Source organism: Elaeis guineensis, chromosome 12 (assembly GCF_000442705.2).
Source record: "Elaeis guineensis isolate ETL-2024a chromosome 12, EG11, whole genome shotgun sequence".
Lineage (NCBI taxonomy): Eukaryota > Viridiplantae > Streptophyta > Magnoliopsida > Arecales > Arecaceae > Elaeis > Elaeis guineensis.
Window position 1 is genome coordinate 12,706,238 of NC_026004.2, and position 72,089 is coordinate 12,778,326.

A 72,089-nucleotide genomic window follows, 5' to 3' on the forward strand; every position below is an offset into this window, starting at 1 on the left:
GGGCTCCCGACCTTTTCTTCGCTTCTCCTTTGGACCCCTGGGCTCGACCAAGCGTCGGTCGGACGCTCCTTCGTCCGCGCGCATATACTTGTATGCGCGCTCCAGTAGCTCGGCGTATGTTCGGGGGAGGGTCTTGTCCAGAGAATAAGTAAATCGGGACGACCTCAGGCCCCGCTTCATGGCTGAAACTGCCATGTCCTCGTTGAGGTCCCGGACCTCGAGCGTGGCCGCGTTGAATCGCGCCACGAAGTGTCGGAGCGTCTCGTTTTCCCCCTGTTTGAGGGAGAAAAGGCTATCCGACGTTCGCGGCGGCTTTCGGCTGGTGCTGAAATGGGCCACGAACGAGTGCTCGAGCTGCGCGAAGGAATGGATACTACCCGATCGGAGACCGGAGTACCAAGCCCTGGCAGCCTTGCGAAGTGTGGCGGGGAAGCCGATGCAAAAAAGAGCATCGGTTGCCCCTTGAATTGTCATGAGAGCTTTATAGCTCTCGAGGTGGTCGACTGGGTCGGTGGAGCCGTCGTATGGCTCCACGTTCGGCATTTTGAACCGACTGGGAATCGGCTCATCGAGGACCAGTCGAGAGAGAGGCTGGGCGGTCTGGAAGTCGACGTCGTTCGAAGACTTCTGGCCGTCCATCTGCAGTTGGGCGAGTCGGCGGTCGATCTCCTCGAACCGTCGCTCGTAGTCGTCCGCTCGTCGATGCTGGGAGACCCCAGGAGTGGAGCCTCCGGAAGACTCTGAAGGAGAGGCCGACGGTGTGCGCGGCCGCTTTTCCTTCCTCGCCCGTTCCAACGGGGAAGGAGAGGGCCGCTGGGACCGTCGGTCGTCGCGCCGAGGTCGACCCTCCTCCTCTCCGTGGGAGCGCTGTTGGGAGCGCTCGTCTGGAGGCGGCAGGGGTCGGCGCGACCGTCGGCGGCTGCTCCTGGAAGGCATAGGCCGGGCCGCCGGTTGTTGCTGGAGGCTTTTGACTGCGTCGGTCAGTACGGTCATCTGCCGTACGATGGCCGCAATCTGAGCCTCCGTAGTCACTGCAGGGCGCGGAGAGCTAGGCTCCGCCGCCGGTGGGGGCAGGGAGGCTTCTTCCCGGCGGGAAGAATGCCTTGCCGACCCAGTGATTCTCGATCGTTGAGCTCTTGTCTTTGTCATGCTGATCCCCTACCTGGCGCGCCAATCTGTTGCAGCCAATCGCCTCGTCGCCCGATCGCCGGGAAGCGTGCACCTGCAAAAGGAAGTCCGCACTGACCGGAGGCGGCTCCGGCGGGGACCCTCCGACGGTCAAGTCAGAGAGGTGACTGGGCAACAGTGAAATGCAGACAGAGAGCTCTGAGAAGGAGAGAGGGAGAGGAAGAGAGGAGCGAGCCTGCGTATGTGGGAGAGACGGAGCGGATCGATCCCTTGCGCTGTTGCCTTCCCCGGTATATATAGTGGAGCACGGTATGGCGCCATCATTAATGGCGCGGACAAGTGAGGAACTGTCAACTCACTGTAGGCTGTCAGAGCCGCCGTGAAAATGTCATGTTGCCGTGTAGCCGTCTAATCACCAGGGTTGACCCGGCTCTCGGCGGGACAATGTCCCTAGGTAACTGTGCCGCATGTCCGTGTCAGAGCTGACAACGTCTGGCGGCCGTACGGCGGTTGGTGGAGTCGGCCGACCCAGGGTCGGTGGCCAGCAGAGTGGCGTCGGACTCCTCCGTCGGTCGGCGAGCTTCATGTGGGTCGGCTACCGGACCTCTGGGTTTAGTCGGTCGGGAATGGACCGTGGAGCGGCCGCAGTTAGCCGCTGATGGCGTCCGTCGGCCTGTCGCCCGACTTACGATCGGCCAGTCAGAGTCGTCCGTCGGGCCGTTGGTTAGTCGGTCGGGCTGCCAGCCGGTCGGGCCCTCCGATAGTCGGTCGGTCGGTCGGGCCGCCAGCCGGTCGGGCCCTCCGATAGTCGGTCGGTCGGTGGGTGGGTATCCCCCAACAGGGATAAACACCAATAATTTTGATGGGAGGTACGTGAGAAAAATATTATAATATCCTGGGCAATGGTTAATATAAAAATTGATGAGAAAAGACTGTTGATTTTGATGGAGAGGCGGGTGAAGAAAGAGGCACCGAGGTCTCGGTAATTCCAGAGAAGATTAACGAGATAAGAAGAAAATTGTACCAGAAGAAGGGATTATTCTAGTTCCGTCAATCGCAATGAATAAACATTGACCCAGAACCTTAAAACTTGCAGCAGACTTAAATTCAAGCGACTTGATATGAGTCACGAAAGCTGGCCAGGAATGGCACTAGGCCTAGCAAGAACTTTGTAGCATATCAAATTTAAACCACACCCTTTGTCTAGAAATAGCAATGGATCAAGTCTAGTGACGTTAGGAATAACCACATTCACTATCTGGATCCATACTTCCATCAAACCTAGCCCATCATTTGATCAGGCAGGTCCACGGCATACCATGACCTTGATCCAGCTCAATCCATTCTATCAAGTCTAACCTTTTAACTTGATTCCAAGGTAAAGAAAGGTAATTAGGTGTATAATAACTAGTAAATCAAAGAATTTTGTAGATTTGAATTATACTGTCGTATGACATATATTTTTACTATTTTTTTTATACATTTTAGTTTTAAATTTTCACATAGATATTTACATTACATAGATTAATAAATTTATTTTATTTATTTAGTATAAGCAGATGATCATATTATTCTGATATAAATATAATCTATAAATCAGAAAATAAAAGATACTATAAGATCGATGGCTACATCTCATATTATGGTCAGATTCAATCTCTCTAGTGTTTCGTAATATAATATATGGGTTAATTTATCGCATTGTTTGTCTCTCAAAAAAAAATATATAAATATTATAATTAAATTAAAAAATTTAATTATTATGAAGGAGTAGGAGGATCTCCAACTGCTTCGTATCATCCAGATCCTGCCGATAATGCTATAAAAAGTCTGTCCTGTGGCTCCTGATTGGCATAGTAATTTATTTATTTTTTTGAAAAAAAATACAAACAGAGCCATCCAATCTACCGGACCGGGTTAAAACTCACAACCTGCGCTGGCCTTCTTACCTGCACGCTTCAACCGGGACTGAAAAAATCAAGCTCCTTGCTTATTTCCATTTCCTTCTCTCCCCTAACTCTATCTCATCTCGGTAGCCAAACGAAACTTCTGCTCTTCCGCCATGGAGTCCATCGCAGCCTCCGCAGCCATCCCTGCCTCCCCCTCCCCGCTCTCTCTCTTCTCCCCCAATCGCACCTTCTCCAAACGCCCTTCCCTCCTTCCCGTCGCCTCCAAGCGTACTTCCCTCTCCCAATTTCTTCTTCTCATCCTCCTTTCAATCGATTCAAACCCTAATCTTCTCTTCTCTTCTCTGTCCAGATAAAGAAGACGAAGCCGATCTCCACGCCGACTCCGAAAGCACCAATCTCGTTCCCTTCCTCAAAAACAGCACCTCTGTTTCACCTCTCTCCAAGGTAATCATCCAATCCCTCCTCGCCTCTCTTTTGATTTGAGACTTTTTTTGATTCTTGGGTTGATTGGTTCGTCGGTTCCTGGTAGGATGCGGCGATGGGTCTCGTTCTGAACGCCGCGGCTGGGAGAGGCTGGACCACGGGATCGGGAATGGAGGGCCCCCCGATTCCCGCCGATTCCGACTCCACCAATCGGACGGTCTCCACCTTTCCCTGGTCACTCTTCACCAAGTCTCCTCGCCGCCGGATGCTCGTCGCTTTCACTTGCAACGTCTGCGGCCAGCGCACTACCCGCGCCATCAACCCCCATGCGTACACCGACGGCACGGTCTTCGTTCAGGTATGATTGTCCGATTGGAGTACAATTATATGCCTCTCGTTTGCATTTTCTTTGCTCGTTTGCTGAAAAAGATGGAATCTTTGTGTAAAATTCTTGGTTTTGGGATTGGTCAGTGCTGTGGATGCAATGTGTTCCATAAGCTGGTGGACAACCTGAATCTGTTTCACGAGATAAAGTGTTACGTGAACCCGAACTTCCTTCATAAAGGTGACACACCATTCAATTACCTCGGCGAAGATGACGGTGATGATGAGAATATCTTCCCCCTATTCTGAGATGAAATAAGGAATGAATGGTATAGAATGATCTGTACATTGGTCGTCTCTTTTTTATCTCGTTATATGATACTAATAAATAGATAGGAAGCATGTATTGATATTGCAGTGGTTCATGGACATTGTAGAACTCTAAATTGTTCTCTGATGTAGATATTTGTTACTGTTATAGTGCAGAGCCTTATAGTCAACTATTAAATTATTCTTCACTTGTCCTCTATATACTTGGCTTATTGGATCCTAAGACTCTAAATTGTTCTCAGATGTAAATATTTGTTAGTGTTTTAGTGCACAGCTTAATGGTCAGCTATTAGATTATTCGTCACTTGTCCTTTATGTATCTGGTTTATTGGATACTATATATGTCCAACTCATTGAACCTCTCAGAGAAAATGAATTTTGTTGATTGCGTATTCCCATATGTATCATTTAAGCTCATCGAAAGTTTCAATCTACATAGACTTTAGCATGTAGCATTTGTCTTCGTGATGAAAAATGGGTGGTACATCATTTTGTTTATTGCCTTTCAGCTGCCCTAGTAAAAATTCAATGTTCCTTGCTCCAATGATATCAGCATGATTGTGGTGTTAGCATATTGCTACTTGCATGTATTTTTTTTCTTTGATTACTTGCTTTTAGTGATAATTCCCACAAGCTTTATTCTTCTCAAGGATGTACTTATGCATTGCCCCCTCTTGGTCTAGAGACAACTATATGCAGCATGCCATGTGCAAACTTATTATTTTTATTCATGATTTGTCACATTTAGAGGATTCAAACATGTGATAGAGGTAGTCAACAAAAGCATGAGTGAATCTTGGATTCTCGTAATAATTAACTTCATCTTGCCCTAGGTAGTCTCTTTGAGCTGCCTATGTGCAACCTTAGTTTGTGCATTCTGTGTTTATTTCTCATGCAAGAGAGAAACTCTAGGACTCTAGGGACATTGTACAGAATAGAGGCTGTTGTTCTTTTTGTTTCCTTGTGCATTAGTTGTGCTGACCTGTTTCTCATAGGAAGTCCCCATCGTAAATTATTTGTGTGCCAATAATTTGAAGTATCTCTCAGATATATTTCTATCTGAATATATCTCAGACTTGGTGACATCTAGTTTGGTTTCACAATCTCAGCTACTTGCAATGTGAAAAGATAGACAGATCTAATTGATTTGCAGGCAGGATGGATGAGCAATAAGATCTTTTGGGCACATCTAGTTATATGTTGCTGCCATGTGCATATGTGGCTATGTAGGAATAGCATATGTCAGGGGTGAGCCAGCAATGTTGTATGGGCATGTTTGGAACAGAGGAGTTGAAGAACTAAGAATATTATAATGGAAGCTATGATCCAGTCATATGAACAGCTTCAATTGGAAAAATTCATAACCCTTCATAAGAATCAAGATGACATTGCCAAGAATGACTGCAAAAGACAACTTTTGAGATGAGGTTGCTCGTATATTGAAGAGAAACACATTTAAGATAATAATCTTTCTCCATTGAACTAAAGATTTTCTTCATTATGAAGGTTGTATGGGTGAGAGGAATTTTTGTATATAACTAAATGGAAGAAGAGAAGTTCTGGTCATTGCATCATAATACCTATAGTTGAAGAATAAGAGGAAATGAAGGTACTTACTAAAATTCATCATGGATAACTCATCATTGGGATTGGGAAGGCATCCTATGGTCAATGATAGGAGAATTTAGTGGTCATGTGATGGTTAGGATGGTAAAGTGAAAAGTATTTTTTTGTCTTCAAGATCTACATTCTTCATGCTCTTGAAAAGTTTTATGCATTTTCTTTAATTACTGTAAGCAACATATGGGCAGTTCAGGGGCTGCTTGTCATCTTGGCAGGTGTGCAGAGGTCATGGCAGACCAAAATTAATGCATTAAAAATAATTATATAAGGAGAAATCTAAAAGACAGTTGAAATATAACATATAAATAACATGCAGTAACTTCATGGTAAACTAATGTATAAATTGATTAGTTATTCATTCTCAGCTATGATGAAAAATGGTCTGTGTGGGGCCAGCTGGGTGGCCAAGGAAGCCATCTTTCATAATAGTCACTTCACGTGATTAAGATGCATGGAAAAAGCTGTTAATATAAAGTAGGTCCATTTAAAAGTCAAAATAGGGTTATACTATTATTGTCAAGGATGCTCTTTATTTTTTCTCCACACACACACACACACACACACACACACATACAGAGACAGAGAGAGAGAGAGATTGTTGAGGGCTAGTTCTTGCCTAATAGTGCACATGTTAATTGGTTTTCGTATGGAGATTCGGAATTCTAAAGTAAAAGAAATAATTTTAGGGTACTATGAGCCAATTGTTCCTTCAAAGGGATGTCTGCTTGTTTGTTAAAGGTGTGTTTATTTTGGAGCTAACAATTAGATTGCCAAATTCTGTTGTATAAGACTTGTCTAGCCTATTTTTTGTTATGCTAAAAGGACAAGGCGCTGAGATTTGATTATCAGTGGAGTCGCAAAAGTTTGGTCTTATTAGCATTGTGTCATGGTTTTAGTGTCTTTTGGCTGGAATCATGGATCCTAGATCTGCTTGCTGAGATAAAATATGGAATCTAAGGTTGTTTTCGTGTGGCTACACTCAACTTCTGGAAAATTGTTTCTTCATGAAATGTGAGGGGACTTTCATGTTCTTTTTTTTTTTTCCAAAAAAAACAGAAAATCCATGTTGTACTAAGGTGGATTCAGTTTCACATCATTTGTTGTCATTGTTTCAAATAAAAGCTGTATGAGTGAGTGCTCAGACCTTATCAATAGGCTTAAAAAATAAATAATAGAAAATTGTTTCTACAGAATATCTTGATTAGAGTGCACAGTGAGGAGTGAAAGGATGAGGGTGCCGGTGGATGGAAGCTGTGTATATCTCTATCTGTCCGTCCAAGCTGATGAAGAATTGTTATGATTCAGAGGTTTCGGTTATAGTTATCTGAAAACTTAGGAGCTTCTTATGAATTGACCATGCAGCAATGCTTAAAAAATAAATAATAGAAAATTGTTTCTACAGAATATCTTGATTAGAGTGCACAGTGAGGAGTGAAAGGATGAGGGTGCCGGTGGATGGAAGCTGTGTATATCTCTATCTGTCTGTCCAAGCTGATGAAGAATTGTTATGATTCAGAGGTTTCGGTTATAGTTATCTGAAAACTTAGGAGCTTCTTATGAATTGACCATGCAGCAATGCTTTTACAACATGTCCGTTTAATATCTTTCAATAAAACGATTATATTTGAGTTCTATCTACTTTTAAACAGTCAGGCTCGTAAACTCAGTTTTGAAATCAATTTTAACCCAATCAAATGATTTTCGGTTTTGGTAGCCTTGGATCTACCTTTGGTAATTTCTATATGAAAATCATTAAAAATTTCCAAAAGTTTTAGCCATTATTCGGAGCAAAATAAAATAATTAAACAAAACAGATTAGACACCGTTACATCATCTTTCTTGGGGACCTCTGAATGTTTTGTTTTGGTGGTTTCATACTGAAAAATAAGTGAGAAAAAGTGACAGTTTTCACAACAGAATGTTACAGTCATGATTAGATTGTAATATATCATTTTGTAGTTACATTCTTTCTGTTTTTCTGAGATTATCATTGTCAATTTTGTATTTGTGGGAGGATACAAAGGAGCCTAATGCATATTTGTTGGTCTCAATCATACCTAGAGACAATGAAGTTGGTAGGCATCATTGTCATGTTGGTTATGAAACATGGCTCTCACAATGAATTGATTTACAATGAATGCGGGTCTCTTTATGGTAGTGTAAGATTGTATGTGATGTTTAAAAGCAACTAACTGAGCTGTCAATCATATCCCTATTTTGAACGACTTATAGGTTGTATTTGGATGCCATATAATTAACAACCTTTTGGCTAATTTTAGTCTGGGTACTCTTCACCCCTTGATTGCTAACCAGCAAATAAAGTTATTCGCCATTTGGTTGGTATACACCAACCAGCCATTGATATCATATTACAAAAAGGTGAAGTGATGGCAATAAAGAAACGGTAAAAAATGTCACTTTGGGATAAAAATGGTAGAGATAGAGGTTGAACGGGCTGGTGCAATGGTTAAAGTTGTGTTGTGCCTTCCCTCTGAAATAACTTAACCAGGTTATCTACTTTTTCGGTCCATTAACTAGATAAGGCTGTTCACCTTTCCCCCCCACTTTTTTTTTTGGTGGGGTGTTTGGCTGGTTAGCTGGATAATGCTACGTTATCCAACGTCTAACCAGCATTCGAAAACAGTCAGAGAGTGTAAAGAAAGTTTCTGGAACTATTCCAGAATCAGGTAGTGTTTCTAATATCTTTCATCTATTCAGTACGCTCTCTTCTGTCTCTCTCCTTTTTTTTTTTTTTTTTAAATTGAGATACCTTTTTATTTTCTGATGGATCAATTCATTCTACATCGTGTTTGCCAATCGCCCGGTAGGCGGGATTAATTATACTTTTTCAAGTCAGTTGATGCTGTACGTAATCGGGCTCTTTGTAAAATTGTTGCTCTGAAAACAAACCATAAAGCCTTGAAGAGTGATCAGGTTCCACTGCGGTTGGAAAGTTTGCTTCTGATCATACCCTGTTGTTTTCTTTGATAAGCTGCATTCGTTGATTATTGACGCGCATCCTGTAATTAAATGACAGACATGTTAAACTCAGATCTTTTTGCCATTTGGCTATGAGAGAGGCCTTAGTTATTATTATTTTTTTGCCAACTCCATGATATTGCTTATAAGTTTCCTTTTTTGTGGAACGAAATGTTGTTTATAAGTTTAATTCCATGGTTGGTGAAGTTATAATGTCATATGCTGTAGCCAGAAATAGGGGCGGCAAATCCTGACGCAAAATCGTCAGCCTGTACTAGTTGATTATTTTCAAATTAGGGGCGGAAATGCGTAAAAAAAAAAAAAAAAAAAAAAAGAGGGTAGGAGATGAGTTAAATTGAAATCAACCTATTTATAAATGAAACCTGGTGGGTAACGTGAGTCAAAATATGTCAGAATCTTGAGGTGTAACAAAGATAGCAATATCATTTGCATGAAGATATACCAGTCGTGACTCATGATAGCAACTATGGAGCTTAGACCAGAGAACAAGCAAATTTTCATAGCTACTATTTTCTTTTGTTTTTTTTTTCTTTTTTTTTTTTTTTTGGTGGTGGTGGTGTGAGGGTAACTTGTAACGATACCTTCCAAGTTAGATATAGTATTTTCGTTTTATATATATATATATATATATATATATATATATAATTGACGAGTGAAAATTTAAACGAGTTAAGTTGGTGGGTAGGTGCAAGTTTATGTCAAATAAGTAGATCAAATAGATTTACATTTTTCGACGGGTTATTTGGACTGGGAGTTTTGCAACCAGAATCGGCTTTCAACCTTGCCTGGTCTGTTGCTACCCCCTGGCGAGAGACGATACAAGAAGTGAGGGCTGGAAACAATTGATAAAGATTTATGCAATTTAAGAAACAAAAAGTGTTGATATAAAATCATAAAAAATATTATATATTTAGCATAAGAAATAAAAAATACATCTTACAAATTTTAATAAAATATTGAAATTTTTATACTAATCAACTTCCTCTCGATCCAAGTTTTTTTTTTTTAACAAAATTTCATGAAAGGACAGATAAAAAATCTAAATTTATCCGCTCACCGTCCTTTTTTTTCTTTGAAAAAAAAAACATGGAGTAATTCCCCCCAGCCTCCGGTGGGGAACCGGCATCTGTGCTGCAATTTCACATCCATTTGGGTAGGTGGTAGATTATTTTAATTAGAAATTTTTAAGAAGGAAATTTGAGGAAGAGCAGCTGATGGTAGAGGAAGACTGTGCGATGTTCTTTTATTCTTTAGTGCATGACATTTAAAATTTATTTTACAGATATTTTTTTTTATGATCAGATATATTTATCGGAAGACAAACAATACTGCAGACTAGATTGTCTCATTTGTTACTCATCATTCTTACGATATTTGGATGGATGCTTTTTGTTTATTTTTATCTTTTCGAGATATTTTTTTTTTAATTTTTTGAGTTATATTCATATTAAAATTGTATGGGACGATCGTTTTTTTTTTTTTTTAATTATACGGAAAGATAACCCATATCCTTCCAGCGAGATTATTTTCCCTTCCAGGCGGTCGGACTTGAGGTGCGTGAGAACTCAGAAGGTGCACGCAGGGAAAGAGAGAAATACAAAGCGCGGTGGGATCAAGCGTGTGAGCATGTTTCTTTTTCTTATATTTTCCAGTGCGTTCTTTTTAAAGAACGAGTGCCATGTGGGCAATAATATAATATGCGCATGACATTTGGACCTTGGATTATAGGTTGCTCTGTGGTCGTAGTTGTGGCACGTAGATAGTTCAGTTGCCATTTGCCGATCACTCGGTTGTACCACTCCAAATTGGGAATTCTGCTGTCAGATATGGAGGACTCCATAAAATACTAATAAGCTATGTGAGATATTCTTTTCCCGTTTTGATCTCCATTCTCCAGGATTGTCCCAAAGCCCTCCATGGTCCATCTAATCCGAGTCCTCGTTTCCTACCACATACCAGTGCCACGTCAGAAAATATCATCTCACCTTATCCAGCCAGTAGATGAAGGTCCACAAGATAACTTCCCCTCTCTCTGCCACTCATTTGTACAATCCTCCACTCATCCTTCACAAACTTCAGCCACCAACCATCTCTCTCCTCCTCATACACACCTTTCTTGCATATATATATATATAAATATATATATTACCGAATTCCTTTAACCTCCCCTTGCAGTAGCCTCAGAACCATTTGAGCAGAACCATCTCCCACCACAGTCAGGAATCAAAGAGAGAGAAGCTAAGCAATGGCCAGCTTGACCGCAGCAGCAGTCACCATCCCCTCCTTCACCGGCCTCAAGGCCGGCCCAGCCGCTGCTGCACGGGCCAGCGGCAGCGCTGCCACGGGGTCGAAGGCGCCGGTTGCAATGGCCGCGTCAACCCGTGCATCTCTCAAGGAGGTCGGTGTGGCTGTCGCAGCCACCGCAGCAAGCGCAATGCTGGCAAGCAATGCTCTGGCCGTTGATGTGCTCCTTGGAGGCGACGATGGCTCGCTTGCTTTCGTCCCCAGCGACTTCTCGGTTGCTGCAGGGGAGACGATTGTGTTCAAGAACAACGCAGCGTTCCCCCACAACGTCGTGTTCGATGAGGATGAGATCCCATCGGGTGTCGATGCGTCGGCCATCTCCATGAGCGAGGAGGACCTCCTCAATGGCCCGGGGGAGACCTACTCGGTGACCTTGAAGGAGAAGGGGACCTACACCTTCTATTGTTCTCCTCACCAGGGTGCTGGGATGGTGGGAAAAGTGACCGTTAATTAGGTTGTGGTGCCTCGTACCTCATGGTTCTCCTTTTTTTTTTTTTTTTAATGATGTTCGAACTGATGGTCATTTCTAGTCATGAGGGGAGTGGATGGATGAGAAGATATTGAAGTACTATATTTCCATTAGAATTACTAAAGGAGGCCAGTGTGTTCTTCGTTTTTGTGATATCTAATCCATCATCTTTAAGCATGGCCTCTCTCTCTCTCTCTCTCTCTCTCTCTGTGCGTGTATGTGGGTGCAGAAACGTTTGATGGTAAGCACTGCATGTGGCAAAATTAAATTTTGGAGTTGGATAGGATTCAACGAACATGGCCAGTTTTGGCCTCATCATTGCAAAATATCTTCCAGTACTCCAATTCTCTGTATTTGACGTACACAGTTTACAAACAAGATCATGGTTTCTGTTGCTTATCCACAAGAAATTGGCTTATTAATCCTCACAAGAAATTCATATCAAGTGAGCGATGTAAGCTTTGAAAGGCTGAAGTAAAGTTAGCACTCAAGATTACAAACTGAATGCAATATTCATTCTATTAATTGCATCCTTTCATAGTTTACAAGCATATATTACATTGGAAGGATGCAAAGAAGCAATAAGTCTAACAAAACTCCATTCCCACACAACAGCGTATAACAAGGGGGGCTAGAAAACTACCGAATTTCCAATATCAAAGAAACCTTATTGTACCTAGCTTCTGAACAATAGGTTAGATTGGGAATATACCACATTATCCTTTTTTTTACCTTTTCTTCTTCAGACAGGGATAACCGTTTTCCCCCCTTTGTTCTTTGATGTTCTGATCAGTCAGGGGGATGCTACATTGTCAACGTATCAGGGAGAGAAGTAGGTGCTCCTAAAATTTTACCACCAACATCAGGAAAGCACTCTTGGTTGGGCAGGGGACCAACCTTACCATCGACTTCCACCTTGATTGGGTACTTGAGAAGGTGTCCTGTTAATGGTCTCACTTCCTCTGCAGCGTATCTCGCCCAGTTCTCATCGGCTATCTTATTCACAAATTTCACACACTCCAGGCTGCTGGGCTCTTTGTAGAGGTCATCTACAATGCCTAGATGCTCAGCCCATAGTGACATCCTATATCCATATACCTGCATCACAAATCTCCATCTTTTGTATAAAAATACATTTAGAATATGTGAAAATAGCCCAATCTCAATGTAATCAGTCTGTACATGCTTTCTAAAGGATTTGGCGATCATCCAGCATAAAAATACTTCAAAGGGTGTTGGAATTATTATCTTGCCACAGAAATTTAACTCAACAGTGATCTCCAATGGGTTGCTGGATTTGCCATGGTTTTCATCAAAAGCTTCTATAGTGGTTCTAAGCCAGGATGGCTGGCTCTAGCATAATGAACCTTGGTGGTGTTTCACTAGAATATAGAGCATGCACTCACAAAGAATAAGGTGCCATAGTAGGGCTGCACCCATGTATGAAGATCTATGAAAACTAAAGCAAATGTATGAATTCCAGTGATTCTGGATGTTGAAGCTAGGAACCTCAACTTTCCTATTGGCAGTCTCAGAGATCAGGCTTGATATCCTTCAATTGAAATGAAATCTTCATGGAAGACCACCTCAACTTTTGATTGCATGCTTGACATAGTGCTTTTTACCACACACATCATAGTGGATTTTCTTCTACAAAGAGATCTTTTTGTTGATACTAAATGTCTTGTCTATCTTATAAACATGACCTATTCTACTTCAGTAACAAACTTAGAGTATTTTATGTCATAGATAACGATGCATATTTTAATTGATTGAAGGAATATCAAAGAAAATTACATACAGTTAGATGCATAATATGGTTGTTCCAGCTAATGATGGCAGAAAGCATGTACTTGTTTACTGATCTGCGATAGCAATTCAATGATACAGAAAAGCAAAATATGAGAAGAATGACACCAACCTGGCCATGTGGATGTCTTTTTTTCTCAACCCATGTATGATGGGGCTGGTATGCACCCATAGCTATTTCAGTATCTCTTGAACCAGCAAGAGATCTCTGATTGATATTGGCAGAACCCAGAATCACATACTCATCATCTACTATCATTCCTTTTGCATGAACATAAATCATGAACCGTCGATATCTTTGGCAAAGGGCCTGATTACATTTGAAAACAGAGTGAGAAAATAATTTGAATGGGAAACTTAACAAAAAATAATCTGGTCACAACTGCTACTTGAAAAGGAGAAAAATGCTAAACTCGCAGCGCAGATGAAAAATCAGGCAAGCACTTGTTTAGGAGGTAAAGGGTCACTAGCCTGGGTGGCAGACCCCCCATATAGAGCATTAGTCCCACTGGCCCGGATATTTCATGGTTGTTCATCAGGGCTCATGATAGTTTAGAACTTTCCTGGAAAGAATTGAAAAGAGCAAATATACATGCATACGCATGTGCATAACTCTTGGTATTCCAAGAAGTTCCCACATTATATGTGCTAACAAGGTAGATGATCTAGAGCAACATAGGTGCACCTTGATGCAAAATAATAAAAAGTAGTCTATGCAAGCCAATAAATATTGCATATGAATGACATGGATGAGGATATTGCAACACGCGTAGCAAATGCTGAAGAGAAAAGAGATCAGAAATCCAAAGAGCAGGGCCACCAGGAGAAAAATGAGGAGCAATTATGAATGTTTAATTACATTCAACAATATGAAGATCAGCCCTTTTTTTGACACAAAATTAAGTTACTTATATCCAATACCGCTGCGTTTTTTTCAGAAGGTTGATCATCTGATGGCAAGTCGTCCTTCAGCAATTCTTCCCTCTTGCCAAGACAGTAGAAATTCAGGTAATCCTGCGGATGTGCATTTTCAACATTCATGGATTTGAGCTCCTGTCCAATGATTTCATACATCATCTGTATAGTCTGGCCCTGCAAGGTGCACAGCTAAAAGTTATGACCATTTTAACAATAAAAATATAGATGGGAAAAAGATACCCAAGCAGAGAATTGGTAGGTTATATCAACATGAGTCATTAATCAATTTCTCATCATATGGTGAATGTCCTCAATTTTGTTCAATTGCCGCTGTGTCAGAACTAAAAAGATAATCAGTTGTCAAGTCACACATGGTACTGATGATTCTTCACTCTGAAGTATCAATACAAGAATGCAACAGATATACTGAGCTCACAGGACAAAAACTAGGTTCTTTGGAGGAAAGTATAGCACTTGCATGTGGGTGCATGTAAAAATACAAACTGGTGCAAAAATACTGGCCACAGCTTGAAGAAATTCAATTGCAATAATGATCTATCACCTAAAAGAATGATTTAAAAATTTCCGAGCTAACAAGGTTTCCTGGTACCGAGCACTATTCCAATAGTTGATCAATTCTACAGGTTGGTATGGTATATACCTGTAACAACACATGGTGTGCTGCTGGAATGTGAGACAGAAGCTGTACCATTGGTCCATACAGCACTTGTATGGAGCACCTATACCACATTAGTACTTCACCATTAATGGTATAATAGACCAGGTATCTGGTAGTATGGGTCGGTACAGCAAACCTTGCTGCTTATACAACAAGAAGTTAGAGGATGCAAAACTTTGATGTCATGAAGTAGATTCTAATTGTAACCTTGGCATAATAGTTAGGGGTGGCAATCAGGTCGGGTCGGGTATAAACGGATCGGGTCAGAAATAGGTTGACTCAAAAAACTATGAACTCGAACCCGATCTGTTTAAATAAACAGGTTAGATTTTAAAATCCAAACCCGACCGACTTAATAAACGGATTACCCGACCTGTCCTGTTTACTATCCGTTTATAATAATCTATTAAAAAAAAATCAATCGGACCAACCCGGCAACCCATTTAAAAGAAAAATTAAAAAATAAAAATCTGCGAGCTCTGCCCTGCCGGATCTCCGCCCGACCGCCCTCCTCCCGCTCCGCACCTCCGCCCAACTGCCGCACTATCCCCCGCCTCCATCTCCACCCGACCATAGCACTGTCAACCGCCCTTGGAGCTCAAGCTGAGCCCCTCTATCTTCACGCCCAAAGACAGGCTCCTGATGGCCAACAACGATGAGGCCGTGAACGATCTCCTCGAGCTTCGGATCTGGCTTTGGTAATTGGAGGACGAACAGGAGGATGAGAAGAAAGGGAGGAGCGGCACCATCACGGCAGAGGAGCAAGGCGGTGATGAGGTGCAGAGAACGACCGATGGAGTGGAAGAATGGGAGGCCATCACCATTGCGGGCTTTCTCCAAGGAGGAGAGAGGGAAGGGGACATCATAGCCGTCGTCACCGGTGCAAGTGACGGAGCGAGTAGCTGCAGGGGCTGCGCAGGCGTTATGGGGGCGACGGCGTGGAGGAACTCGCGTGCTGGCATGGAAGAGGGAGGCAATGGAGGGTGAGGTGGTGAGAAATATTTAGGGCTTTTTGGAGAAAAAGAAGAGGAAAAAGGGAAAGTGGGGCGAATTTTGTGACTTCCATCGCTGGGCCGCTCAAATTTTTCGAAAGGGATCAAAATTGAAATGGGCCGCCCAAATTTTACCAAAATTCAAATATTTTAAATAAAAAATATAAATGGGTTAAACAGGTTGGTGGGTTGAAAACTTTAAACCCAAATCTGATCCATTTAATAAATGGATTAAACAGATTGATCCGTTTACGATCCAAACCCATTTAATCTAAACCCAAACTTGCTTATAGAGGGTCCAACGCGGGTCGGGTTGACGGATCGGGTCATATTTTACCACCCCTAATAATTGATAGGATTGCTCCTACATGACCCAGAGATCACATGTTTGAAATTTGAAAAAGGTCTCTCAGCGTATAGGGGATAAGTTGATGGACAGTTGAGCTTTCCCTGACACTGAAATGTTGGGAGTCTCGTGACTGGGCCTCCCCTTTTTTGTGAACTAGATTCTAATTAAGGCAAAATATCCAAACACATTGATCAATTTATACGAACAGCCATAATTTTTGTGTTCTAATTATTAACACCATGCCTTATGTGTCCAATTGGTACACAGGTAACAACATGATATTGTGATTGTTAGGCTACTTAAACTTTCAAATTATAATAAATAGCCAAATTTCTTAATTCCAACAGTTCTTTATAATTAGACACTAATAAAATTCAGGCTCAAACTCCCCTTATAAGCTTCTAGTAAAATATACAGATAGTCTATTTATCTTTCCTTACGTGTGTATAGGTAGTATAATGGTATAATTATAACTGTGTAGTTTAGGAATTCCATTTAAGAATAATTGATGAATATGAGGAAAAGATTTTTTTTTTATTTTTCTTTCATATATAAGAGGGTATACAAGAGGCCTATAAATATAAGTACGTAGACCCAAATATGGACAGAGAATAACAAGAATATGCTAAAGAATAATATCCAAGAATCCTTAATTAGACACCTTTCTAATTAGATCCAACCCTTCCAACACTCCCCCTCAAGATGAGGCGAAGATATCTCGAAGCCCCATCTTGTCAATCAATTCAGAAAAAGAGGATAAGCTAAGCCCTTTGATCAGAATATCCGCCACCTGACCAGATGACCGAATGAAGGTAATGCAGATCTGGCCCTGATCAATCTTCTCCTTGATAAAGTGACGGTCAATCTCGATGTGTTTGGTACGATCATGCTGTACCGGATTGCTTACAATCTCAATTGCCGCCTTGCTGTCACAATACAACCGAAGAAGAAACTTGTTCAGAAGTTGTAACTCCTGAAGCAGCTTCTGAAGCCAGAGAAGTTCATATATGCCTAGAGCCATTGCTCTATACTCAGTTTCTGCCGATGATCTAGCCACCACAGACTGTTTCTTGCTCCTCCAGGTAACTAAATTACCCCCTACATAGATGCAATACCCAAAGGTAGATCGCTTATCATGCAGTGACCCAACTCAATCTGCATCAGTAAATCCCTCTCCTGAAAGGTGGTGTCGTGAGAACAATAAACCATGACTAGGACCTCCTTTCAAGTAGCGCAATACTCTGAAAGCTCCCTCCATGTGAGATTCTCGTGGATCATGCATGTACTGACTGATGACACTGACAGCATAGGCTATGTCGAGTCTCGTATGTAAGAGATATATCAACCTTCCAACCAGTCGCTGGTACCTTCCTCGATCAACAGGAGCTCCACTATCTGTCACTATCTGATGATTCTGGTTTATCGGGGTAGCAGCAGGTTTACACCCCAACATCCTAGTCTCAAAAAGCAAATCTAGTACATACTTTCATTGTGACAGAAAAATCCCTCTGGATGATCACGCAACTTCTATGCCCAAAAAATACCTTAGTAGACCTAGGTCTTTCACCTCGAATGCTTGCTTCAGTTTTCCTTTGAGTTGCTTAATCTCATAATGGTCATCTCCTGTTATTACAATATCATCAACATAAACCAAGAGTATAGTTTTCTTTCCCTTGAAATACCTATAGAACAGAGTATCATCTGCATTACTCTGTCTATATCCCATTCCTTTCACAGTCCGACTGAATCGATCAAACCAGATCTGAGGAGACTGTTTGAGGCCATATAGTGAGCGCTTTAGCTTGCAGACTTTTCTAGCAGTTGCTTTGATCTCAAATCCCGGTGGTATCTGCATATATACCTCCTCCTGAAGGTCTCCGTGAAGAAATACATTCTTCACATCTAACTGATGTAATTCCCAGCCAAAGTTAGCAGCACATGATATCAATGTTCGAACAGAGTTCATCTTGGCCACTGGAGCAAAGATCTCATCATAGTCCACCCCATATGTTTGAGTGTAGCCCTTTGCTACTAGCTGAGCTTTGTATCTTTCCACCTTACCTTCTGAAGTCTGCTTTACGGTGTACACCAACTTACACCCCATAAGATGCTCACCAGCTGGCAGAGTGACCAGATCCCACATCCGATTTTTGGATAAAGCATTCATTTTTTCTAACATTGCTTCCTTCCACTTAGGTTCTGCCATAGCTTTTTGCCAGGTATTAGGAATACAGATGGAGTCTAATGCAGCTACAAAGCTTTGATAAGATAGAGATACATTCTTATATAAAATATAGTTAGCTATATCGTAACGGTAACGAGCAGGAGAAACAATTGGACGAGTACCCTTCCGCTTTGCAATAGAAATATCAAGATCAGAATTGGTAGTAGAAATAGTGTTACCGTTACGGTTAGAGAACTCTGAAAAAGAAGATTCTGGAGAAGAAGCTTCAAACGATGGAGGCACCTGGGCAGTTGGTGGATGCACACCGGACTCTTCAGACTCTTCAGCTATCCCAATACCAGGCTCCCCCTAGATATCATTACTATGATACTCTCCCTGGACACCAGAATATCCAGGAGTGCAGAGATAGTCACTCGAAAGAAGTAATTCTGGTGTCCCACTATCAGATGGACGACTTCCATAGTAGGCTTCAGTTTCTCGAAAAGTAACATCCATAGTAACAAGCATTCGCCGCTCAGGGGGGTAACAACACTTGTACCCATTCTGAGTAGCAGGATAACCGACAAAGACACACTTTAATGCTTGTGGATCTAGTTTTCCTACTGAAGATCTATGATCTCGAGCAAAACAAACACACCCAAAGACTCTAGGAGAGACCACATAATCGGTAGACCCCTTCAAGCACTGTATGGGGGACTTAAACCTAAGTGTCCTAAGAGGCATACGATTGATCAAGTATACAGCGGTCAAGACAGCCTCACCCCACAAAAATTTAGGAACTTGCATGGTAAAGAGTAAGGACCGGACTACTTCCAATAAGTGCCTATTTTTTCGCTCGGCAATCCCATTTTGAGTATCAACACAAGTGGTTTGATGAAGAATTCCGTGAGTGTGAAGATACGCATAGAACTCCTGATTAATATATTTGGTGCCATTGTCAGAACACAAAATCTTAATCTTGGCACCGAACTGAGTACCCACAAGTTTATGAAACTCCTTAAAGCAGTTTAAAACTTCAATCTTTTTCTTTAATAAATAGACCTAAGTTACTCGACTAAAACAACCAATAAAAATAACAAACCATCTATGGTCTATAGTAGTAGTACTACATGGACCCTATATATCAGAGTGAATTATAACAAAAGGTTCAGAACTTTTAACCCCAGATATAGGAAATACTCCTCTGGTGTGTTTAGCCAACTCACAATGATCACAAACTAATAAATTTTTGTTGCAATTATTTGATAAAGAAGGAAATAAGCGACTAAGAACAGAAAAAAAAATATGATCCAGCCTACGATGGTGTAACATAAATTCTGAAGTGGCACATCTAGCAGACAATGCATACCCCTTCAAGGATTCCATACTGTTCTCATCAGCTGATAGGTAATAGAGTCCATTGTGCAGCCTACCACCTCTAAGTATCTTCCCCATTTTCAGCTCCTGAAATAGACAATGAGAAGGCCAAAATGTGATAGAGCAATTCAAATCTCTAGTAACAGAGCTAATAGAGTAAATTTATAGGAAAGGATGGAACATGCAATACTGATGACAATCTCAAACTAGGGGTACAATCAATGGATCCTTTTCTGAAACAAAGGTAAAGGATCCATCAGCTATTCGGACTTTGTCCTGACCTGAACATGGTGAATATGAAATAAAACTATTAGATGCCCCTGTCATGTGACTAGATGCTCCTGAGTCTATTATCCAGGAGTTGGATGTTCCATTTACGCAAGTAAATGCAGGTGATAAACTATATGGAGTACCTGTGTGGGCAAAAAGAGAGGAATCAAGATACCCATCCTAGTGGCTAGGCTATCCCAGAGTAGAGGGTGTGATGCTAGAAGATGACTCATACTTTTTCATCATTCATCGGAGGGTTTGATACTCTTCTACAGATAAGCTGTGTGCAGCACCCTCAGTCTCTTCAGAGAGATTGGCTTGGGCAGATCCACGACCATGACTCTGACCTCCAGTTCTTCCACCACTACGACGACCACCACGGCTCCGACTACCACGCCCAGACTGATTTGGGCGACCATGGAGATCCCAACAAAATGCCTTGATGTGCCCAAGCTTGTTGCAATGAAAACACACCTTCTCACCTATCTGCTATGGCTGCACAGTAAGAGCAGATCTTATAGGACTACTGAATTTGAAGGTCACTCGTCGCCGTGTCTCATCGTTTAAAACAGTAGAGAAGACTTGATCTAAACTAGACAACATATCTCTAGTGAGAAGCTAAACTCTGACAGACTCAAATTCCGGATTCAAACCATATAGAAAGTCTTGAACCTGTTCTTCCTCTAAATACTTCTGAAATCCATCAACATCAATAGGGCATTATGGAACAAAAGTTTTATAATGATTAGCCTCAAACCAGAGACGCTTCAACTCGGTGGCATATTCAGTGACAGATAAATCTCCCTGACGAAGCTGACGCAATTAAGAACGGATCTCAAATGCTTGAGCGAAATTCTGCTTCTGGGAGAACATTTGGGCCATTGTTTCCCAAACCTCCTGTGCAGTCTCTAGCAGCTGTACACTTCTAGCCACTCTTGTGTCATGGTATTGAGAAGAAATACCAGAACAACAGAGTTCTCCATTCTCCATTGAGCTATATCCTGCTCACCATTAGCAGGTTTCCTCTTTGTGCGGGTGAGATATCCTTCCAAACCTCATCCTTGAACAAGCAGACGAGTACTCCTCTCCCATTGCAGAGATATCGCTGGGCCATCAAGTTTTACAGCCACCTAAAGAGCATTCAGTGATCTACTATCTCTTGACGAACCATCGGATTGAGTGGCAACTGTAATAAGTCGATCCAGTAGACTTTCAAGATCTTGCATAGTAATTGGATTGGCCATCTCAAAGTATGATAATCTCACCGACACACTATCAATCAATCACCGGATACTCCTTAACTATAGACTTTCAAGTATTCGGCCATAAAATCTTTCCATCTTTTTTTTTTGAAAGAAGAAAAAAAAAATAAATCAAAGGGGGCTAACCCGCCCTTCTGTGATGCCATGGCTCTCAGAGGGTGCGGCGGAGGATGCAGAGGGCCGTTCGTCGGGCGTAGAGGTGGGAAGACGTACTGGAGGGTGATGCAGGCGCCGCTGGCGATGTGGATGTTGGTGATGCGGCCGTTGATGGTCTTGAAGCTGTTCACGATGAGCTGCTCGTTGAGGTAGATGGTCATGTCGCCAGCGAAGACGATCCAGATTGGGCCCTCCTGGATGGCACCGTAGTAGAGGGTGCCAGGGGTGGGGTTCACCAGGTCGCGGTCGGAGGAGTCGATCACCAATACCAATACAAGCGGAGATCGGACGGCGGGCGCAGATGTGCGAGTTGCCGGAGAAGGGGCGTGCGGGATGCCGGAGGGGCACGCGGGAAGTTGGGTGCGAGGCACTCGGTGGGGCAACGGGTCAAGAGATTGGGAAGGGAGAGATAAGAGGGAAAGGGAAAGGAGAAGGGAAAGGAGAAGAGATCGGGAAGAGAGAGATAAGAGGGAAAGGGGAAGGAGAAAGGAAAGGAGAAGGGAAAGGAAAAAAAAAATTATGATCGGGAGGAACGGGAGAATGGATCAGAACCTGAGAGCTCTGATACCATGATGAATATGAGGAAAAGATTTTCTTTTTATTTTTCCTTCATATATAAGAGGGTATACAAGAGGCCTATAAATACAGGTATGTAGACCCAAATATGGACAGAGAATAACAAGAATATGCCAAGGAATAATATCCAAAAATCCTTAATTAGACACCTTTCTAATTAGATCCAACCCTTCCAACAATAATAATAGAATATATATGCCTTTTAAAAGCAAATACTACCTGCCAAAAAAGAATTTCTTGAACCGAGTAAGCAGTTGGGACTCCTTCTGGCCACATTGGTATAACTATGTAGACTGCAAATCGCTCTCCAGCTCTAATTTTGCTAGCAACCTTTAAGGCTAATTCCATTGGTATCAAATTATCAGCATCTGTTGACGGCAAACAAAGCTGTAAGTACAGAAGCTTTAATAGATTATTCAAGCAGAAAATATTTAGAATTACATTTTGATATACACCAAAACCAATCTTGCAATTTTAGCGAAACATATGGAGGTCCAAAAGTTATCTGTAGTACAAAGGCCAGCAAAGAACCAAGATAGATAACTGATTGATAAGCAGATCTGTAATGCTTGATAATATTTCATTAACTTATATGCCAATAAAGATATAAAGTAAGAAATTTTGGTATCTAATAATACAATCAAAGTTCACCATCTCGGTACTGAGACTCATACCGGTACCATTCTACTATAGTGTTGGTACAACATGGGACCCGTATGGTGTGGTATGTCTCATACTAGATGATATAGGATGGTACAGCGAACCATATATACTATAAAATAATACCAGTAGTAAACACTAAAAAACACATACATCATTATCCATGATATGGCCTCTCTCCTTCACTGTTATTGTTGGTCAGAATAACCATTATGACGAAAAAATTGATTGCGAGATGTTAAAAACAAATGGCTACTTAGAAAAGCTGTTAAGAAAGAAAACCAACAGATAGACATCGGTCAATAAATTCATATTATTTCATAGATGAAGGCTTTGCAGGCTCTCTTTGTAAACTTCCACTAGCTGGGAAGCATTGTCCTGTCTTTTTGAGATAGACACTCTAGATCAAGGAATAGATTCATCAAAGGCACATGAACAACAAATGAATGGCCCTGAATCTGAAGTTGTGGCCAGGGAAACTATGGCCAGAACAGAAGCTTGCCATAAAACTTGGGAAAGCAGATAAAGGAATGAAAAAATTTTACCACAACTCATTAAGAGAGTAAACTTTCTAGATCCTGACACTCAGAAATAGACCAAGTATGCCTGCTTTGCAACCAAATCCACCTTCACAGCTATTCCAAATAAACATTATCAAATTTGGAAATTCCATGCTAGAGTCTCAATAAATTAAGCTAAATTATTTCGAGCTGGCTTTGGGCCTGAAACTTAAATGAGTTGGATCTTTCATTATTAAGTCTTACTTCTTCCTGCCTAGGCTCAAGCTTGGCTTGACTCCTTTGGTTTTTAATGGTCGAGGTTTGAATTAGGTTGGTTCATGTGTTATCAAGCTTGCTTTAATTTTATGCAACCAGAACTTTTGAAACTAGTAATTTAATATCACAAGAAAAGCCATCAATAAAACAAGTCAACATTATTGGATATATGGATGTTTATAGCCCAATAGCATGCCACTTGTACACATGTAACAAATATTGATCAGAGCCTGAACAGAGCCTAGCCCAACCTAGTTCTGCATGGATTGTTTTGTTAACTGAACCCAATCTAGGGCTTGAGCCCTGCTAATGAACCCAAAATTTATCACAATCTTTGCTCATAGAACATCTCCCTTTTGAGCTAGCCAAACTAACCTGGCTTGTTGACACTGTTGTGCAAAGTGGCACACGCGCACACAACTTTTTTGGAATCGTACATGATAACTTCTTCTATTATATATTCTTATGCCATGCATCATAAAGAAACCTTGTAGAAGACAATATAATAAACACTCCTTAAAACTGAAATCAGCACCTATTTGTCTCAGAGTCTATCATTTTTACAATTGTGTGTACTTGTAGACACTTGCAATGGACTAGTTTGCTGTAATGTGCTCAACATACTCCTGCTTCCATATTTGCGTGCCTAAGTCTGAAAATGACTTGTACTATACATAAGTTGAGGGCTCCAACCATACATGTTATGAAGTAAAAGCAAATTGGGAACAAGATAAGATATCCCATCTTTGCATATTTATTCCTACCTCTGCACAAGACTACCAATAATACCTACTGATTTATCTTTGGTAATTCCATTTTAAACAAATAACAGCACAAAATTTGTATCATATCTTCTCATTAATTTTCGATTAGCACGTTAAGAGTGCCTAACAATTAAAATAATTATCTAACATGATTAAACCACCACCACCCCCCCCCTACAAGGGTAATGTAGCTAGTTTAGATATATAATGAACTAAAATAGGATGGTGTCAAACCCATTATTACTTAGAAGAAGCCAACAATTAAAGATAACTATGATAATATAATTATCCATCATTAGGGGCAATACCCAAATGCACAAGTGCAGTCGGCTATGGCCCTATCATGCAACATATAGAGCACGATATCATACAAATCATTGCATTGCACGCATGAAGTATTATATAAACCAATATCTTTAGTTATATCAGACATCATGACTTATTTGGTGCATTGTTGCCAAGTGCTCCTTACTCTTAATCAAGGTTTGCCGTCTCGATACTGGACCCCGTATCAGTACCATCCTATTACAATGTTGGTACGTGTAATTCAGAGGTTGGTTTGGGGTACCAAGTATGGGAATGCCCCTTGTACCATGTACTGGTTCGGCACCGTTATGGTCGCGTACGCTCCAGTACCGATCAATACAGCAAACCTTGCTGCTAACTTATAGAATGAGATTCCCCTATAACCACATATGTCCAATACTTTGCTCAGAAAAAAAAAAAAGTAATTGTCAACACTTGCTCTCCAAGGTTCAGCTTCAAAATGATAACAATGTTATCAATTTGATCAAGAATTGCACACATAAATAGATATACTTGACTTGGAAGTCGGACGAAATAAAAACTTAGTTAAATTTCAGGAAGCACCACCATCAGAAGACTAAAACACAACCTCAATCTGATAAAGCTAAACAATCAAAAATGTAGTAGTACAATATTATGCAGACATGTATTCTATACATTTACTATTTAGTGTGATTTCTAATTTATGGCAATAGTTCTTTGGAACCATACAGATCTTCTTTCTCATGTTGTCTTCAATATGTGACTAGAGAAAAGCAATCAACTTCGATTTTCCGAAGCCAAAAGATACCAGTAAAATGTAGAGCTCAATAAAAACTAAGATGGCCAAAGCAAAATATTAATAAGTCATACATGATACATATGTTGGATGTATGCCCTATAAGCCAATCTCGACTGACGCATATCATAATTCTAGGACATAATTTTGTACTTAACGGACAGCTTTAATTCCATTCATGTTGTATGTGTCCATGAATCATAAGAGGGATTAACAAGATGACACATATTCTTAAAAAATTGAGAATTTGAAATATGTATCATTGATGGTTAATTACTAAATTGCTCCTGATCATAGGATCATCACAGAGATGGTGATTGATCCAGATAGACTGGTGCACGGATTGCTTCCTTTGGATAGATGAGTCTCGAATCTGCGGTGTAGGAATATTGGAGCGAGAGTACAGATGATTTTTAGAGAACAACTAATACTGAGCGTGACCAATACGAGAAACCACATGGATGTCTGCTTACTCGTTAGTGACTTTCTCGATGCTGCAGTAGTGTGACTGGTCTTTTGACCTGTGGTGCTACGACTGCTCACAGTGAGGCTGCTGGAGTTTGACTACACATAAACATGACCTCAATAAGTCCTTATAGTGGATGTTGATGACAGTTGATCCACTATAAGAGCAGGATGCGCATCTAGATGGGAACTATTGATTTTAGCAGAAAGGAGTAGTCCAATATGATTTATGAAATTGAGTTCAGAAGTCCTTGGTCAAGACAGTATGATTGATGGAAAAGAATTTTCATGAAAATTCACAGTATGAACTCGAGTCGAATAAATCTTACATATGACTGACGATGGGTTTGACGAGTTGTCTATGACCTCCGTTTAATCGGGACTCACGATAGAGAGACTGTATCACACGTTAACTGCACCTAAAGGTTCATCACATTTTATTCTGCTGGATTGCCACTACATACTACTAGGTGTCACTGATGGATTATGAGGCTCATCAGCATCATCTTGGTAATCGATGATACTTGATGGATAGAGTTGGAATAGTTCCAAACCATTGAAAAGAGTTTCGAAAATATTGTGATAGAGATCATAATATACCTCACTAACAGACAGAATAGAACCTATGGGGTCACACATAAAAGAGATTTTTGACTGATCAGATGTTGATTTACGATTATGAATTGTAATAAGATTTAATTATCAATTTGATTGATGATTAAATTAATACAACAATTGCAATGTTTAATTCACTAAGAGTTAGTGAAATTTTTTTTAGAGGATTTAATTTGCAATTAAATTGTAATAGGGCTCAATATGATTGAGCAATGGGGTTCAAATCAAATTTAATTGAATGAGATTCAATTTAATTTGGTTTAGGTTTGATTGGATCAAACCCTATTAGATAACAGGCTTGATTCAATCAAGCCCTATTGATTATAAGATGACCTTATATCCAGGAACCCAATCCCTAACTTGATGGGATTTAATCCAACTCTTTTTCCAATTGGATTATGACCTAATTGGATTCCTAATTAAACTAGGATCCAATTAGTTATTTGATTATAACTAATTCTTAAATTGGTTAGGATTGGTCTAAAAGTTAGTTAGGGATTGAATCAAGATTCAAGATTTCCTAATTTGATTAGGAACTCATCAAATTCTTGGCCCCTTACCCATCTCCACGCCTTCCTTTTATTTTCCACGCTAAAAAAAGCTTCACGTAGCCCTCTTATTTGCGTGAGAAACCTCACACCCCATCCTTCTTTCTGTGAGATAAGTCACGGTAAAAATCAGCCCCTTATGTTTCTATTACACGTCTAAAAGAAAGGAGTTTGGCCCACCCCAAACTCTATTCTAACAGCCTCTCCTACACGCCATAATATTAGGACTTTGACTCCTAATCAAAACATACTTCCACGCTGATAAAAGAGAAGTTTTTGGGCATTGAAATAGATTGATTTCAACGTGAGAAAGCTGCTGGTTCGCAGAAAATCAGCTTCATGGCGTGAAGAAAAGAGACGAAGAAATGTCTTCCTCTTGGGCTGAAAAGAGAGGAATTGATCCTCCTTCGTGGCATCACAAAAGGTGAGGAAGAAAATCTTCCTCATGGTCTGAAGAAAGGAAGAAGAGTCTTCCTTCTTATGTGCTGATTTTTGGAGAGGAAAGGTTCCTCTTGGATGTGTGAAAAAGATGAAAGAAAGAGTTCTCCCATGCGTGGAAGAAAAAAGAAAAAAGAGTTCTTCTTTAGATCTGTAATGTAAAGATTTTTATCCTCCTATTCTTCTTTTTCTCTAAGAGTGGCTTGAGAGAAAAGAAGAATTCTCAACAACCGTCAAGATGCGACTCTGCAAGGGAGCTAGCACCCCAATGAGATCAAAAACTTCTGATCAGATCAAGGCCTTGTATAGATATCCATAGAGGTTGGACGCTTGTGCAGCTTCAAAAAACCTATTGAAGACATCCGAGATCGTCATACCGCTGGTGAAGATCAACTCGCGATAAAGATCCAAATCTTAAGAAAGAGAAACAAAACAGATACGCGATCCGATCACATGTTTATTTTAAATTAAAAATCAGATTATGTTATTTCTGCATATGAACTAGATCTTTAAGTGCCTTTATATGATGAATGCATGCTATTAGATTGAAAGTGTTTCAATTTATTATTCCGCTGCGTTTTGATTTTGAAAAAAAATTGAAATCTACATGCACGAGCACCTATAAAAAACTTGTTAGGATTTGACGCCTTGAGATTCAGCCCACATTGAGCCCACAGCGAGGTTCGCGGCGAAAAACGGAGTCCAACGAGACCAAGATCACCCGAAACGAAGCTCAGATGGAGGAGATACGAGCTTTTGAAGTCGGCACGAGAATCGAGGTGGCGGAGGACCGCCGGCGACCGGCGGCGCGCGGCCCAGCGGGGCGCGCAGCCCAGGCGGGCGCGCGGCCCAGCCGGGCGCGCCGCCCAGGCGCGTGCAGGCCCGCGCGCGCGGGCCGGCCCAGGCCAGCGGCCTGCTGGCCCCCTTGCCCCGGTCCACCGTGGACCGAGCGGTCCACGGCGGGGCCTGTGGACCACGTGGGCGTTTCCCACGCATTTCTCCCGGTCCACGGCACTATTCCGTGGACCGGAGCGCGATCTGACGGCCCAGATGGCTCCCGGTCTTGATCCGACGGTCTGGGACATTGATTTGGCTTGTTTAGGACTCTTAAACCTAATCTAATTAGGTTTTAAGCTCTGTTTAACCCTTTAAAAGGGCCTGAGACAAACAGAGAAGGTAAGTGGTTCGGTTTTTCACACCATACGGAGCCGTACGAATCCGAGAAGAGAGAGAGAGGTGAGAGCGATGCGAGAGGAGCAGGAGGCTCTTGGACAGCGGTCGCCAGGCTCTTCAGGGGTTCAGGGGGGTCTCCAAGAGAGAGAGAGCTTTTGTGAGGAGAACTTCAGGTGAGAGAGAATTGGGTGTACAAGGGTTGAGGGTGAAGTCTCCTCTTGTAAATTTTTTTTTTCATAGTGAAGTTTGCATGCCCCGTGGAGGCGAGCCCTTTTGTGGCTGATCCACGTATTTTGATTGTTTTCTTTTTGTTTTGTTTCTTCTTTCTTCCTGCTGCATCGCGTGGTACTGAAAGGATCTTGGGAGGTGGTGTCCTGGCCAGACATCCACCCAACAAGTGGTATCAGAGCAAGGCGGTACAAGGACGCAGATTGCAGTGGTGGTGAGCAAGACTGAAGATGGAGAAAACAGGAACAATCAAGATGGAGATCAACAAGTTCGATGGTAAGAGCAATTTCTCCTTGTGGCAGGCAAGGATGAAAGACGTGCTCATCCAACAGGGGTTGATCGATGCTCTCTTGTGCGATGAAAAGCCGACCACCATGGAGGTGCGGGATTGGAAACGGTTACAGATGCAGGCGGTGAGTACCATCCGCATGTACCTGACGGATGAGGTGGTGATCCATGTGCTGAGCGAGACTTCCCCGACGGTGCTGTGGTCGAAGCTCGAGGAGTTGTACATGGCGAAGTCTCTCACCAACACTCTTTTCCTCTGAGGCAGTTTTACCAACTGCGGATGACTGAGGGACAGAGCGTGCAGGAGCATCTGAGCCACTTCCAGAAGATCCTCACCGACCTTCTCAGCGTTGGCGAGAACGTTGAGGAGAAGACCAGGGCGCTGGTTTTGCTGGCGTCGCTTCCCCCTTCGTACGAGTCCTTGGTGACTGCTCTTCTAGTGGGGAAGAGCACTATCAAGATGGACGAGGTCACCGCGGCGATACTCCAAAACGAGGTTCTCAGGAGGGAGAACCCAGCTTCGAGCTCAGGTGGCGGTAGCTCAGCTTTGGTGGCTTCTGGAGGAGCAGGAGGCAGTAGACGGAGTGATAGGAGATCGCAACGAGGGCGATCCAAGTCCAGGAGGGACTTGAGCAAAACCAGGTGTTACCGGTGTGAGGAGTTGGGGCATCTAGCCAGAGATTGCCCTCAACTGAAAAATCGGACGGTGGCTGCTGTAGCGACGGCCGGCAGCGATTCAGATGGAGATGTCCTGGAGATATCTGACGAGGTATCTACTTCTTCCCAGCAGTGGATATTAGATTCTGCATGCCCCTATCATGTGTGTTGCAGAGAGGAGCAGTTTGACTCCCTGGAGAATAGTGAGGGCACTGTATATCTGCCGGATGGATCGAGCTGTGCGATCAGAGGCATTGGGACGGTCAGCTGGAGGACACATGACAGTGCAGCGAGGAGATTGGGGGAGGTCCGATACATACCCGATTTCAGGCGGAATCTTATTTCACTTAGCAGACTGGATTCGAGAGGCTACAGAATGGTAGCTGGTGGAGGAATCCTGAAGGTGCTACGCAGTAATAGGATTGTGCTGGAAGAGAAGAAGGAGAGCAGAGGACATTATTACCTGGCAGGGAGCCTCATGCGAGGTGAAGCATCGGGAGCCAGGTGGAGCCCAGAGCGAGGAGGAGCTCCAGGAGGTGGATCGGGCACGAGACAGGAGACTCGGGAAGACGAGAGACGACGTCGCAAGGTGAGATTCCTATTGCCGTAGGACGATGCCCCGAGCAGGTCTCAGGTCAGGAGCACAGCATACGACGGAGATGGGATCGAGCAGCCTGGCTCGACTCTCATGTTTGCCCATCCATGATCAACAGGCGATTGCCCCAGGGCATGGGGGCGAGGAGATCCAGAAGCTCTCAGAGTTTGGAGGAGGCCGAATATCGAGTCGAGGTAGAGATTGTTAGGATTTGACGCCTCGAGATTCAGCCCACATTGAGCCCACAGCGAGGTTCGCGGCGAAAAACGGAGTCCAACGAGACCAAGATCACCCGAAACGAAGCTCGGATGGAGGAGATACGAGCTTTTGAAGTCGGCACGAGAATCGAGGTGGCGGAGGACCGCCGGCGACCGGCAGTGCGAGGCCCAGCGGGGCGCGCGGCCCAGGCGCGCGCAGGCCCGCGCGCGCGGGCCGGCCCAGGCCAGTGGCCTGCTGGCCCCCTTGCCCCGGTCCACCGTGGACCGGACGGTCCACGGCGGGACCTGTGGACCGCGTGGGCGTTTCCCACATGTTTCTCGCGGTCCACGGCACTATTCCGTGGACCGGAGCGCGATCTGACGGCCCAAATGGCTCCCGATCTTGATCCGACGGTCTGGGACGTTGATTTGGCTTGTTTAGGACTCTTAAACCTAATCTAATTAGGTTTTAAGCTCTGTTTAACCCTTTAAAAGGGCCTGAGACAAACAGAGAAGGTAAGTGGTTCGATTTTTTGTACCGTACAGAGCCGTACGAATCCGAGAAGAGAGAGAGAGGCGAAAGCGATGTGAGAGGAGCAGGAGGCTCTTGGACAGCGGTCGCCAGGCTCTTCAGGGGTTCAGGGGGGTCTTCAAGAGAGAGAGCTTTTGTGAGGAGAACTTCAGGTGAGAGAGAATTGGGTGTACAAGGGTTGAGGGTGAGGTCTCCTCTTGTAAAATTTCTTTTTCATAGTGAAGTTTGCATGCCCCGTGGAGGCGAGCCCTTTTGTGGCTGATCCACGTATTTTGATTGTTTTCTTTTTGTTTTGTTTCTTCTTTCTTCCTGCTGCATCGCGTGGTACTGAAAGGATCTTGGAAGGTGGTGTCCTGACCAAACATCCACCCAACAAAACTAAACAATGGTATCAGAGCCACTGATTCATATGTATGTAAATAACATGAATTTGAAAAGGATTTTCAAAATCTGATTTTTAATCATACATGAGATGTATATCTGTTTAATTTAGATCCGAAAAAGATTTCGAGATCAAATTTTGATTTGTATATATGATATATGAAAGCATACTTAGGTCTGAAATTTGTTTGTATGATCTGAACTTTTTTCATGTATGTGATATGTAATTGCATGTTTAGATCTGAAATTAGTTTCTATAATTTGAATTTATTTATATACGTGATATATGATAGGATGCATGATCTGAAAATTATTTTGAGATCAAAAACTTACTTTTCATGTAAAGAATTTAGATCTGAAAATTTAGATTTAAAATCTGAAATTAAGATTTATGCATAAGGGATTAGTCATGGGTAGATCAAATTAGGTAATATATTGGATTACACTTAGGGTTTTTGATTAGATCATAATGGGTCTAAATCGATTTAGCGGTTAATTAAATCGAGTCAGGTGTTGATTAGGACCAGGTCAATTAAGCTTAAGATCATACAATTGTTGTTGATCGAATCGATTGACACCTATATGTAGAATCGATTAACCTAAGGACCTAACTCGACTCAATGATTTGAGCCTAATTCGCTTCAGTTAACCTATTTGGACCAATTGATCAATTGATGTTTAAAGCAAGTAATTCAAAGGTGGTCATTTAATTAGTTCTGTTAGCTGACCTGATCAATTTATTAGTGTCTAAGAAAAACAATGGGGAGACCCCCACCGATCTTCACTTACCTGATCAATTTGGAAAATTGAGTCTTGAATATGGTTACTTAGCGGTTTGGTTTAGCCCATACCAATTAGATCAATCATTTGATGACTGATTAGATGAGACCTAAAATTAAACCTCCTCATAAATATTAAGCCTATCGATCTCCCACCGTTGTAGATGTGCGGATGTGCTACTGGCATTGATTGTTCTCGACTGATCATAGTGGTTCAGTTGCATCGGAAATACGCAACCACTCTATTAGCAAAGAGTTATTTTGGGATAAAGATGGGATTGGACCTAATAACTGTTAGATGAGGGATCCAATAACAGCTTTACACCTGCTTGTAAATGGTGGATCAGGCTTAACTAAGTGTGATCAATAACTGTTAGATGAACCCATATAATTTAGAGACCAAATCGCTGCAACCTGCTTAGAGAAGCATCTGGACAAAGAGTTGTCTGCGCATCAGTGTGCGTGTTACCAATAACTGTTAGATGAGATGCACGGCATTGATGGGACCACAGCATCCACTAAAAATTCAATTATCATGTTAGGGGTTTTCATTTCTTCATCCGGAGAGTGTGAGGGATCTGATAAAATAGTGGGAGCCTATTTATTTCTTAAAATCTCTAGAATAAATTATAAAACAAATACGAACATCTAATTAGAATCTTTACTCTGCGATTTACTGTATCAGCTTCTAATCTTCTAGCTCGAATCTTAGATATCAACCGTTTAACCGAAATCAATTACATAGACTGGCTCAAAAATCTAAAAATTGTTCTTAATTCTGAAAATTAAACCATGTTCTCGATCAGGTTATTCCTATATTATTAATCCATCCAATTCACAATCAACGAGCTATACTTGACAAGTGTATGGATAATGACAATAGAGATAGGTGCTATAAATTGGAGTTCATACGTGATGAACTTCAATGCGTGCAAAAAGACATGTACACTGCCAACGACATGCTCATTCATCTGCAAAAATTGTGAGGTGATCAAAGTCGCACAGCGTATGATATGCACGATGGACAGTCAATCCATGATCATTGTTTGACAACGATTAAGGACATTAAGGAGCTTGAGAGCTCAACATGATCATGCATAAGAAATTGCTAGTGGATTTGATCCTGCAATCTCTTTCTGATTTGTATGGATAGTTTATAGTAAACTACCATATGAATAACCATGATAGCACCTTATCTGGATTGGTCAAAATGTTGGTAATTAAGGGACCTTGAAAAGTTCAGAGAAACATACCTGAAGAGCCTAAAGAAAAACATGCCTTAGGAAGGCATGTCGAATTGTTTAAAACTATCCTAATGGTTTCTTCTTCTTTCAGTTAAGTATTAGACTCTAGTGCCTGTTTATACACTTTAATATAGGGTCTAAGAAAATGCAGAGGGCTGAGGGAAGGTGAAGTAACCCTTCGAGTTGGCAATAGAGCAAGAGTTGCTACTGTGGTCGTGGGCATCTAACCTCCGTAACTACCGTTTGGATTTAATTCTTAGAGACAGTCTCTATCATTTGCATGATAATGCATCTGTGAACTTATTTGAGCAAACAGTAAGTATCATTGGGCCTGAAAGATCTATAGTTGAGATAAACCTGAAGTATATGTGATACTTTAGGCTAGGTCATAAAAAAAAAATGATTTACAAACTGGAAAAACATAAGCTCTTGGGCTCAATGACTATTGAGTCATTTCTAGTCTGTGTATCATCTCTTTGAGGATAAATGATCAAACTACCCTTGGTAGGACAAGCGGAAGGGATCACTGATACACTTGCCCTTGTACACATTTGATATGTACGGTACATTTGATGTGCTAGTTAAGGAAGGGTATCTCTACTTTACTACTTATACCGATGATTAGTCATGGTATAGGTGCGTATGAATACAAATCTGATATCTTTGAAAAGTTCAAAAATTTAGATGTGAAGTAGAAAAGTAAATCGAAAAAATCCTAAAGATACTTCGATCAGATCAAAGATGCAATACCAAAATAGAAAATTTTTCGATCATCTCAAAAAAAATAGCATAGTTTCACTATGGACCCCCTTTTAGTAAACCTCAGCTTAACGAGATATTAAGAGAAAAAGGACTATATGAGATATGATCCGATCCATAATGAACTTCACTAATTATCTTTATTTTTTTAAAGACATGCTTTAAATTTACCTATTGAATAAGGTCTCCTCTAAATCCGTTCTTACCACATCATATGGGATATGACATGGTAAGACACTGAGTCTTTGTCATCTCAAGCTTTGAGGATGTCTAGCCTATGTCAAGCACAGCAAGTGGACATGTTAGAGATTAGGTCCATAGAGCTCGTTTCATAGGATATCCTTAAGAGTTTGGGATATTATTTTCTCTTCCCAGAGAATTATAATGTGATTGTGATCTGTCACGCTATCGAAAAATAGTTTATCCTAGATAAGAGGATGCTTGGGTTTTCACAAAAAAATATATAGAGAAGATGCTGAAAGGGTTCAACATAGAAATCTCTAAGAGGGGTTTGCTACCCTCTCGGGTATAAGAGTATGTCATGCTATGTACTCGACTTGATATAGCTATTGCTGTGATCGTCACGAGCATATATCAGTTAAATCCAGGCTAGGAGCATTGGATTGATGTGAAAACATCCTTTAGTACTTGAGAAGCACTAAGGTTTATTCCTGATTTTTGAAAAAGGATCAGAGCAGAGAGTGGAAGGATACATGGATACTGATGATAGAATGTTTACATCAGAGTGTGTCCTTGGTTCAATATGCTGGAAGGATTTCAAGTAACCATTCAATAGAAGCTGAATATGTTGTAGATGTGTAGGACGTATTCTGGATCTTATGTTAGTTGCAGAACTCGATGTCATGCTATCAGATGTCATGACACTGTAGCACAAAGACAATGGCCCATAGCTCTCGTTAAGAAGCCAAGGTCTCACCAGAAGTCCAAGCACATAGAGAAGCAGTATACGTGACTACCTCAAGTAGAAATACATAGAGGTGCAAAGAGTATACTTCACTTGAGATGTGGTAGACCCACTGGTTAAGTCACTTAGTCAGTCGAAGACCGAAGCCTATCTTGAGAATAAGGGGCTTAGGTATATGGCAAATTGGCTCTAGTATAAGTGGGAGATTGCTGGATGCATGTCCTAGAAACCAATCTTGACTAACGCATATCATAATTCTAGGATATGATTTTATACTTAATAGAATTTTAATTCCATTCATGTTGCATGTGTCCATGAATCATCCGAGGGATTAACAAGATGACATATTCTCAAATAATTGAAAATTTGAAGCACGTGTCACTGATGGTTAATTCCTAAATTGCTCCTAATCATAAGATCATTACGGAGACGATGATTGATTCAGATGACTGATGCACGAATCGCTTCCTCCAGACAGATGAGTCTCGAGTCTATAGTGTAGGGACACTAGAGCGAGAGTGCACGTGGTTATTAGAGAACAACTAGTACTGAGCGTGACCAATACGAAAAGTCACATGGATGTCTGTTCACTCATTAGTGATTTTCTCGATGCTGCAGTAGTGTGACTGGTCTTTTAACCTGCGGTGCCACGACTGCTCCAAATGAGGCTGCTGGAGTTTGACTATACATAAACATGACCTCAATGAATCCTTGTAGTAGATGTTGACGATTGTTGATTCACTATAGGAGCATGATGCACATCTAGATGGGATTTATTGACCTTAGCAGAAAGAAAGTCCCATGTGATTTATGAAACTGAGTTCAGAAGTCCTTAACCAAGACAGTGTGATTGATGGAAAAGAGTTTTCATGAATATTCACAGTATGAACTTGAGTTGAATAAATCTTACATATGATTGACAATGGATTTGACGAGTTGTCCATAACCTCCGTCTAGTCGGAACTCATGATAGAGGGATTGTATCACACATAACTGTATTTAGAGGTTCACCACATTTTATTCTACTGGAATACCACTACATACTACTAGATGTCACTGGTGGATTGTGGGGCTAATAAGCATCATCTTGATGATCGATGATTCTTAATGGATAGAGTTGGAATAATTCCAACCTATTGAAAAAAATTTCGATGATATTATGATAGAGATCATAATATACCTTACTACCAGACAAAATAGAATCTATGGGATCACACACAAAAGAGGCTTTTGACTGATCAAATGATTGATTTGCAATTATGAATCATAATAGGATTTAATTATCAATTTGATTGATGATTAAATCAATACAACAGTTGCAATGTTTAATTCACTAAGGATTGGTGAATTTTTTTTTGGAGGATTTAATTTGCAATTAGATTGCAATAGGACTCAATATGATCGAGCAATGGGATTCAAATCAAATTTAATTGAATGAGATTCAATTTAATTTGGTTTAAGTTTGATTGGATCAAACCTTTTTGGATAATAGGCTTGATTGGATCAAGCCCTATTGATTATGAGATGACTTTATATCCAAGAACCCAATCCCTAACTTGATGGGATTTAATCCAACTATTTTTCTAATTGGATTAGGACCTAATTAGATTTCTAATTAGGTTAGAACCCAATTAGTTATTTGGTTATAACTAATCCCTAAATTGATTAGGATTGGTCCAAGAGTGAGTTAGGGATTTGAACCAAGATTCAAGATTTCATAGTTTGACTAGGAACTCATCAAATTCTTGGCCGCTTACCCATCTCCATGCCTTCCTTTTATTTTACACTCTAAAGAAGCTTCATGTAGCCCTCTTATTTGTGTGAGAAACATCACGCCCCATCTTTCTTTTCGTGGATAAGTCACGGTAAAAATCAGCCCCTTATGTTCTATTACATGCCTAAAAGAAAGGAGTTTGGCCCGCCCCAAACTCTATCCTAACAGCCTCTCCTACATGCCATAATATTAGGACTTTGACTCCTAATCAAAACACACTTCCACGCTGATAAAAGAAAAGTTTTTGGGTGTTGAAATAGATTGATTTCAACATGTGAAAGCTGCTGGTTCGCAGAAAATCAGCTTTATGGCGTGAAGAAAAGAGAGGAAGAAGTGTCTTCCTTTTGGGCTGAAAGGAAAGGAATTGATCCTCCTTCATGGCGTCACAAAAGGAGAGGAAGAAAATCTTCCTCGCTGAAGAAAGGAAGAAGAGTCTTCCTTCTTATATGCTGATTTTTTGAGAGGAAAGGTTCCTCTTGGATGCGTGAAAAAGATGAGAGAAATGATTCTCTCATGCATGAAAGAAAAAAGAAGAAAAAGTTCTTCTCTAGATCTCTAGAGTAGAGATTTTTATCCTTTTATTCTTCTTTTTCTCTTAGAATGTTTTGAGAGAAAAGAAAAATTCTCAACAATCGTCAAGATGCGATCTCTGCAAGAAAACTAGCACTCTGGTAAGATCAAAAACCTCTGATCAGATTAAGACCTTGTGTGGATACCTATAGAAACCAGACCAGAGTTTGCTGTACCGGTACTGGACGGCGTGCCGGTGCCGGACCGATACGGTATGGTACCGGTACCGTATCGTACCGACACAGTATGCCAAGGCGTACTGATCCGGTATCGGTACACAATTTTTTTTCGATTTTCAAATTTTTTTTTTGAAACTTTCAAAGTTAATAATTGATAAATACAACCTCAAAATAGCATTATATTGCATATTATTGACATATTTTGGTTCAATTTGGAGTTGGTTACGGTACAAAGACTCTTGATCCAAAATTTCAAACATATACTTATTTACGTTATATTTCAACTGTCATCTTAAAACTAATAAAAAATATATAAAATACGCATTAAAATGTATCTAAATATTTAAGTACAAACCGCAATAATTGATATACGAATCTTAAGATATACTCTGCATTTAATTTCTTGTCGAGTGTCTGTGACGCTCGTAGATGTCTGGATCGTCAACATAGTCTGAAGGGATATCAGTCCAACCCTCTAGCCAAGCTGCACCGTACTCTCGAATATTCATCATCCCATAAGGCATCCTCTCTGGATTGTAAGACATCTCAGACCTCTCGCTAAAACTCTGACTCTGAGAAGTATCCTCCGGATGATGGTATGGTTGTGGAGGAGTTCATCCAAATATACCAGTAGCAAAATCTAATCCGTAAGATGCTCCAGGCTGCATAGGATAGTAACCATTAGAAGATGATGCCTCGAATGCACCATATGCATATGGATCATAAGGTGGCTGTGAATAATAGGATCCATAATGCGAGGATGATCCAAATACATCCATGGACCCTACTCCATGTGCAAGATCGTTCGCAGCTGCATCATGTGCTGGACGACTTCTAGGAACCCATCGTCTATATGAAATCGGCTCCCCACGGTCTCTACCGACTCGTCCACCATGATCCCTATCCTGTGTGACATGCGTAAACTGAGACTCACCAGTGAATCGAATATACCCTGTGGCTGTCTCATAAACGGTGATCTCCTGTCCTCCAGTTCCTCCCTGATCATCAGATCCATGACTACTACCAGTATCATCATCACTCTTCCTGGTGTCCGTATCTAAATCAGATAGCTCCTGTACTCTTGAGAGTGGTGTACGTACAATTGTCTTTTCCTTCCCCCCTTTGTGCCCCTCTGTGACTGAGTTTTCTGTGATTGGGAGGATGGATGCCTTCTTGCTGGCTGCTGGGAGGATCGTCTATACATCTCTCGTTCGAATCTCTAGGAAGATGTATCGGACAGCGAGTCATGTGATGAATGAGTCCCTTGTATCTCCTCAGGCTATGGCTGATCAGCTGGAACCCTATGTGGAATATTTTTTTCTGCCCATTGCCCTGGATCCACCCTGATCTCCCTCGCCACCATACTGGCTGGTCGTAGAAGGGACCCTAGCTCATCAAGCTCTGACTCCTGCTGCTGACCTGCAAGCCATCCGATGATCGGATCGTCATCCTCGTCGGCATAATCATCCAGTGTCGGATCAGTGTACTTCAACTGAACTTCCATCTGAATACATTTTAGCCTCAACCTCAGATTGTAGTAAACATATACAAGATCGTCGAGGCATTTTTGCATCAGATGAATTTCTCTGTTTGCTGTGGATAAGGACGAAAGTGGACCAATTACGCTCACAGCCACTAGCAGAGACCATCTGAGAAAGAATACGGACAGCCATATGTCTCAAATTTTCTGCTGATATTCCAAAATGAATCCACCATTCAACTACAAAAGCAAAATTACATATCAAATTCGATGATATTATTAAGCAAAATTACATATCAATCTATATTGCTCATTATTGATATGTAATTTATCTGGATTCATCTTCTTTTTGCTTACGACAACTGATGAAACTTCAAAACTGTTTGATTCCTCTCTAAACTGTTTCGTCTGAAATAAAATATATTTATTATTTATAAATATATCAGATCGAATTCAGTTGAATAATTACATCTGTTTTAAACTAGCATACCTCTTGCAGACACAACGACGTGATTTTTGGATCGGACACCATCTTATATATGATATTGCGAAGAGCAGCAAGAAGCCCGCTGTCTATATCTATCTCCGAAATAGTATACTAAAATTTTGGATTCAAGTAATAAGCTGCAGATAAATTTCAAGACTGATTAAGCACACTTTTATTTTCATACTTCGAAAAAATATTTTAAAACATTCTTGAATCCAAACTTACCAGCTAGATGCAAATCTCTGCCCATCTGATAGTTCCAACGGTGCTCAATGATGTTAATGAATTCTTGAGCATGCTTGGGATCATTCTCACTGATCTGTTTCTTTGCCCTCTCCATCATGTAATATAGAAAGCCCATCTGGGGGTATCTCTCGCTGTCCATGGCGTGAAGCACCTTATATAAAGGCTTGATAGCCTTCACTACCTTCTCAGCTAGCTGCCAAAATGACTGACTCGTCACCAAGTTCTCCACATGCATGGTTCACCGTACCGGACCGAACCGCCCGGTACATGGCATACCGAGCTGGACCGGCACCTTACCGGTCTGGTTCGGATCTTTTTTTCGAAAAATCCCTCCGAACTGCACCGAACCGCCTGGTTCGATCCGGTTCGCATCCATACCACCCAAAATGGTCGGTTCGGTACCGATTCAGTGTGAACCAAACCGTGCCGACATCCCCCACGTGAAAAAAATGGAGAGGGGGGAGGGGGTGGGGTCGGAGAGTTTTTAAATGGCTAAGAGACGTTAGAGTTCTCTGAGAAGTCTCAGAGAACTCCCGAAACGTATGAAGATCTCAACGAAATCGTTGAGACCTCCGAAAAATTAGAAAAAAAAAACTCCGTCAAATTACAGGAGTGGATCGAGAAGAGATTGATCTTTGGCCGGAGATAAGATAATGTGTTATTCTTTTAGTAAATATTTTTTTTTATTTTTATTGTTAAGAATAGGATAAGAATGAGAAAAAATGAAAATAAAAAAAAATCATATCAAAATCTTAAGATTTTGGTATGATTTAATTATATGTGATAGATCTTTGAAAGATCTACATGATGATACCAAAATTATTATTTTTTATTAATTATATATTTTTTAAATATTTTTATATATTTATTTATTTAAAAATTAATAAAAAATTAAATTTTAAAAAAAAATCAGAGTTTGAGAATCATGTTTAGAATGATTCAAGATATTTAAATTTAATTTCAACATTTTTTTTCAAATATTTAAAATAAAAAAATTATTTTTTTAATTATTTAAATTAAAAAATTTAATTATAAAATAAAAAATATATAAAAATAGTGTTACATTTTAGTTAATTTAAAAATATTATTTGAAGCATATAACATATTTATTTTGAATTTATAAATTTTAAAATAATTATTAAAATTATTTTAAAATTATATATAATTATTTTAATTATCATTAAACTATCGTATTTTGTTATACTTGCATATATTTATAAGAAAAAAATTTAGAGCATGGCGTTCGTTCACTTTAATTAATCAGCTATTTTATAGTATATATTTATTTATATAAAAATTATTTAAAAAATAAAAAAATAAAAAATCAGAGTTAGTTTTGAAATTGAGAATAATATTTAGAATGATTCAAAACAATTGAAATATTTGAATCTAACTTGAGATTTTTTTGAAATTCTTTTTATAAATATTTAAATAATAAAAAATATTATCAAATAAAAAATATATGTAATTAGTGTTATATTACAGTTAATTCAAAATAATTAGTATTTTGTTATATCTGCAGAAATGAGTAAGAAGAAAGATCTAGAGCGTGACATCGGTTGGGATCATGACGAGATACTCTCGGCTCAACATCATTGGAGATGGTGCAACACAGAGTTCGAGGAGGGGTGACTAAGTTGAAGCAGCATCTGGCTGGTGGTTATCCTGATGTGTCCATGTGTTGGAAATATCCGCAAGAGATCCAACAATTGATGAAAAAGCACTTTGTTGATTCGAAAGCAATGAAGGAAAGGGCAAAGCAAAAAAAGACCGAAGTAGACTGTCGAGCTGCAGAGCCACTTTCTTATCACTCTAGAGAGTCAGAGGAGGCTTCTGCTCCAGATGATGAGGCACAGATTGAGGCTGCCATTCAGGCGAGCTTGGCGGATCAGTACCGACAGGAGGAAATGGCCCGATACAGAGAGCGATTCGGACCATCATACTACGAATCAGGATCTAGATCAGTGACTGATGGGGGAGAATTCGAGTTAAGAAAGACTACCTCAGTCAGAGAGCCTAGTGGTAGAGGGAGCAGACGCAGCATGTCTTCTTTGTTGGGAGCTTTTGGCAGTAGGAGGAGATCCTCCAGAGATTCCAGCAGGAGCCAGCATTCAAGATTTGGATCCACATGTTTTGCCTAGTAAGGATTCAAAGCAGCAGAGAATTGACAGTATGCTGAAAAAATATAAGAAGAAGGATATGTGGCGAGCTATTGGATCATGATTTTATTTCAACCATATTCCAGCAAATGCAGAAGCCAATTCTTACTACCGATCTGCTATTTCAGTCATAGAGACTGCCGGCCAGGATGTAGATCTTCCAGGATCTAAGGACATCTATGGTCAGCTTCTTGACAGCAACAAGGAGGATCTACAGAGATGGATTGCTTCTTACAAAAATAAATGGCCTACATACAGTCTGACAGTAATGTGTGATGGTTGGACAGGTCCTACTAGACAGAGCATCATTAATTTTTTGACATACTGTGATGGAAAAATATTTTTTTACAAATCAATTGATGCTTCAGATAAGATGCACGATGCCACATATATCCTTGATCTGATGGAGGAGGTGATTGATTCAGTGGGTGAGCAGCATATCGTGCAGGTCATCACAGATAACAGACTACAATATAAGGCTGTCGGAGAGTTGCTGATGGAGCAGCGATCGCAGATATACTGGACCCCATGTGCTGCACATTGCATTGATCTTATATTGATGAATATCGGGAAGATTCGCAGGGTGCAGCAGGTAGTGGAGATTGTCCAGACCATTACTAGATTCATCTACAATCACACATGGGTTCTTTCATTGATGCGGACGTATACTGGGGAAAAATCTTACGACCGGATATCACACGGTTTGCTACCAACTACATAGCACTTGATAGTCTTCTTCAGAAGAAAGCAGCCCTACATCAGATGTTTGTTAGTATCGAGTGGCAGGAGAGCAGATATGCGAGGGCCGGTATTAATGGAAGTCATGTGGAGAACTTGATGACGAGTCAGTCATTTTGGCAGCGGACTGAGAAGGTAGTGAAGGCTATCAAGCCTTTATATGAGGTGCTTCGCACCGTGGACAGCGAGAGATACCCCCAGATGGGCTTTCTATATTACATGATGGAGAGGACAAAGAAACAAATCAGTAAGAATGATCCCAAGTATGCTAAAAAATTTATTAACATCATTGAGCACCATTGGGACTATCAGATAGGCAGAGATTTGCATCTAATTGGTAAATTTGAATTCAAGAATATTTTAAAATATTTTTTCGAAGCATGAAAATAAAAATATGCTTAATCAGTCTTGAAATTTATCTGCAGCTTATTACTTGAATCCGAGATTTTAGTATACTATTTCGGGGATAGATATGGACAACGAGCTTCTTGCTGCTCTTCACAATGTCATATATAAGATGGTGTTCGATTCAAAAATCACGTCGTTGTGTCTGCAAGAGGTATGCTAGTTTAAAACAGATATAATTATTCAACTGAATTTGATCTGATATATTTATAAATAATAAATATATTTTGTTTCAGATTTGAAACAGTTTAGAGAGAGATCAGACTGTTTTGGAGTCCCATCAGCTATCGTAAGCAAAAAACTGATGAAGACAGGTAAATTACATATCAATAATGAGCAATATAGATTGATATGTAATTTTGCTTAATAATATCATCAAATTTGATATGTAATTTTGCTTTTGTAGTTAAATGATGGATTCATTTCGGAATGTCAGCAGAAAATTTAAGACATATGACTGTCCATATTCTTTCTCAGACGGTCTTTGCTAATGGCTATGAGCGTAATTGGTCCACTTTTGCCTTTATCCACAGCAAACAGAGAAATCATCTGACACAAAAATACCTCGATGATCTTGTATATGTTCACTACAATCTGAGATTGAGACTAAAATATATTCAAGAGGAAGTTTAGTTGAAGTACACTAATCCGACATTGGATGATTATACCAACGAGGATGACGATCTGATCATCGGATGGCTTGTAGGTCAGTAGCAGGAGCCAGAACTTGATGAGCTAGGATCCCCTCCACGACCAGCCAGTGTGGTGGCGAGGGAGATCAGGATGGATCTAGGACAATGGGCAGAAAAAAATATTCCACAGAGTTCCAGCTGATCAGCCACAGCCTGAGGGAACACAAGGAACTCATTCATCACATGACTCATTGTCCGATACATCTTCCCAGAGATTCGAGCGAGAGATGTATAGATGATCCTCCCGGCAGTCAGCAAAAAGGCATCCATCCTCCCAATCACAGAAAACTCGATCACAGAGGGGCACAAAAGGAGAAAGAAAAAGACAGTTGTACGTGCACCTCTCGAGAGTACAGGAGCTATCTGGTTCAGATACAGACACCAGGGACAGTGATGATGATACTGATAGTAGTAGCCATGGATCTGATGATCAAGGAGGAACTGGAGGACAGGAGACCACCATTTATGAGACAGCCACAGAGTGATATTCGATTCACCGATAAATATCAGTTTATGCATGTCACATAGGATAGGGATCATGGTGGATGAGTCGGTAGAGATCGTGGGGAGCCGATTTCATATAGACGACGGGCTCCTAGAGGTCGTCCAGCACATGATGCAGCTGCGAACGATCTTGCACGTGGAGTAGGATCCATGGATGTATCTGGATCATCCTCGCATTATGGATCCTATTATCCATAGCCACCTTATGATCCATATGCATGTGGTGCATCAGAGGTATCATCTTCTAATGGTTACTATTCTATGCAGCTTGGAGCATCTTAAGGATCAGATTTTGCTACTAGCATATTTGGATGGACTTCTCCACAATCGTACCATCATCCCGAAGATACTTTCCAGAGCCAGAGTTTTAGCAAGAGGTCTGAGATGTCTTACAATCCAGAGAGGATGCCTTATGGGATGATGAATATTCGAGAGTACGGTACAGCTTGACTAGAGGATTGGACTGATGTCCCTTCAGACTATGTTGATGATTCAGACATCTACGAGCGTCACAGACACTCGACAAGAAATTAAATGCAGAGTATATCTTAAGATTCGTATATCAGTTATTGTACTTTGTACTTAAATATTTAGATATATTTTAATACATATTTTATATATTTTTTCTTTAGTTTTAAGATGACATAGTTGAAATATAATATAAATAAATATATATTTGAAATTTTGGATCAAGAGTCTTTGTACCGCAACCTAACTCCAAATTGAACTCAAATATGTCAATAATATATAATATAATGCCATTTTGAAGTTGTATTTATTAATTATTAACTTCAAAAACCTCCAAAAAAATTTGAAAATCGAAAAAAATTGTACCAACATCGGACCAGTACGCCTTGGCATACCATGTCGGTATGGTACGATACGGTACCGTACCGATCCGAAATCGGCACGTCGTCTGGTACCGGTACAGCGAACCCTGTCCACATGACTTCCATCAGTGCCGGCCCTCGCATATCTGCTCTCCTGCCACTCGGCACTGACAAACATCTGAAGTGGGGCTGCTTTCTTCTGAAGAAGACTATCAAGTGCTATGTAGTTGGTAGCAAACCATGTGATATCCGATCGTAAGATCTCCCTTCCAGTATACATCTGCATCAATGAACCCATGTGTGGTTGTAAATGAATCTAGTAATGGTCTGGGCAATCTCCACTACCTGTTGCACCCTGCGATCTTCCCGATATCCATCAATATAAGATCAATGCAATATGCAGCACATGGGATCCAGTATATCTGCGGTCGCTGCTCCATTAGCAACTATCCAACAGCCTTATATTGTAGTCTGTTATCTATGATGACCTGCACGATATGCTGCTCACCCACTGAATCAATCACCTCCTCCATCAGACAAGGATATATGTGGCATCGTGCATCTTATCTGAAGCATCAATTGATTTGTAAAAAAATATTTTTCCATCACAGTATGTCAAAAAATTAATGATGCTCCGTCTAGTAGGACCTGTCCAACCATCACACATCACTGTCAGACCGTATGTAGGCCATTTATTTTTGTAAGAAGCAATCCATCTCTGCAGATCCTCTTTATTGCTGTCAAGAAGCTGACCATAGATGTCCTTAGATCCTGGAGAATCTACACCCTGACCGGCAGCTTCTATGACTGAAATAGCAGATCGGTAGTAAGGATTGGCTGCTGCATTTGTTGGAATATGGTTGAAATGAAACCATGATCCAATAGCTCGCCACATATCCTTTTTATCTTTTTTCAGCATTCTGTCAATTCTCTACTGCTTTGAATCCTTATTGGGCAAAGCATGTGGATTCAAATCTTGAATGCTGGCTCCTGCTGGAATCTCTGGAGGACCTCCTCCTACTGCCAAAAGCTCCCAATAAAGAAAACATGCTGCGTCTGCTCCCTTTACCACCAGACTCTGACTGAGGTAGTCCTCCTTAACTCGAATTCTCCCCCATCAGTCACTGATCCAGATCCTGATTCGTAGTATGATGGTCCGAATCGCTCTTTGTACCGGGCCATTTCCTCCTGCCGATACTGATCCGTCAAGCTCGCCTGAATGGCAGCCTCAATCTATGCCTCATCATCTGGAGCAGAAGCCTCCTCTGACTCTTTAGAGTGATAAAAAAGTGGCTCTGCAGCTCGACAGTTTATTTCGATCTTTTTCTGCTTTGCCCTTTCCTTCGTTGCTTTCGAATCAACAAAGTACTTTTTCATCAATTGTCGGACCTCTTGCGGATATTTCCGATACATAGACATATCAGGATAACCACCAGCCAGATGCTGCTTCAACTTAGTCACCCCTCTTCCTTTGAACTCTGTGTTGCACCATTTGCATCTCCAATGATGTCGAGTCGAGAACATCTCGCCATGATCCCAACCGATGTCACGCTCTGGATCTTTCTTACTAATTTCTGCAGGTATAACAAAATACTAATTATTTTGAATTAACTATAATATAATACTAATTACATATATTTTTTATTTGATAATATTTTTTACTATTTAAATATTTACAAAAAAAATTTCAAAAAAATTTCAAGTTAGATTCAAATATTTCAATTGTTTTGAATCATTCTAAACATTATTCTCAATTTCAAAAATAACTCTGATTTTTTATTTTTTTAATAATTTTTATATAAATAAATATATACTATAAAATAGCTGATTAATTAAAGTAAACGAACGTCATGCTCTAATTTTTTTTTTATAAATATATGCAAGTATAACAAAACACGATAGTTTAATGATAATTAAAATAATTATATATAATTTTAAAATAATTTTAATAATTATTTTAAAACTTATAAATTCAAAATAAATATGTTATATGCTTCAAATAATATTTTTAAATTAACTAAAATATAATAATATTTTTATATATTTTTTATTTTATAATTAAATTTTTTAATTTAAATAATTAAAAAAAATAATTTTTTAATTTCAAATATTTGAAAAAAATTTTGAAATTAGATTTAAGTAGCTTGAATCATTCTAAACATGATTTTTTTTCTAAAATTTAATTTTTTATTAATTTTTTAATGAATAAATATATAAAAATATTTAAAAAATATATAATTAACGAAAGTTAACAATTTTGGTGTCATCATATAGATCTTCCAAAGATCTATCACATATAATTAAATCATACCAAAATCACAAGATTTTGGCATGATTTTCTCTTATTTTCATTCTTTCTTATTCTTATCCTATTTTTAACAACAAAAATAAAAAAAAATATTTACTAAGAAAATAACACATTATCTTACCTCCGGCCAAAGATCAGTCTCTCTTCGAACTACTCCTGCAATTTGACGGAATTCTTTTCTTTTTTTCTAATTTTTCGGAGGTCTCAACGATTTCGTTGAGACCTTCATACGCTTCGGGAGTTCTCTGAGACTTCTCAGAGAACTCTAACGCCTCTCAGCCATTTAAAAACTCTCCGACCTCATCCTCCTCCCCCTCCCTCCTCTCCACTTTTTTCACATGGGGGATGTCGGCACGGTTCGGTTCACGCCAAACCGGTACCGAACTGACCATACCACCCGATTTTGGGCGGTATGGATGCGAACCGGACCGAACCGGACGGTTCGGTGTGGTTCGAGGGGATTTTTCAAAAAAAAGGTCCGAACCGGACCGGTAAGGTGCCGGTCTGGCTCGGTACGCCACGTACAGGGTGGTTCGGCCCGATACGACGAACCATGGGCCAGACGCTTGTGCCGCTTCAAGAGATCTGTTGAAGACATTCGAGATCATCAAATTGCTGGTGAAGATCAACTCGGGATAAAGATCCAAATCTGAAGAAAGAAAAGCAAAACAGGTACGCGATCCGATCACGTATTTATTTTAGACTAAAAATCAGATCATGTTATTCTGCATATGAACTAGATCCTTAGGTACCTTTATATGATGAATACATGTTATTAGATTAAAAGTATTTTAATCTATTATTCCGCTGCATTTTGATTTTGAAAAAATTTTGAAATCTACGTGCCCGAGCACCTATAAAAAACACAACAACATAAAGGTCAGCTAACTAAATATTCAAACAAAAATGTCTGACTGCACCAAGATAACTACCTAATCTCAATGTATCAATTGAAGGTAATGCAAAAGCAACACAATTGTTAGTTATGATGCTAATTGGAGGCAGTTACATTGGAATAGATGTTAAGGAAAAAAAATTAACATCTTAGTTCATAAAAATGTTCCCTAGCTTGAGGTCATAACATTTAGAGAAGTGGCATCTTATACTTCAGAAAAGAGGACTGCTTAATGGAATACAAACACTGAAACAAAGTGCTCCAAACCTGCATTTTTGTAGGATGTCCAACCATAAGATGAACCAAGAAAATACTGATTTTCAATATAAATAAAGTGTTGTGCAGATCTGATTGCCTTTACATATGCTGTATGGATGCTCTTATCAATCACCAGATTCTTTCGACAAACAAGGTTCTGCAGTCATCCATGAAATTATTAGTTAATAGGACCTGATTAGTGACCTAGACCTAACATATAGTTTTTTAATGGTAGTGGGCCTAAAAAATAAATACTTATAAGAATTTTATAGAAACAAGCATGGGATTAGGCATGATCAAGCACACAAAAAGTAGTAGTTACTAGATAGTCAATTGATGAAATACAGCAGCAGGCTAACCTTCTCCAAAGCTTCATGAACACCCCTGGGAAATCCTTTAACTGATCCAGAGTCTATAGATCGGAAAACCTAACACATTGCGGAAAATTAATTAGTTTTCTTCAAGTAAAAATAGAGTCAAGAAAGAATTTGCATATGGCAAGTTGTTATACAACCTGTACATGCCAAGTTTCAGAGTCTTCTTCCTTGGAAACCCAAAGGCTTGGATCGTCATTTGGCACGGTAGGTGAAGGACTCAGTATCCATGAAATGCGTTCTAGCTTTATTAGTGCATCATCACCCCAGTGAGATATTTTTCTAAAATGCTTCCCCAACTCCCGCCATTTTGTTGCCTTCTGCCAGCGCTGCTCAAAATTTGTAAGAATATCATACGCAGCAGGTCCTTCAATTTTGCAGTGTAAATCATGCCATGGCTGTCTCGGGCCTTTTGTGGCTTCCTGCACATAACCAAAAGAGAGAAATCACGTGCTAGTTTAAAATCTCATCTCATTGCAATAGGAACACATACAAGTGGCCTGCCGGATTCATAGAATAGATAAAGATGAACTTAACATGTTGACACATGTCAATAACAAAAATGATTTCTTTAGTAGTTACAGTTATCACATCCACTAGCTTGATCACTCATTACATGTGTGCATGTGTTTGTATATCATATCGGTGTGTATGAACTACATTTACAGACCACTAACAATAAGAAAGCATGCACATTTGCAAAATTAAGAGGTAATAACCACAAAATGTCAGCAGGTTTTTGAGTTGGTTGGCATTTATGAATTGAACACTCAGGTGTCCAAAAGAGATATCTGACATCAATTTTAATGCCAATAAGATGACACTTCTGTCCAAGCATGCAGTACAGCAATTGAATTTTGTAAATAAGAAAGTCATATTATAACTATGGAAGTACTAAGACATATAGTCAAAGTATTGGAGACTTTAAAAAAAGAAAAAAAAAAAAAGAAGAAAATATCTTGTCCATGTGGAACCATTGATGGTACTATCCTACGGAGATCCTGTTCTGCTGCAAAGTACACCTAGAGTAGCTAATGAGTTATCATACAAAAAAATGTAATAAACAAGTTCATGTGGACTTTTTTTGTACATGCAATTGCTTCCCAAGTCTCAAAAAGTTTGATTAACTTCTATAATCACATAGTTTTATTATTACAATTTATACACCTAGATGACCATACATGGACGTACTAACGTATCTCTCTCACCCTGCTAATGTGCTACATCTGGCAACTGTGTAGTATACATGCCTGACAATCATATCCGCATTCCATTGTGATGCATACATACTAATATTAAGTCAATTCAATAGCAAGTATCCAAATGTAACGAGTTATGGTTTCAAGAGACCATCACATTTCCTGTATTTTTAGTACGTTCTGTGATTGATACACTACTTGAGCAACACGTATGCAAATTTCAAATGCCTCCTATCACATATTACATATTTTGACAAGAAAAAGATTAAAAATGCATAGTGAGGCAATACCAAGGCAATAGTAGTGGGACGCTAATAATCTAATATGCCTAGCTTTCCGATTTTGAGAGTAAACTTGCTGTTTCAAAAACTGAAGTCTACCTAAACTAACAAGTTAGGCAAGGTATATTGAAAAAAGGAGATAAGAACTTTAATGATGGAACATCACAGAGATATACTCACAGCAAATGTGGGGTTGTGAAAGTCATTCAAAAATACTGTGTCAAGATCAGAAAAAATTCTATGCTGCGGCGTATCATAGCGGCCGTCACAAAGATCAAGACCTCCTATGAAAGCAGTGATTTTTCTGTTATTTTGAGAAGCTTGTGTATCAACCAATAAACATTTCTGATGGTGTGTAAAGAGGGTCCCAACAACCTGCACACATATGTTATAAGAAAAATGATTACGCCACAGGCAAGGGGGCCACATTACTCGAAAGTACGCCAAAAATATATTTTCTACTCATTGGATAAATCCTCTATTGAATTTTAACTAATAATAGCCATCCATATGTTCCCTAAATGACTACAGTATGGCTTGCATTCATCCATTTTACAGTTGCTTCTTCCAGCTTGTAATCATCTACTTGGTTGCATCTAATAGTTTCATGTTTTGTGTCATGCAAAACCAGCATCTTGGCCACTTCTTTGGTCCTGAATGTTCTCAAGACAATGCTATACAAGACCTATGGGTTGGACCAGGCATAATGCATGAAATCATCTGACACTGATCAGCTTTTTGTCAAAATGGATGAACTTGCTAAATAGGACTGTTTGAGATGGAGTAGCCAGGTTATTTTCCAAAAGCTAGATTTTAAGAAAATAAGGGATTTTTGCATACATACCCTTTGGAAGTGCTTCTTGCTTATTTATCCTTCAAAAAGTGAAATATGCATAAATATTCCTCAAAAAATGTGACAGTACTATATATATTAGCCTGAATTCCTTTGTAGATTTTTGCATAAATGCTCCTCTAAAGGTGCCTAGTTATTATCCTTTTGTTCAAAAAAAATAACAAATCCACAATATTGGCACAGAATTTTACTAATACCACTTAAATTTTTCAAGAAAACGCATATAATAAATCGGAAATTATTTAGTCTCAAGAGAAGTTACCTTTCATCCCAGTCAAACTATGTTTACAACTACAACAAGACATGAAGCGTAGACATCTAACTTAACATCTAACTTTCACAATTTTTTAGACAGGTATATATACATTTCAACTTTTAAAGAGTAAATACACAAATAAGGGAATTTTAAGGGGTGTATATATGCAAAAATCCCCTTATAGAGTTCTGTATATCTTCATTCTAGCGCCAGCAGCCAATACTCGAGATACAACAACTGGTATATGATAACTAGATAAGACAAGCTAGCATGGATCCAAATCAAGATAAGCAATGTTTGAAACAGGTAAAAGAACTGAAAAACAAAAAGCAACTTTCAACATGCATCAAACATACTTCCTGGAGGACAACATTATATGAAATATAACCACTACATTATTAGCGTTTGAAAGTAGTAAAAGTAGACTAGTTCATAAAATAAGAGTAAGCGGGTTAAGCAATTTTGATCAATAAAAACATCAAAAAGACCCATCTAGATTCCCAGTGTTAATCACATCACTTGGAAAAGTTCAGCATAGTTCAATGGTTTATACTTGGTCCAGAGTATAAAGCAAACCGTTAGAATAAATACCAACTGAGATCCTCATTGAAACAGGAACCAATATATTTCTATCCCAATTTCCCATCAATTTATTGTAAAAAATCCACCAAAAATGGTACTTTAACAAGCTTTACGTAGGGTGAAATTTTATACCCCTTCAGATAAATCAATATTAGTTTAATATGAAATGACCTTCAAAATGAAACTACCAGGCTTTTGCTGGAACCCAGTGAAACCAAACCACGTTTGGAAGTGGAATGGAAAAGAGTTGATAGTGATTGCCAAGTATTGGCCAAAATACTCCAGGTGGCTATTTGTGTTTGCATTTGGACATACCTATGCTGCTTCATGAATACATTGACTTATTAAATCATAGCACAATAAACATTCATAAAATAGACCATGGTCCCCTCTCTCAAAGTATGATTACATGAAATTGGAATCATACTTAATAATAATCTTAGATCATTCATAGTCCATGCTATTAGATTGTAAACCTTGGGCATGTACATACTTTCATTCCACCGGAGTCCCAGAAAAGCAACACCTAGTTTTCACTAAAACATAAGATAATGTTACTTGAAGAATTAAATCCTACATGGATATCCATATTATCAGCAAAGTGGTCTTTTATACAATTTTATTTTTCATGTCTGTTCATCCAGCATAAGTATGCCATAAAATATTTCATGGAAGTAAAAGCACGATTTGAAGCCTGCCTGCTGCTTGAAAATGCTAAGTTTGCTGCTGGCATAACGAGGTGACAGCACACAAATGACAGAAGAATGCTTGAAAAATTTTCGAGTATCTTCATCATGAGTTTGCATCACTCCCCCCTGCACAAGACACCAAAATACCAAATTTAGCCGCATCAATCATTTTCATCAGTACACAAAAAGGAAAAGCAAAAAATAAAATGATCACAACGTGTTAGCAAGTTATGAGGCATGACAGATACTGATTTCTTTGATTATAAATCACTATAAACATGAACTTCTCTTGGAATGGTCATTGTTGAGGAACAAAAAGAATCACCCCAGACCAATTAAAGTTTCCTAGAGAAAAGGCAGAATCAGTATTTTATATATGATGCTAAAAGTAATGGCACATGCAACAGTTAAGAATGCCTCAGGCCCTTGGATGTGCCTAAACTAAATACACGAGATACAAACTTCAAATTCTTTGGAAGGTCAAAGTGAAGCAAGCATACATACATGATAATGGAGTGTTGTTAAAAGAAGGAAAATCCATAGGGATGTGGAGGATGGAGATTGTTCACAGGACTTGTAACAATATATCCGGTATTGTTATCATTGACATATTCCATGGAAAGAATGAGCTGATTTTACAATCAGCCGTCCAACAAATGCCAACTGCTTAAGACTTAACACCAAACTTTTAAGCAAGACAACTTTTGGCAGAGCCATAAAACTAGAAGGCTAGTTCATCAATGAAAAGACCTGCTGTCAAGAAGCAACCCTGCAAAATTCACTTGGACTATTCCAAGTCTAAATAGCAAAGAAGTCTAACAAGGTTATATAGGGAATTACATCCATCAATTGATGTGAACACAAATTATAGGCTGGAAAGGCCAACTAATAAGTGCCAACACAGAATCAGAGTGGGGCTCATGTGTTAGAAGGAAACAGTACTTAGGGTAGACTACTAAAGCTCATAATCTCCATGTTAGGCTATACACTGAAGTATGAAAGACTAGAGCCCAGATTACTGGATGTATGTTTCTTTCCATCCATGGAATTAGGAATCTCAAGGGCTCAAATATTTGGAGTTCATTGACTCTTAGCCAAAGTTGACAACTTTAGGATCATCTAGACAAGAATTGTAGGAACTAGAGATGGCACATAAAAGGGGTCAGCAACTTGATATAAATTTAGAACTTCTTTGCAACTGGGATCAGTTATACTAGTGGCACTCGTAAGATTAATGTCCAGCATTTTGATGCATATCAGTTGGATAAAACAGATCATAGTATAAGCAATGAGAAACTAATGATAGAATGTCTATCTACATACGGTATGTTTGAAAGTTTGGCCAATGGCTCAACCCACAATCAAGGAGATTACTTCTCCACAGGATTCCCCTGGGAAATTAGACAACTTTGACATGTAAAATCACATGGCGTAAGACAAAATTGACATGAATGCTACCACCATCATTTATCCCAACCTGAAACTACATGTTAGGTTGGCTTGACACAACTATGTGTTGCAACTACTATGGTCAAGAATGTTTCTACTCTTGCAAAACAATCGGACTGTGTGGTTAAATACTGTTTTGAGAAAAAAATTATCATGTGAAGTCACTAATTATCATTCAGAATGAACAAAACGAGTAACAAGGCCAGGCCAAGAAACAGATTGTGGGACAGGGAAAACCAAACCGGCAGCATCCTAAGCATGAAATGGAAGGTATTAAAAGGCTATGAAATCAAGTCTATCAAAAAGTAATAGTCATTAACCAATAATTCATATATGATGGATTGAGGGCCATACCGTTCTAACAAAGAATTTATCATGGGAAGTCTTATCGTCCCAAACTAGCAAGCATACCCGAACCCCTTCTTGTGACTTGTACTTGAGAAGCTCCCCCAATGTGAAATTCTCCACCCCCGGCGGCAGCGGCCGGGTCGGCTCCCTCACCAGCTTCACCTTGTCATAGACCGACCAACCGACGATATAGATCAAATGGTGGGCCTCAAGAATGGCATGGCAGATGTCCTCCCAGCACCTATGGTGCTCAAAGTTCATTCCTTTTTCCAGCTCGATCTCAGGGAGCTCCCCCTCCCTCACATGGGCGTCCTGGTAGAGCGTCACCAATCCACCCTTTCGGACCGGGAAGTAGGTGTCCCTCACGCCGAGCTTCTCGGGGTCGCCAGCGATGCCATGGGCGTAGATGGGGTTCCCGTCGACGGGCCTGTACTGGAGGGAGACGAGGAGGGCGGTCTCCGGCTTGGGGGGCTTGCCGGAGGGGTCGAGGACGGGGTACCAGTCACGGACGAGGTCGCCAGAGGCGACGAGGGCAGTGGGGATGGAGACGGTGCCGATGACCTGGGCGCCGAAGACATCGTTGTCCTTGACATGGAAAACGATGAAGGGGGAGCGGTGAGCGAGGGGGATCTTGAAGTGCTCGTTCCACTTAGGGTCCTGGGAATTGGGGATGACCCGGGTGCGGGCGACAGTGGCGCCGGCGAGGGAGACGGTGACGTAGGAGTCGCTGGTGATGATCTTGGGGTGGCGGTGGTGGTGGCGTGGTGGCCGGCGGGAGCGGGTGCAGGAGGCGGGGGAGGGTGGGCGGCAGGCTGCGAAGCAGCGGCGGAGATGCTCGGATAACATGTCCATGTTAGGAAGGCGGCGGGCCTCCAAGATCCAGAGGTCGAGGTCGCCGTGAAGGAGGACGGGAGGCTCCTTCGGTGAGGAGCCGTCGGCGGCGGCCGTTGTCGCCGCCTCCACCGCCGCGGCGGAGGTGGGGGTCTCCGAGTCGTCAGGATCCATGCGGAGTATTGGCGGGGACTGGAGGGATCTACGAAGAAGAAGAAGGAGGAGAGCAGGTGATGGAAAACATTATTACGTTGGCTTTTTGCGCACCACCAGCGCCAAGCAATCTCTTTTGCCAGAAAAAGGAAATAAAATCAAGGAGAAAATTTGCAACTTTTTGCACTGAAAAAGGTTTTAGGAGAAAAGAGAAGAATTTTTAAAGAAAACGGAAAGGGAAAAGAGAGAGACAGAGAGAGCAGAAAGAAAGGGAGGGAGAGAGACAGAGAGAGAGAGGAAGAAGGTGGCAGGAGCTCGGTAAAGGATGCAGTAACGCCAACTTGGTGACGGTTTGCTGGAGACCGATGCTTTACGATTCGCGAGGAGAAATTGATGGCTCGGTGCGGTTCGTCACATGCATCGCCACTGCCTAAAACACGGATCTTAGGGTAGAGCTGTGTAGGTTGCGGTTGAGATTTCGCTTTCCAGGGAATCGACAATGGAGATACAACGATACCTGTTGCCGGATGGGGGGTTGGTACGTTCCGGACTCCCGCATGGAAATATCTCTATGCGGGAGAGCTAATCCGTCGTCGAAGTGTCCCGGTGGGCGGTGGTGCACCTTGTTCCACGTAACTGTCGGCTCCGTATTAGGAAGTTATATGCGGGCGAGTTGGTTCCACGTAGGGACACGCGTCCTGATAGAGGGCCCCACATTTGCAGGTCACGCGACCCCGCAACGATTTCTGTCTCCGGGGCCCACGATGGGGAGAAAATATTCGTTGCAACGGTGATATTACATTATTATTATAATAAATTAATAAAAAATTAAAAATATATAAAATATTATTCATAAAAATCAATACAATACATCACAATCGATGGAATATAATAATTTTTATTAATTTATTATAAATTTGATGTGATATCATCATTGTAATGAATATTTTTTCCACGATGGGGTCGGGAGACACCGGCAAGTTCTGGGTGCACGTTGCACAATATAAACACCCAATAAAGAATGCTCTCCAGAGTGATGATATCAGGGGCGTCAATACAGCATCAGATGGCCTGTCAGTACTACTGTGGATGATGGTTGGTTTCTTTCGTTTCTTTGTGGATACTGAATACAGGGATGAAAAGGCTAAACAACTTTGGAAATTGAAACGCCCGGATGGGCTTTGTCCATACATGTTCGGCGGCAATGGTACGGAAATTGAGATTAAAGAAAAGGGCGCCGTGGGGGCTCGGGTACTGGTAAAAAAGGTCCAAATCGTGGGGTTCCATGTGTCATGATAGGAGAATCCGTTGTGACGTCGACTGTTACATAGTTAGGTGCAATGAACTTCTTATTATTATTTTTTAAGTAATGGTCAAGTAAATGTCTTCCCATTGTGGATGTAGCTTAACATGTGGTGGGGCGTGAGATCGAACAATGTTATGAGTTGTAATGTCCTTGTACACAATTATGAGGATGTTGACATTTATTTTACAACTAGCTTGTAATCCCGCATCATGCACAGCATGTAATATTTTTAAAAAATATTTTATTTTATTTTTATTTTATATATTTTAAAAATATTTAAAATAATAAAAAAATTATTTTTTTATGTATAATATGAATTATAAATTATCAAATAAATTTTATGAAGATACTGATTCTGTGAAATCTCTTCATTAATTTATTATTTTTTATTATTTTTATTTTTAATAATTTTAAAATTTTTCATTTTTTTTTTTTCATCTCTTCTAAAATAAAATTTTAAAAAAAAATTATAAGATATAAATTATAAAATCATTTTTTTTATTGATTTAACATACAATAAGCAATAACTAGTAATGGTAGAAGAATATCGTCCTTAAAATTTAAAAAGTCATAACGTCAGATATTTTAAACTTATATTTCATCAACATTTGGATGATAAATCTTATTAACAAAACCAATGGACGGAGATTTGTAGGGATAAGCATTAAGCAATTCCACCCGGACCCTCCACACTCCCTCTTGATAACGACCTGACACATCTCATATTTGAATCACAGAAAATTCTCTTAAATAATCAGAAAAATTCAAGACATCATTAAATTACTTAGAGATTGAAATACTGCAAGATGAAATAGATAAATCACTCAAAAAAATTTATGAAAATATCAGAAGGCCGCAGGATCTGACACTCGTGATCAAAAATATTAACAGATAAAAATCAAAACTTCGCATTAAGTTCTAAACTATATTATTACAAAGACAATTGACAACTTCAAAAAAAAAAAAAAATTATAAATCGACAAAAAAATTATCTTTAGGAACAAAGAAGATTAGAAGAAAAAATAAAAAAAATTAAAATATTTTTTTCTTCGAAAGTGAGTACATCAACCATCCAAATCAACGGAAAAAATCAAAAACTAAAAAAAACTTCAAAGAATAAGATAAAACAAAAAAAGGTTTCGGTGATATACTCTCATTTGGGCCATGAAAATAGATAGAGAATTCTTGCATCCCATCGTTCATCATCTCGACCCTGTAATCACTCATCATCCCATACGACATCCCAAAAAAATCCAAAAAATCAAAAATAAAAAAAAAGGGGGCAGAAATCCATTCATCAGACGGGTAGTGAGTTCGGGATAAGCTTCGTCATTTCCTGGCTCTCCTCCATCTAATCTTCTCATCTATGTGCGTGGAAAATCAATGAATTCGGACGAATAGGGAAAATCGGGAGCTCCTCCTCCTCCAGCTTCCCCTCCTGCTCATCCACCTTCTTTCACCATGACCGCCCTCCTCCCAAACCCATGTCAACCTCGTCGGTGCCTCCCCAGTCCCCATCCCCTCCGTTTGCTTCTCCCTGGACACCACGGCCCCATCTCACCTGACTACTCCCTCGCTGTCGCGGACCACCACCTCTCCTCGTGCCCCATCACCTTCCCCGCCCCCTAGCACCAGACGTGCATGTGCTCCCCAATGACCCACCTTGGGGCTGGGCTCCTTCCGATGCCTTCCCACCACCAGAACCATACCACCTTCTCACCGTCGAACTAGCTCAATGCACGGTGGTTGGCGAGATCAACTCTCGTTCGGATCGAAACCTCTTTTCTTTTTTTTTTCCTCCGTAAATTGATGCTAAACTGATGCGTTTCGCTGTGCTGAGCACTTTGTTTGCCTCCCTTGAGCCACGTGGCTCTCTCTATTTTTCACCAACACCCCATGTGGCAAACAAAAGCTTCTCTATTGAGAGGCCTCCATTGTAATATATGCTAGTTTTAAACCCACACATTATGTACAGATTCCAGATCATATCATTACTTATTTTTTAAAAATAATTATTTTTAGATTAATAAATTAGTATGACAAAATTATGTCCATTCAAATTTTTGATATTAATCCATATTGTCAGTTGTATCATTTAATTGCAAGAGTGGGCTTTCATTACAAGAGTGAACTTTAATCACATCATTTAATTCGCATGTATAAGCTTCAATTCAATTCTTTAATGTCATAATATTTTTTATTTAATTAAATAATATTTTATAAAAAATTTTTGAACCACATGGCATTTATCGATGATAAGTTCGTGCTTATGTAGATAGCTTAAATTGCTATCATACTTTCTCTCAGTTTCTACTTTCATATATATATATTAGATATATTAGACCTGTGCCGAGCACTTTTGTCCCCTCTCCCTTAGGTCATATGGCTCCCTCCCTTTTTCACCAACACTCCACGCAGCAAACGGAGGCTTCTCCATTGAGAGGCCTCTATTTTAATATATATATATATACACACACACACATTAGCTTAGAACCCCATGCGATGCATGGGATGGGAATCTAAAAAAATGGTCTTGACTCTCTCAAGTACTCTCCTTTCCCATATCTCTGAAAAAGATAATAAAATAAAAAGAAAAAAAAATGAAAAAAATCTATGATGGTGATCCCCTCCTCTTCCCCACTCCCTGCCCGCACTCCCCCTTCGGGCTTAAACCGCCATCCCTGTGAGAAGAGGTGGAGGCCCTCATCCTTGCCACCGCTGACACCACCCGCTTGCCTCCATTCCCACCGCCATCTATGGTGGCGCGCAATCCCCTCTTCCACACTTCCTACCTGCACTCCCCCTCAGGGTTTGAATCACCATCCCCATGAGAAAAGGTGGAGGCCCTCGGTCGAACATGACCATTCCATCGTCGTCATAAAAGGAAATGAGGAAGGAGTAGAAAAAGAAAAGAAGACCCAAAATCTCTTTTCGCCACCACTTCTTCCTTCCATCACGCTCAGAGGACTCCCTTTCGTTCTCCGAGTGAAAAGATCTATAGCAAAGCAGTGCAATCCCGCACCAATGGCACAATAAAAGCTCGAAGAATGATGTCCCATCGAATGTCATCTAGTTTTGGTGCAAATCCGACGGAGTCAGAGTCTACGGTCGGACCCAAAGAAATCTCTGAAGCCGAGATGGTTGAAGGGATGGGCGGAGAGCTGGAGCTTGGCGACGACAATGGCCATGACGTCGAGTGGTGCTACGGAACCTCGGAGGCAAGTGCTGTTGAGCCGACCTGTGGATTTCTTCAGGTTTGGGAGTGGCAGGTGCTTTACACCATCACAGAGAAGGAAAAAAATTATGCTGTCTCCATTTTAGATGCCTCCATCAAGAGGTCTTCCATGGCCACATGGCTCCCTCTTATTTTCAAATGCCTACATATCGAAGGCAACTCCCTCTGCATCACCCTCCCTGTTGTTCGCATCGAAGTCAACATCAACGTCGAACTCAAGGTCCTCATCCATAACCCCAACCAAGTCATAACGTCATCGTCGAGCTCGAGGTCGTCCACAACCCCAATAGAGCCGTATGTCAAGCTCAGTGTCGAGGCCGACCGACTGGCGATAAAGCTCTAAAGCCTGATTACGGATGTGGCTGTTGGCGAGCTGGTATTCGATGCATCGACAGAGATCCATGAACAGCATCGGAGGAGTAGTTGCACTGAGAAGGAGATAAGTGACCTTCTCTCCCTCCATCACTCGGAGAGAAGTGCGGATGCAAGACCGCAACCTTTTTTTTTTATTTGTCCATATGGCTCTCTCCCTCTTCCTAAAACTCAACGTGTTACACAAAGGCTTCTTCACTGAGAGGCCTCTATTTTAATGTATATATATTAGATATATATCAGTATAAGTTGAAAAAAGTAATCTAAAAAGGAGAGAGAGAGATGACAGAATGGGATTCTCACTTGACCATTTGTGTGATGATCCCTCGTATATTTATATTCATAAATGGCCATTGATTGTTATAACAAATTTACATAACAAAAGGAGGTGAACTATTGATTGTTACAACAAATATAGAGTTTGAACAAAAAGTGGTCAAGGTTGTTGAGATCCTCTGTTATCTGCTCTAGGAATCCTTGGCAAGGCCGTTTTGCATGACGATGCCGATGCGGATGTGCATGGTTTGGTTGTCGTGCATGGACATGCTTCAATATGCCTCCACAAACTCAGCAGTGGATTAGTAACGTTGAGTTTGGAGCGGAGCAAAGTAAACCGTTGCTTAGATAGTGACTTGATGAAAATATCAGTGATCTGATCTTTGATGAAGATGAAGTGAACATGAAGAGATCTATTCGCAACATGTTCTTGAACAAAGTAGAAATCTATTTTCATATGTTTGGTGCGAGCATGAAACATCGGATTCACTGTGACGTACGTTGCACCAATGTTGTCACACCAAAGAGTGGGGGTGGCAGTATGGAGATTCAACTTGATAAGTAGAGACTGAAGCCAGACGATTTTGACAGTTGCGTTGGCTAGGGCCTTGTATTCGGCTTCGGTACTTGATCGTGAGATGATCGACTGCTTCTTCGAGCTGCAAGAAATCAAATTCCTGAAAAGAAGATTGCATAGCCACTAGTGGATCGTCGATCGATTATGCAGCCAGCCCAGTCTGCGTCACTGCATATAGCATGGTGAAGGACTAATGATGAAGAAGAAGACCTTGGTCGGTGGTGCCTCGTAAGTAGCAGAGAATGCGCTTAATCTGAGCCCAATCAGCCTCCGTGGGTGAGTGCATATGCTGGCACGCATGGTTCACGGCAAAGGCGATGTCAGACCACGCTATTGTCATGTACCGTAGCACTCCAATGATACTATGGTATTCGGTGGCATCAGGTAACACAGCAGCAGGAGAAGATGACAAAGAGGAGGTGGCCATTGGCATGGCGACCGACCGAGCAGCTTCCATAGTGCATCATCGAAGGAGATCACCAATGTATTTGGATTGAGAAAGGAAGCAGCCTGCAGGGTGCAAGTGTAATTCAATGCCCCAGAAGTATGAGGCCGTACCCAATCATGAATGGCGAACTCATTACTTAGCGAGTCAATGAGATGCTGGATGCCGCTGACATCGCTGCCGGTGATGAGTATATCATCAACATAGATGAAGATGAAGATAACCAACAAAGAAGAGTACCGATAGAAGAGGCTGGTGTCCATCTTTGAACCAACAAAGCCAAATTCAATAAGCCAAGAACTCAACCATCAAAACCAAATCTGGGGCCTGTCGAAGGCCATACAACGACCTATATAGATGGCACACATGGTGGGGCAACTGTGGATGTGTAAACTCGGGTGGCTACTTCATGTAAACCATGACGGAAACCAAAAGAAGTAGGTGGATAGAGATAACTTTGATTATCGGGTTGAATATTTCCACGAAGTCGATGCTGGCTTGCTGGGAAAAACCTTTGGCGACGAGTCAGGCTTTGTGATGCTCGATGGTACCATCAGGATGGTAGTTGAGTTTGTAAACCCATTACATCCCACTACGTTTATGTTCGATCATCGAGGGATAAGAGATCAGGTACCATTCTGAAAAAGTGCATCAAACTTGGAGGCCATGATAGCTCACCGAGGAGCATGCTTGACTGCCTGAGAAAGACAAGTCGGCTCCTTTGAAGGTTGGACTGAGGTAGCAAGAACATATGGATGTCGTGTGCCATCTTGGTTTTTTGTCTCCAAGGGATGAGTGCGATGAGGCATCAACGGTGGTGGTGGCGGTGACGGTGGTGTCGACAGCGGCGGCGATGGGGGGAGGATGTAGTGTCACAAGTTGCAAGCCTCATGGTTGAGGGGGAGGAGCCATGGTCCTCAAACGGCGAGCTATTGGAAGTGCCAGATTGCATAGGTGCAGCGTGCGTGGATGACTTGCCTGTGGAGTGGGGCATGTCGCATGGCAGAGCCGGTGTAATGGGATACTATGCAGAAGGCCCTCCGATTGATGTAGTAGGAGCAGGTGGACCTACATCGAAGATGGATGCTCAAGGTAGCCAGGCACCATCACGAGCTATTGAACATTGTTCCTGTCCATACACAACAAAAGGGAACTACAACTCATCAAATATTGCATATTTTGCGATACATAAGCGTCCAGTAGCAAGGTGAAGGCAACAATAGCATAGATGGTTTCCACTGTATCCTAAAAAGATGCACTGTTGAGATTGGTAGTCGAGTTTTTGATTGTTGTAAGGTCGTAGCCACGGGTAGCATGCACAACCAAAGGTACGGAGCATGATATAGTCTGGACGACGACCAAAGAGGGCCTCCATGGGAGAGAGATGATTAAGTAGTGGAGTGGGCAAACGATTTATAAGGAAACAGGTAGTGGATACGTTATCATCCTAGTAATATTTGGGAATCGATGCAGCAACCATTAAGGCAAGGGCGGTCTCGATAAGGTGCCAGTGTTTGCGTTCAATAGCTCCGTTCTGCTCATGACTGTGTGGGCATGAGAGATGGTGGTGGATGTTCTCACTGTCAAGATGACAAGAGAGTGACTGGTACCGCCCACCCCAATCAAATTGAACGATCTTAATCTTATAATTGAAAAGACATTCAATATGGCATTGGAAGTGAACAAAAATATCAAATACGTCGCTCTTACGAGTCATAGGAAAAAGTCAGATATATTTATTGGTCGTGAGAATCCATTGCACTATGCGAAGAGCGGAATGTCCTAAGCAGTCATGCCTGGTAGCTGGAGAAGCCTGGGTGCTCAAGAATGCTGCAGAAGAGTGTCCTTTATTGAAGATAACTAGTTGATAAAGTCCATCTTTAGCTGGCCTGTAAAGTAGGATCCTCTCCGAAGCCCAATCCTTAATGAAAAAAGAAGGATGGAACTCGAAAATGACATTATTATCACGAGCAAATTGTTGAACTAAGAGCAAATTATGAGTAATATGAGGAACATGAAGTATGTTGCGCATGATAAGTGGTTTTGAAGAAGAGGAGAGGATAGTGGAACCTAGGTGAGAGATCGCCAAACCTATACCATTGCCAACTTGAACTTGGTTGTTGCCATGGTATGGAGCTGCCGTTGCGAGTTGTTGGTTGTCGGCGGTGATGTGATGCGATGCTCCCGAGTCTGGATACCATGCACTGGAGTCTGCCCGAGGAAAGTGACCACCTTGGAAGTGCTGCATGGCGGTGGCTAATGGCATTGAAGGAAGACCGCCTGCGGTGGTGTAGGCGGTCGGACCATCATAATGGCAAAACTGGCACCGATCTTGGTGGGTGAAGCGGTAGGACCCCTGGTTGCCGCGTCCCTTGCCACGGCCACGATCCTGTCCCTGACGGGACCTAGAGTCGTATTGTTGTTGCTGGTAGAAGGTAGAAGAACCTCCATTCTTCTTATTCGACTTGCTAGAACGGACAGCAGCGTTAGCTATAGGAAATGGTTGATCATTAGAATTTTGAGATTTAAGTTGAAGGGTGCCCTCATGGGCCATTAAATCAGCATACACATCTTCTGAAGTATAGGAGGAATTGGCCAACTGAGCTGTGATGGATGGAAAATAAGCATCGAATGAAGGACCCAGTCCTGTCATGATATACATGGCAAGGTCGATATCTAAGATGGGGTAGCCAACTCCAACAAGGCTCTCAGCAATAGTTTGAAACTTCTCAAAGTACTCAGTTATAGAAAGGTTTCCTTTCCAAATAGTATGAAGTTGGGTCTTCAGTTGAAGGACCCGAGCATGGGATTTAAAGGCAAAAGAATGAGCAAGTGCATCCCAAACCTATCGTGAGGTGGTGAGTCCGATCACAATGGGGCAAGACTGACTGGGAGAGAGAAGCAAAAAGCCAACTCAATAGCTACTGGTCACGTTCCATCCATGGGATGTATGCCGGGTTGGGCTATGCAAGTCCACCCTCGGCGGTGGAAGGAAGGGTCTCTGCTGGTTAAACTTCGCTGCCATCCACAAAACTGAGAAGATCGTTGCAGTGCAGAAGAGGCATGATCTGGATCTTCCATAGGATGTAGTTTTTTCTTGTTAGCTTGATGGGAATAAACTGGAGACCATTGGTGAGGGAGATATTGGAAGAGGTGGGGATGGAGGAGGTGGAGGAAATGGGAATCACGTCCGACATGGTGCTGTTGAGCTGAGAGCTCTGATACCAAGTTAAAAAAAGTAATCAAAAAAGGAGAAAAAGAGAGATGACAGAATGGGATTCCCACTTGACCATTTGTGTAATGATCCTTCATATATTTATATTTATAAATGGTCATTGATTATTACAACAAATTTACGTAATAGAAGGAGATGAACTATTGATTGTTATAATAAATATACGTAACAGAAGGAGGTGAACCTCTCTTACGTAACTGACAGAGAATTTGAACAAAAAGTAGTCAAGGTTGTTGACATCCTCTATTATCTGCTCTAGGGATCCTTGGTAAGGCCATTTTGCATGACAATGCCGACATAGATGTGCATGGTTTGGTTGTCGCGCATGGACGTGCTTCAATAATATATAACTTTCGCGGTGTGTAGGATGCAATTTAAATTCAAACTTTCTTTTTTTTTTGGAAGGATTGAGGATAGAAAAAACAAAAAAAATAAAAATATATATATATATATGATTAATATCCAACATGAAATCCAAGCCATCTTTCAAGTGAAGATCTTATTTCCTGCATGAGATTTTATTATCAATCAAAGTACAATTTGTGAAGCATCAAAGTCACATGCTAATTTCAAACAAATATATTCTCCTGATTTAAATAGTAAAAAAATATATTTTCTTCTTTCAAATAAACATATTCTTCTGGTTCTGGCATATCACTCAGAAAGCATTTGTGCATCCAACTAACATCAGAATTTTAAAATATAAAGATCAACCATACATGGCAAATAACTAAGAAAATTTTTCATTAGAAAAACAACAAGCGCATTCTTGATGTGACATGAGCTAGGATTTATTGTTAACCTTTTGTCAGATAAGAAATAAAATTTTTTAAAACCCCAACCGATCCTCTCCCCGTCCTTCCACTCCAAGTACTCTCCACTCTTTTCCTTTCCTCTCTCCTTCACCACCATTTCCACCTCCACCCACTTATATACTGCCCCCTCCAGCTCCGCCGCCGCTGCCACCCCCAACCCCACCCACCTCCCTAGCGCCACCGCCGGCGTCAGCACCAGCACCTTCCTTGCTAGCTCCAGCATCGTTCTCCCCCACCCGTCCACCGCTGCGTCTGCCTCGACCTCTAGCAGTGCCCGCACCACTGCCACCTGCCCACAGCCCACCACCACGTGCAGCGACGTCAACCCACCACCACGTGCAGCAGTGTCAGCTCCACGTCAGCCCTCTCCGCTTGCCCCACATCCGCTCCGGCCACCATCCGGATACCCCTCTTCCCCTTCCCCCGACCCTCCACCATCCTTTCCATCTTTGCCCACTCGTATACCGCCCCCTCCAGCTCCGCCGCCACCGCCGCGAGTCCCGCCCGCCTTGCCAGCGCCACTGTCGGTGTCACCGCCAGCTTCAGCACCATTCTCCCCTATCCGTCTGCCGCTGCATCTGCCTCGGCCTCCGGCAGTGCTCGCACCGCCGCCGCCTACCTACAGCCCACCATCACATGTTGCGGCGTCAGGCCCCCGTCGGCCCTCTTTGCCTGCCCCACGTTCGCTTCGACTGCCATCTGGATGCCCCTCATCATTTAAGCTTCTGTGTGCGGTGTTTCTCCCATGCGAATCAAAGAGACGTTGGCTCCCTGCTTTACTATTACGGTGCCTTCTATACGACTTCTGTTGGGGAATACCGACCGACCCCGTTCATGCCGACTTATGATCGGGCATACACGACCGACCGACCGACCGATCGTCGGGTGTCGTTACCGACCGATCGACGGCTATCTACCGACCGAGGATATGTCGGTCAGACAGACCTTTTCCGCCCTCCTGACCGACTGCACCAGGGGCTCCGATGTCCGACTCCCGCGACGTGCCCGACTGACCGTCGGAGGGGTCCGAATCTCCACCCGACGCCCCTCAGCTGGCCACCGACCTAAGGTCGGTCGACTCCTCCAATCACCGTACTACTGCCAGAGACTGTCAGTCCTGACAACAGCATGCGGCACTGCCGCCTAGGGGCATTATCCCACCTATGGCATTGTCAACCCTAGTGATTTGACGGCCCCACGGTGATTTGACACCTTTACGGTGACTCTGACAGTCTACAGTGAGTTGACAATTCTTCAATTGTCCGCGCCATTAATGACGGCGCCATACCATGCTCCACTATATATATCGGGGAAGGCAAGAGTGCTAGGGGTCTTTTTTCGAAAACTCTCAGGCCTGCTCCCTCTCTCTCTCTTTCCCTCTCTCATTGAGCTCCTTATTTTCTTCTCACTGTTGCCTAGTCTCCTCTCTGACTTGACCGTCGGAGGGTCCCCGCCGGAGCCACCTCCGGTCAGTGCGGACTTTCTTTTGCAGGCGCTCATTCCCGACGACCAGGCGATGAGGGGATTGGCCGCAACAGATTGGCACGCCAGGTAGGGGGGAAGCAACGCTCATAGTGACAAGTTAGTGCTTCATCGACAGCACCGGAGATCGTAACCCCCACAGAACCCTAGATGACAAAGATAAGAGCTCAGCGATCGAGGGTCACTGGATCGGCGAGGCACTCTTCCCACCGATAAGAGGCCTCTCCTCCACCCTCCACAGTGGAACCCAGCTCTCCACACCCTACGGTGACCACGAAGGCATAAATCGCAGCGATCGTGCGGCAGATGACCGTGATGACGGACGCGGTCAAAAGCCTTCAGCAACAGCCGGTCCAGCTGCCGCCATCACCGGTCGGGCAACTGACGGCACGTCCGATGCCCTCCAGGAGCAGCCGCCGACGCCCGCGTCGATCTCCATCGCCTCCACAGGAGCACCTGCCGCAGTGCTCCTGCAGAGAGGAGGAGGGGCGACCGCGGCACGATGCCCACCGGTCCCGACGGCATTCTCCCTCCCAGCTAGAATGAGCAAGGAAGGAGAAACACCCACGAACGCCATCCGCCTCTCTCTCGAAATCTTTCGGAGACTCCACTCCTGGGGTCTCCCAGCATCGACGGACGGACGACTACGAACGCAGGTTCGAGAAAATCGACCGTCGGCTCGCACAGCTGCAAGTGGATGGGCAGAAGTCTTCAAACGATGTCGACTTCCAGACCGCCCAACCTCTCTTCCGACTCATCCTCGATGAACCGATCCCCAGTCGGTTCAAGATGCCACACGTGGAGCCCTACGACGGCTCCACCGACCCAATCGACCACCTGGAGAGCTACAAGGCTCTCATGACGATTCAAGGGGCAACCGACGCTCTCCTTTGCATCGGCTTCCCCGCCACGCTCCGTAAAGCTGTCAGGGTATGGTACTCCGATCTTCGATCGAAAAGTATCCACTCCTTCGGACAGCTCGAGCACTCTTTCGTGGCTCACTTCAGCACCAGTCGGAAGCTGCCGCGAACGTCGGACAGCCTGTTCTCCCTCAAACAGAGAGAAAACGAGATGCTCCGACACTTCGTGATGCGATTCAACACGGTCACGCTTGAAGTTCGGAACCTCAACGAAGACATGGCTATCTTGGCCATGAAACGGGGGTTGAGGGCGTCCCGGTTCACTTACTCCCTGGACAAGACCCTCCTCCGGACGTATGCCGAACTATTGGAGCACGCGTACAAGTACATGCACGCGGACGAAGGACCCTCTGACCGGTACTTGACCGAGTTCAACGGTCCGAAAGAAAAGCAAAGAAAGGGTTGGGACCCCGCCGAACCTAGCAGGCCCCCAACCGACAGTCGGGTCTCACCCCCGCGACGAAACCAGAAGTCGCCCTGACGGCAGACTCCAAGGCCGACACACCCCAGGTATGACTCCTACACTCCTCTCTCTACTCCCCGTGCGTAGATTTTGATGGAGATTGAGGGGAAAGAGTACCTACGACGGCCTCCGCCTCTGAAGGCAAAAGGTCTCGACCGACGGAAGTACTGTCGATTCCACCGAGGCCACGGCCACAATACCGAGCAATGCATCCAACTTAAGGATGAGATCGAAGCTCTCATCCATCGAGGGTATCTCGATAAATTCTGGAGGAATCCGTCGACTCAACCAGTCACCGATCGATGACCCCAGCCGATTGAAGAAGCGATGACTAATCAGCCAACGGCCGGAGTCATCAATATGATTTTCAAACGACTTGGCCCAGAGACGTCTGCTGGAGGGGAGCCGACGAAGAGGCTGCGCCCGATGATGTAATTATCTTTACGACAATAGCGAACTATGATGTAAAAATTTTTTTTATAGATAATGGAAGTTCAACGAACGTTTTGTTTTACTCGACCTTCTCCAGGATGCGACTATCAACCGACCGACTCAAGAGGGTCCCTACGCCCTTGATAGGCTTCGCCGGAGATGCCGTCGCGACAGAAGGAGAAGTTACCCTGCCCGTGACGGTCGACACCGAACCACGACAAAGCACGGTCCATTTGACTTTTGCGGTCGTCCAAGTGCCTTCGGCCTACAACGCCATACTTGGAAGACCCGGACTAAACGCCCTCAAGGCGATTGTCTCGACGTACCATCTCTTGGTTCGATTTTCGACCAAAAATAAAGTCGGAGAGATGTGCGAAGACCAACAACTCGCCCGCCGATGCTTCCAGATCTCCGCTCAAAGCGATGAGTTGAAGGGCTCCCTGACAATCGACAAACTAGACCAACGGGAAGAGGAAGAACGGAGCTCACCGGCCGAACAGCTCGTGTCAATCCCGATAGCGGAGAGCCCCGACCGAAAGGTATGGGTCAGGTCTCGACTACCGACCCAGAACGATGACGATTGGCGGAGCTACTGAAGGCCAACGTCGATATATTTGCTTGGTCGGCAGCAGAAATATCGGGTATCCCCCCGGAAACAATAACACACCGACTCAACATCGACCCGACGATGAGGCCGGTGAGGCAGAAGAAAAGATCTTTTGCTCCTGAAAGATAGAAGGCCATCGACGAAGAAGTGGACAAGCTACTCGATGCGGGCTTCATCAGAGAAACTGCATATCCCGATTGGCTCGCCAATGTTGTCATGGTGAAGAAAGCTAACGGAAAGTGGAGGATTTGCATCGACTACACCGACTTGAATCGGACCTGTCCGAAGGACAGCTTTTCACTTCCAAAGATCGACCAGCTGGTAGATGCGACGTCCGGTTATCGACTGCTCAGCTTCATGGATGCCTTCATCGGGTACAATCAGATCCAGATGGCGCCCGAGGATGAGGAGCACACTGCCTTCGTGACCCCCAAGGGCCTCTACTGCTATAGGGTGATGCCCTTCGGGCTGAAGAACGCTGGAGCTACCTACCAACGACTTGTCAATAAGGTCTTCAAAGATCAGATCGGATGCAATATGGAAGTATACGTGGACGACATGCGGGTAAAGAGTGCGCAGACCGCAAATCATGTTCGAGACCTCGAAGAAGCTTTTCGCACTCTACGACAACATCGAATGAAGCTGAATCCGACTAAGTACGCTTTTGGAGTGACCTCGGAGAAGTTTCTCAGGTTCCGCGTTTCTCAACGAGGAATCGAGGCTAACTGATGTGCAAATCTTAAAATTTGTTTATAAAATCGCAAGCGCACAGTGTGCAGAGTAGCACGACCAGCGAGGATGGGTTGATCCCACAGAGACTTGGTTTAAAAATGATTTTCAAATCTATGCTCAAGCGAGCTTTAAAGAAAATCGAAAATCGAAAGTTGTTTGCTAAAGATAATAAGACTAAGGATCTAGGATTTTTGAATCCACTAGATCTAGATTAGGAAATTCTACCTAAAATTTTTCTTATTGATCCTAACGACTACTCCTCTTGTCTTTCCCAAGCATAGATTATGAAGGGACTAAGGCCCAACAATAACCCATCAAGATTCTTTACAGGGGAGTAGTAACTAGGATCCCTTAGGATTTTCTCCTCCTATGCACTGAATCAAGCATGAACTATGAAGGGACTCTGACCCAACTGTAGTTCATCAAAAATTTTTGGCAAAAGAAGAAGAAAAAGAAATCCTAAGAAAAAGAAAGAACCCTATGTAAAACCCCTACTCATGATCTAGCTTCATCGCAAACCCTAGAAGGGATGCTTAGCTAGACATAATCTAAATCTACTTGCAAAATTTAAATACAGAAAAATAAACTATCCTAATTTTATAAATTAAACTATCCTAATTGCATAAATTTAAACTGCATAATTTAAACTAACCTAATTGCAAGAAATTAAACAGCATAAATTAAACTATCCTAATTGCAAAAAAAATAAATTGCATAATGTAAAGAGATAAAATTGCATAAAAATAAGATTTTATATAAAAAAAATTTATTACAAAAACCTCAAAGCTCGAGGCTTAAGAAGAAAGCTAAAAACCCCACTATCTAGGGTTACAAGCTTGATCGGAAGGAAAGAATCATTAAAATAAGAGCCTTTGGGGGCTTTTTATAGGCATTTGGGGGTTATAAGATTTTCAAAACTTTAGATGTGGGACTAAGAAATTTTAGAGGACTGTTAGGGAGGTTTAGGGGCTCAAATCTCGCTCAAAAAGCACTTAAATCCATCAAGAAACCCTAAAAATTGTTTCAGCCGTCCGATCTTCATCTAAAGGACCCAATTCATCAGATAAATCAAGCCGGGAGTGATTCTGGGCTGTCAGATCATGATCTGGGTGAAGCACTGCCGTTGGATCACGCTGCAGAGATGGGATCAGGTCGGATGCATCGCGGATCGTCCGATCAAGGCGCTGGAAGATTTCGTCCGTTGGATCGTGCTGCAGAAGGATCCCGTGTTGTCCTAGTGTTCATTCATTCTTGCAATTACCTTAATTATGGTTGGATCTTGACCGACTGCGATGGTGGCCGTCCAATGGCACAAAAATGTGGAGCGTTGGATCTTGATCGGACCATCGAGTGATGTGAAATTACCAGGTTGCCCTTCGGACCTTCTTCTCTCTCCTCATGAGCCCTGGACCGCGTGCGTGGACCGGGCTCGCGATGGGTTGCGGTGAGCCGAGACTCGCTGATTGGCTGGTTTATGGTGC

At 41.7% G+C, this 72,089-nt stretch overlaps 3 protein-coding genes across 4 annotated transcripts; 2 read left to right on the forward strand and 1 right to left on the reverse strand.

The window, feature by feature from the left end:
* Positions 1-3,082: 3,082 nt before the first annotated feature.
* Positions 3,083-4,314, forward strand: LOC105055145 (uncharacterized). Its single transcript, XM_010936882.4, has 4 exons — positions 3,083-3,305; positions 3,388-3,482; positions 3,568-3,819; positions 3,933-4,314. Exons 1-4 carry the CDS (start codon positions 3,191-3,193, stop codon positions 4,092-4,094), a joined length of 624 nt encoding a protein of 207 aa, XP_010935184.1. The 5' UTR covers positions 3,083-3,190; the 3' UTR covers positions 4,095-4,314.
* A 6,578-nt stretch (positions 4,315-10,892) lies between these two features.
* LOC105055143 (plastocyanin B'/B'') lies at positions 10,893-11,688 on the forward strand. The gene has a single exon (XM_010936880.4). It carries the CDS (start codon positions 10,984-10,986, stop codon positions 11,494-11,496), a length of 513 nt encoding a protein of 170 aa, XP_010935182.1. The 5' UTR covers positions 10,893-10,983; the 3' UTR covers positions 11,497-11,688.
* A 316-nt stretch (positions 11,689-12,004) lies between these two features.
* Positions 12,005-56,080, reverse strand: LOC105055144 (phospholipase D delta). Of its 2 annotated transcripts, XM_010936881.4 has the most exons (10): positions 54,734-56,058; positions 52,940-53,056; positions 50,731-50,925; positions 49,211-49,492; positions 49,056-49,124; positions 48,706-48,853; positions 22,283-22,431; positions 14,242-14,412; positions 13,433-13,630; positions 12,005-12,609 (listed from the first exon to the last, which is right to left on the reverse strand). In XM_010936881.4, the coding sequence occupies exons 1-10, from the start codon at positions 55,730-55,732 to the stop codon at positions 12,316-12,318; spliced, it is 2,622 nt and encodes an 873-aa protein (XP_010935183.1). In that variant the 5' UTR covers positions 55,733-56,058; the 3' UTR covers positions 12,005-12,315. The 2 variants fall into 2 exon arrangements, with proteins under 2 accessions (XP_010935183.1, XP_029123444.1); XM_029267611.2 differs by lacking the exons at positions 12,005-12,609; positions 13,433-13,630; positions 14,242-14,412; positions 22,283-22,431 and adding an exon at positions 47,804-48,192 and having other exon boundaries at positions 54,734-56,080.
* Between the last annotated feature and the right edge of the window lie 16,009 nt (positions 56,081-72,089).

Bases quoted from the DNA above. Each gene is read 5' to 3' on its own strand.
- LOC105055145 (XM_010936882.4), top strand. From the start codon at position 3,191: ATGGAGTCCATCGCAGCCTCCGCAGCCATCCCTGCCTCCCCCTCCCCG. The intron at 3,483-3,567 runs GTAATCATCCAA...GGTTCCTGGTAG, and splicing joins CTGTTTCACCTCTCTCCAAG to GATGCGGCGATGGGTCTCGT. The intron at 3,820-3,932 runs GTATGATTGTCC...GGGATTGGTCAG, and splicing joins ACGGCACGGTCTTCGTTCAG to TGCTGTGGATGCAATGTGTT.
- LOC105055143 (XM_010936880.4), top strand. From the start codon at position 10,984: ATGGCCAGCTTGACCGCAGCAGCAGTCACCATCCCCTCCTTCACCGGC.
- LOC105055144 (XM_010936881.4), bottom strand. From the start codon at position 55,732: ATGGATCCTGACGACTCGGAGACCCCCACCTCCGCCGCGGCGGTGGAG. The intron at 49,125-49,210 runs GTTGTATAACAA...GCAATGTGTTAG, and splicing joins CTGAAACTTGGCATGTACAG to GTTTTCCGATCTATAGACTC. The intron at 13,631-14,241 runs GTATTGGATATA...AAATGTAATCAG, and splicing joins CTTCTGAAAAAAACGCAGCG to GCCCTTTGCCAAAGATATCG.